The 72089-nt window shown below is 39.9% G+C and overlaps 1 protein-coding gene across 1 annotated transcript; it reads right to left on the minus strand.

The window, feature by feature from the left end:
* Positions 1–463: 463 nt before the first annotated feature.
* On the minus strand, positions 464–39708 carry MMP2 (matrix metallopeptidase 2). Its single transcript, XM_063334315.1, has 13 exons — positions 39379–39708; positions 34811–35037; positions 32628–32776; positions 30353–30481; positions 28565–28738; positions 22236–22409; positions 20051–20224; positions 18728–18883; positions 16779–16926; positions 10979–11115; positions 9011–9170; positions 5430–5539; positions 464–4089 (listed from the first exon to the last, which is right to left on the minus strand). Exons 1-13 carry the CDS (start codon positions 39520–39522, stop codon positions 3986–3988), a joined length of 1986 nt encoding a protein of 661 aa, XP_063190385.1. The 5' UTR covers positions 39523–39708; the 3' UTR covers positions 464–3985.
* Positions 39709–72089: the final 32381 nt, after the last annotated feature.

A 72089-nucleotide genomic window follows, 5' to 3' on the forward strand; every position in this document is an offset into this window, starting at 1 on the left:
CTGAAATACCTTAGTACTTACAAGCATTTTACATTTACTGTTTCCCCTTGCAGGTATAAATCTCTGCATTTGTAGCGATCCCACAGAGCCCAATGCCTGCTCATTTGTTGGATTCATCTCTTCCAAAAGCAGAAGAATGTTCATTCAGCTAGTCTATGCTGCTGAAAGCATGCGTGTCTGGGTTTGTAAATAGAAATAATTTGTCCAAAATGTGCCCAAAGGACATTCTTCCTCCTGATTTAAAGAACAGCACAGTTACAGTCAATTGCTTAAATTTCTGGGTAACTGCTGTTTTGTAAAATCATGAGAAAATAGCAGGAAGAAAATGTATTTTTAATAAATACACAGTGTTAGTGAGACAGAAACTGTTAAGCATGATTCTCAGTTCAGGCTGCTATGTCTATTAAGTATTTGAACTGTTGCATTTCATTATAAACTTGGCTGCCTTTTATGTATTGTGACAGAGCAGTTACTAAACCACTGCCCTTTACTCCATTGGACTGGAACTGCCCTGCTGGGTGCATCCAGCCTATCCTGCTCATAACTGATAGAAAATTCCCTTTGGCTCAAGGAGCAAAAGTGTCTGAGCTCTATCCACGTTGCGACAAGCCCCTGTGCATCATTTGTGCAACTGTACCCTGACACCAAAACGTCCTAAGTGAACCTGACTTCAGTTTAATAAAACTATAGAAGAAGTTAGGTAAGGGTTTAATAGAGTTTGGTGCTGGGTTTTATATGGCTTTGAGATAAATACTTGTGCTTTTGGCCTTTGTTTCTTCCTCCGTAAAAAGGTAGGTAAAAATCTTGATTCAGTTCTGAAAGTGTCTTAGGAGAAATGTGTTGAGGACAGGAAAGGCAAGGGCAGGGGCTTCATGACACGGGCAGTCTCACAGTGCCCAAGAAAGGTGAAAAGAGCAGGCCTGGGGAGGGTAATCTGGTTCAGCCAGCCCATTCACCAGAAAAGTCCACAGTGTTGGGGCAGATCCTAAGTCAAACAGGGAAGCAAGTCAGTGGGACACATTGGCACGGGACATGGCAGCGCTGCAGTGCTGCTCGGGCAAGGGCTTTCCATCTCCTGGTTAACTCATTACAAACAGGAAAGCAGAGGTACAAAATCATTGAGGGGATGTACAATTTCTTGAGTTTTGGCCATAGGAAAAAGGAAAGCATCCCTAACTGTCGAAAATGCATGAAAGTAACTTTTAAGTTTCTTGCCCGTTATCATGACTAGGTGATATCCTGAAAGTGGAGCAGGTTGTTTCTGGGTTCCAACAGTGAGATTTAAAAGTGGCTGCCAGCAAGTGGAATTGGACCCAAAAACCTTTTCAGGACACATTTTGTGACTTTCGGTATTTCACAGGTCAAATGTGAAAGGTTAATGAGAAGGTTCAATTTACTCCTCCAGCTCATCTGATATATATAGGGTGATACCCTGGCAGATGGTACAGTTCATGAGCAGAAACACATGTGTTTACAATTGATCTCTGATAAGCTTCTGAAACTGAACCCTAAGAAGTGTGAGTTGGTTTAAGGATAGAAAATTTATTTCTGTTTTTCTGCCAGTAATGTAGTCATTGGAGAATGGATTTACACAGGCAAGAACAAAACAAGAAGCTGAGCAGAACTCCTTAAACCCACCAGATGTGTGGAGTTTTGTAGGATTATGGTGTTATTATTACAGAAGGTAAGCTGGTAGATTTGCCAATGTTGCAAAACTTATACGTAAGTTGTAGACGAAAAGGAAACTATTTCAGTCATCAGTAGAAATGTGATTTAGCAAGTTCAGAGCTGAAAAAGCACATTGCAAATGTTCCTCTAGTATATCTATGTTTCAAACCCCTTCTTCATATTAAATACAGATGCTGGAGCATGCAGTTTGGGGCAGTGTTGGCATGAGAACATAAAAATCTTGACAGGATGATTATTGTGGATGCTTAAAACAGTAAGAGCTTAAATTCTCCAGGGAGAAATCATTGCAACACTCAAAAGGAGCTCCTGGCAGTCATTAAAGCTACAGAATATTTTCAACTAGAATATTTCCAACACTAGTATAGGAAGATGTTTATGGTCAGGACAGACCATACATGGCTCAACAGATCCTGCAATCCTGAGAAGGTTGCCGGTTGTCTGTAAAAACTAGAACACTAACACTTTGCAATTGAAGCTACTTTTTGCCTTATTTTGTTGACTCTGGTGCAGGACTAATTGGGAAGGTGATTAATGATTTCTGAAGAGAATGAGGATGCTCAGAAGGAGATAGCCATCTTTTCTTTTGGCATAGGTGAAAATAGTACTGGTTCTTCCAGGTGAGAATCATCTGTAGTAATCAAGAGCTTCTCAAAGTGGGAGTTATATCTGGATAGTGTGCAATGCAATCTGGTCAGTTGGCAAATGCAGCCACTTTGGAAGTAGTATCTTTTCAGAATACCATAGTGAAAAAATTCTGCTTAGAACAGGAAAGCACTGAGTGTAAACTTGAAGTTGTAGAGGACATGAGAAGAAACCAGTTGATCGTTAGTTCAGGTATTTGTTGGTTACTAGCCGGTTCTATGAATTGTGGACTAAATGTGAGAGATGTATTGAGAAGGATCTGGGTTGACTACTTGCATGATGCAGTCCATTGAGTATCACAAAGCATTTCATGTTCATGAAGCTAGGTAAGATCCTTGGCCAAATGGTGTCTGATCTCAAGGGCAGGAGTAAGGTTTTACGTCTCCCTTTCTCAAGCGTACTTTCCCTATAGGATAGATATACCGCTGTGTCTGTGCTGACTCTTCCTGTCTAGCTTGTGATGAAGTAACCTGCTGATGAGGAGAAAGAGGGTGGGTAACAGACAGGTGTGTAAACTGTTCTGAGAAGGCAGTGGGCTTTGCGGAGGCGTGGGACCATATAATCTCTTTAATGTAAATTGCTGCACTCACATCGTAGAGCTAACAGAGAAAGTAATCTAGGTTTCTAAATCAATCTAGTATGCAGTTATATACTGGGGTAATATTGTCTTTCCTTTGTCAGGTATTTCACTGTAACATGCTATTGAATTGCTAATTTCAAATGATAGAAGGAAACCTGGCCATGAGAAGTGTTGACAGTGTAATTTGATTTTTATTTCTGTTGTTGGCACTTCATGTGTGGGACGTTCTTTTCTGTTTTATTTTTTTAATGAGAAACGTTCCATCAGATTGTGAAAAGAACATTTTCTGTTGCCCATTGCATAAGCAAAAAACCTAACTGAACAAAACCCCAATATTATAAAGAACAGAAAAATAAAACAAGTTAAACAATAATACTTGACTTTTATGTATAACGCATTGACTTCAAAAATCCGAGTCATTCCGTCCATATAAACAAGTTATATAGTAGTAACAAAGTGCATGAAGCAAATTGCTAAATTTAACTAAGGTATTAAAATAAAAAGTACTTTAAAACAATACTTTAACACAGTTTCTTGCCATGATTCCATCATGCATCAACACAAATCAAATCCTGAGGCAACCTGTGCCTTTGACAGTCTTTCTGTATTATTATGTAAATAAATGGAAGTAATGATCAAACTTGCAAAAAAGGGTGAAAAACACAAGACAAACCATCTATTTATAACAGAGTTGTATTTAAAAAAAAAAAATCAAAGTGCACTGCTGGTACATCTCATTTGAGCCTTTTTGGGGTGTGTATAACATGGGGGCATGATCCAGTCTCCAATGGTTTCGATGCTTTGTTTAAGCACCAGGGGAATAAAGAATGATGGATATTCTATTACTATGACTAGCATGAAAACTGAAAAATCGTACCAGAATATATACGTAAACATCTTTTGTATACTGAGGAGGCAAACACTCTTAAATTATCTGATGTGTACAGTACTGGTACTTAATGTTTTGGTGCCAGTACCAGACTGGTCCAGTAATTAGCATTCAGATCTATTTCTAATTACAGATAAGGCATATAACAAAAAAGTAAATATTTGGTTATTAATATCTCATACAGTTCAGCAACCCAACCAGTCAGAATTTATCTTGCCAATTTTAACAATCTTCAAACTCTTGTCTTCCATTTGTAGATAGTACTGATCTTTGAAAAAGTAGGTGTATCCTGTGAAGGTAAATATAAAAGCACACTCAGATTATGGAGCACGTAATTCTCAATCAAAGCTTTTTTTGTGTGTTTGATTTCATGAAGCTTAATGACCTGGAAGACTCTTTTCCCAAAATATTTATACACAATAAAAAAAGATTTATTTTAAAAATACATAAAAATTCCTATCCTGGAGAAGAAAGGTCTTGTTAAATGGAGCCTGAAGTCAAGTTACCATTTTGTGAGCCAGAATTTTCTGGGAAGAAATATTTGCTGGCAGAATAGATGTTGAAAATGTAATCGAGTCGAGACTCATGTGATATCAGTGGTGCTTCCAGGCATTTACACATATCTCTGCAAAATATGAGGCTACTTAAAACCATGGGCCAGGCTTTCAGCTGCAGTTGATAGGAGGTTAAAAAAAAGGGAAAAATACAACCTATTTGTGCCTGTGATCAAGGGGATTATCGTACTCAAGTTCTGACTGTGTTAGAGCAGGATGATGCTGAAATGATGTTGTGACTGCATGCTGGTACTGAGGAACCTATGGAGCTGTCGAGAAGTTGGGAAATTTCCAAGCCACAGGGACTGGCCCAGTCCTGCCTTTTGCTCTTAGGACATCCTGTGCATCAGACATTGGGTGGCAGGAGTTGCTTTAGTATGTCTCAGACTACACTAGAAAGGCAATTCTTCACAGAGCTAATTTTCCCCATGCCCAAATTGGAAAACCAACATGAACCGAGATCTGAGCATCAGGGACACCTTGACATAAAAGTGACTGCCTCATGGATTACTTTCCACCGTGTCCCGTCTGATGTGTATAGACCTGTGTAACATAGCAATGGAAAGCAATAAGATGCTTCAAGACAGTTACGCAAGACAGTATATATCCTTTTTTGCCTTTTAAAAAAAATATAATAAAAAAACAAGGAAGAAAAGGGGGAAGATGCTAATAAAAGCTGTTTCTTGCTTTGTTAAGCTTTGCAAAGTGTTCAGCATCAAGGAAGTAAATGATAAAGTGTAGTAACAGACTGAAATTAAATGAGCTTCATGAAAATGGAGATTAGCATAACTATTATTATTACATGCTTGGATAAAAATATTCATGAGAGGTCATATTTGCTAAATGTTTCATTTAAAAAAGTTTAAACTGTGATTAGTAGGGTATTTAGCAACCGATACTTAGTGGGAAAATAGAGAGACAAAAAAAGTTTGTTTGAACCAGTGGTTTGCAAAGCTGAATGGGAATTTAGCTTCTACTCATGGACCACAAGAAATTCAAGTGTCCGGTACAGTAAGTTTCACAGCAGACAAATAAGGAGAGCTCATGAGTGACTTAGGTCAGAATTACAGCTTACCACTGTCAGCAAGACCCAGGACAGCATCGAGGTTATCTGGAACTCCATTCCAAGAGTCAGCAATGAATTTAGGGGATGCAAGCTCCATTTTCTTCTTTTCTTCATTGTACCTGAAGAAAATTATATCCTTGCAATACAAAGCTGTATTTAATGCTAAAATTTAATATAATTTTTCAGGGAGTCCTCAGCAAATGTGACTATATAAAACAACTAAACAGAAATATAATAACTGAGACTGTAACAATGTCTCTATGTCATCATAATTATTCCCTGACTCCATTAAAACCCTGTGAAATTTTACGTCTTTCCTTTTGGAAATGCAATTCTTGCGGAATTAAAAATACACTTTCTAAGCAAAACCCTTTTCAGAAATGAGGCTTTAAAATTCCAAACATAATTCTAGGAAAGGTAACTTTTTTCAGGCAGCAGCTATCATCTGAAGATAGCAGATTTTAATGTGGAATGGCTATCTTTTAAAAATCTTATTTGAAATATGCTTGTAGTCCGTGTAACTGATGGATTGCTATTAAATGACTAATTACTTTCCCTAACATTTCATTAAAAAACCCTATTATTTTCACACAGTCCTGTCTCTCACTTAGTGATGATCAACAGATAAATGCCAAGTTAAAAATATATGCTTTTCTTTTTGGGGGAAAAAAACCAAACCCCCAATCACAATGGCTTTCACAGCCTATGCTTTAAAGAGAAAAAACTGAGCTGATGTAAATCCACCTAATTCCATGGAAGTCAGATGTAGTTTGCAGCGTCCTTCAGATGAGAGTGCATCTGCCTGTATGCACACCTGAGGATCATCAGTTGTCTCTTTTACTCTGTCTGCTTTCCACTGTAGTATGCAAAGACAGATTTGTGCAAAGCCAGTTTTACTCTCCCACAAACAAGTAATCCGGGATCTCCCTTTCCATATATAGGGAATAAACGTCCCAGGGATGCAAGGTCCTTGTGAGTGAAGATGGAAGGAGCAAGACTGTGGCTTGGTTTCCCCATTTTTCTGATTTATAAATGGGAGTCAGTGCTGAGCAGGAGGAGTGGAGATGTCCTGAGAAGCAGTGACATGGGAGACAGTTTGAAGAGGGCTTCCAATGCATGTGAGGTCTCAGTCCCCCTGGCAGCACCTCTTCAGGAGCAGTGGGCTTCAGACAGGTCATCTTTGACTAGTACTGGAGGGAGGGAAGCATTTACGTTCTTGATTCCATTTCTCTGTATCTGTATGTATCTCAGGTTACCTTTCCCTCATTGCTGTATGGAACTACTTGGATTATATCCAAAGTTACACCAGTACAAACGGTCAAAACCAATTAAAATGATTAATTTAAATTACTTCTTATTTTTTCCTTGGATATTTAAAGAAAATCTAGTACCTTGCTGTGTAGCTTCAGCTGTGGAATCTGAGCCAGCTCCTCTTCCTCTCCCTCACAAAACTTTGTTTTGTTTAACAATCTTGTTATAACAACACTAAAATAGTTTGAGGCTGGAAAGAGGGAGAGGAGAAGACTTCCAAAAAATCCATTTAAAGTAAGTGTGATAATGGCAGCGGAAAGACTGTGGTATGTAACTATTTTGATTCCATGTGGCAGAGTCCTTGTATAACATAACAGCTGCATACTTAAGGGTTATAGCGTCTGTGTTAAACAGAGATGCCTTTTTTTCTGAAATATTTGTCAACTGCTTGCTTTCTTCTTTACACAGATAGAAATCACTTAAGCTTATTTTGATTTCTTAACAATCAATTATGCATTCTGCGGTGACTGCAATTGATAAGGTACTTTGATAGAAATACTGTCTGTGATTAGAGTGATGAATTACTTGGAGGCCCTGGAGTACAGTTAATCAAAACAATCATTGGTACAGAGGAGACAAGCAGCTTTTTGCTAACTCATAGTCTGTAGGTTTTGGTAGGAATCTGAAGTATTGCAGATGGCTGTATTAGAACTACTTGCAAATATTTAAGATGGTCCGTACAAAATGACATTGAAAAATTAATAACATTCTTTAAGTTCTTTGGTTTTTTTCCCTCCAGATAATGGAGAAGAGTACTGTCCTCAAAGTAATTGAAAGTAAGTTATGATCAAATGGCAATTGTGAAAGGGTATTTTATTTACTTACAGGAATCCACAGCCATTAGGATATAAAAAAGACACTCATCTGGTTTGATCATAACATGAAATTAATGTTCACATAAAATGGACTCAATTATACTGACACCTCCTTTGATATTTTATATAGAGCATCTCTCAGAAGGGAGCCTTATAGCTTGGAGAATCTTTGAGATTTCTGGTGGGTGTTTCTGATGTTTAACTTTCCTCTAAATTGTGAGTTAATGAATGGTTTGGCTTCCAGCCTGTTGTTTAATGTCTGCATTCCTGACTTCAACTCCTGTTCCTGGAAGAGACCTCTGATGGTGAAAGCAGGAGTCAGTGTCTCTGGTTTGCTCTCATGCCATTCTGATAGGCAGCACAGAGGTAACTCGCAATGTTCCTCAAAGCACCAAAGCGTGTCTGTTTTTTAGGATAATCTTTTGTGTCAGATCTTCCTGACAGATATGATAATGAATTTCTATTAAATACAAGTAGTAGACTCTTCATCAGGTGCAATATTTATTTCTACCACAGTAATAGTCTTGAGAAAATTGAGACATTTTAAGGGCATTCCTTCCTAATCTAAGAGTCCCAAGATCTTTCCTGGACAGACTGTGGTAGCAGGTCACCTGGGTTTGGTTGCTTATGTTGCATCATATTTTGCTTCTCATACAGTCTTTCGAACAGAACCTCAGTGCAAATACAGAGTTACACACATTTGTGGAATACTCTTATTTGTTGGTGTTCTTTGCAACAAAAACTTCTCTGGGCATGTACTGGAAACACGAAAAGGATTGTAGAGACTGTCAAAATGAATTGAAGCTAAGATTTTTCCCAAAGTACTAACAGATACACTTCTCATGGTCTGTTCAGATCTCCCCAGTGCCAACTCTATTAGTAAAGCAAATGTGTTAGTGACTGGTACATCAGCTGCTGAAAGGATTTAGAGTCATCCCCAGTGTGCTTTGCTAGTCACACTGCTGTTTCTTTTACATCCAGTGCCCCCAAACCTGATGGCTTGGTGAAAGAATTTCAAAGGCAATCTGCTCAGTCTTTGGCTTCAAGCAATTGGAGATCAGCCTGTTTTTAAGGAATTCCTTTCAGGGTTTTTTCCCAGCAGCTGTGAGCTGGCAGTGGGGACAGCTTGCCCCTCTTAAGAGCCTGAGACTGATGTGGGGCAGTTGCTGGTACGTAGAGGCTGAGGGATGGGTTGTTAGTGGTGTGCAGCCTGACAGAGACTCCCAGATAGCCTCTTCCCTTGCAAGCTGTTTTCTCAAATACGTGCTAGTTTCCTGCTGCTGTACTGAAGCACTTTCCTAGATGCATCCCTGGTTCAGCATCCCAGCTCACCACTGCTGTCAGCGCGAATTTTGTATTCTTAAAGGAGGAAACCCCTGTGTTTGGTTCCTGCCTCAGTGCGCATTCAACCCTAGAGACACAGCTCGGCTAACAGCATCCCACCACCACTTCAATGCATCTTACTTCCAGTATCTGTCTCCAGCAAAAATGTATGTCCTCTTGTTTCTGTCCCAGTTAAAAGCTGCATCAACACGTTGCACATCAGGGGGTAGTCCCAGGTTGGTGAGTTTCTTTGGATAGCCCCTGTCCAAGTTACTGGCTGAATAAACCCAGTACTCATTTCCTAGGCAGGGGAGAAAACAAAGCAAACAAACACCGTGTATTAATCAGATACAGAGGAGTATTTCTTCTTTTATGCTTTGTTACACGGCTTTTTATTACACTAACTGTACTGCTAGTCTTTCTAGTATTATACCATCTGTGAAGCACTAGATGAGAGTGCAGGTGTACTGTGATTACAGTTTCTGCTTTTGCCTCTTAAGTGTTGCTTGTCTCTCAGCAAAAGACATCACCTCAGTGTGCTCTTGTTTCCTCTGCTCTCAGCTGTCTCATCTTTGAGGTAGACACTGTCTTAGTACAGTTGGGGTTATGTTAAAACAAGTAGTTAATATCGATAAGTTTTTGTATTATGAAATTGGTCTGAAACCAGGCACGGGCACCAGGAGGTCAAATGCAGAAGCTCATGTTCACCTTCCATTTGTTTTGCTGAGTGATTTTTTTTTTTTTTTTGGTAGTGATTAACAGGAAGTTCTTGCCCAGAGCTCCTGTTTCTATTGTCTTTTGTCGTATGACATTTTCTAATGTCTCTCCAAATCTGTGCCAGTGGAAGATGTACTAGTATTCTGCATTCTCTACATGGAATTATGATTTACCTAGTAAATACCCTCACTGAAAACCATGGAAAGATTCATTCATGAAAGGACATTTCTTTGATTCTGTGCTAGTGGGAAAGAAAGTCAGTCAAATACTAATATGAGAAAAGTGTAAAGTGTAGCGTTTGAGTTCCTGAGAAGTTACTAATTCACCGTTTAGGAACAAAGTGTAGGTCTCAGTACAAGTATTTTAAGATAGCTGGGTTACAGGCAACTTTCAAAGGAATCTTTGTTTGATAGTTTTTATTTATTTTTTTAAAAAGCAGGTTAGTTGCATTTTTTCTGGAAATTACAAAGAGAGGGAGAGAGTTGTAGATGTAATAGGATTATATATAGTATATGCAATATTTAAAGTGTTTTGGCTTGGCTAAAATAAACTTTTTAAAGTTTTTTTTTTTATTTTTCCCCTCCATGTAGACTAAAGCAAATGGGCTTTGAGACACACGGAATAGATTATCATTACTTTTTCCCTGCTGTACAGAAAATGTACAGCAGCATCGGCCATATGGTTTTTACATGATTGGAGATGTTTAGTCATGTTTTTAGTAGATATTGGAGCCCAGTTTTGCTGGCTCAGTTTTTCATGCTGAGAACAGCCTCCCAGCTCTGCTAATTGGGCCAGTACAGCTGAGCCATATGTGTGACTTAGGAGGGACAGAGGAAGGCTTCCTGTTGTCCTCCTCTCCCATGGAAGCAGCTCGCATGGCCGCCTGTATCCTCTGCCTGATGAGCCACCAAGGCAGACACTTGGAATGCAGTGTGGAAGTCAGTCTTTTGCAAAAGAGGAGGAGACAAGGAAAAGCTTTGCGGGGGAGGAAGGTCTAATCTTCTCAAGCAACATGTACAGAGGCAATAGCTTAACATGAGAAGAAACGGAAGAAAAACAGATCAGTGGCTGATGAAAAAGAGCTCCCAATGTAGTTGTTTTTTGTTTTAAATAATGACTCTTGTTTAGTCTTGCTTACTGTTGAATGTATCTTTCTAGGTGCTTATAGCTCCCCTTTGTTGTAATGGAGGCTGTTCAGAGTCTTTCAGATAGCTCCCGTCTTTGTCCTAAAATCCTCAGCATGGGATGCTTGAGACCTGTCACCCGTACCCACTAGCTATACTGGCTGTTAGGTGGGCCATTCCCTGGCCCCCTTACAACTCAGAGGAAACCCAGCCTGAATGCAACACTTACGCAAATGGCTACTTATATTTTGAAACTTAAAACCAGTACCTGAAAAAAATATAGCCTTCTCATCCTGAGGGGCCTCGTAGACAGCATCAATTTTCTCTGGCAGATCAGGCCAGAACGTAGCAACAAGAAGAGGACCTGTGGGTTTTCCTCGGGGGTTTACAGTCCTCCACATGAATCTAAGCAGAACAGAAAATTGTATGAGATTTACAATGAACTAATTCACCAGCACATCTGTTTCTCATCGTTTCTGGCAAAGGCTGCATAAGCGTGCATATACACACATGCACACACACACATTAGCTGCAACAGACACTTGTAACTGTTTTCCTACAGTGACTGAAAAGCCAAATCACTCATTTAGGACCATGTTGCTAAAACAGTTGCACAATAGGCTGCATGCTGGACTGCAGGTGAAATTGCTTGCACTGAGTGCTTTGGAGTTCCTGTTGCTTTTTGCATCAGGGCAAAATGTATTCTGTGCCATGAGTATACAAATAAACTCATTTACAAGGCATTTAAACTATTAGAGCTCTCCCACTGTTGTGTATGGAGCAGATGGATGAGCATTTGACAAAAGCAGAGATTTGTATTCTGTGAATTGCTCTTGCAATTACTATTGTAGTGACTAAAAGTTCAAATTTAATAACAGTATATCAAACTGCTTGGAAGTGAGCTTGGCTGTAAAAGAAACTGCTAGCACTAAAAATGTTCATTAGAGAAATGCAAAGGGTAATTTATTGGCTATTTTATGTGTAAGTAGGATCATAATTTGATTTAAGCTTTAAAAAGCTGTAATTATCTTTAAACAGCAGAACTTTGTGCTGAGAGCTTTTGGTATTAAAAATGGCACTGCTATTTCCTCCTCTGTAGAATGAACAACTTTTTCCTCAACAGAACAAATGCAAAATCAGCAGGCTGGTGGAATTGCTCTTGTACCAAGCTATAACTAGTAAATTCTCAGGTCAAACAGCTTTCACCATTATTATGGTGCTGAAGCTCAAGGTGCTACTGGCATCTTATTTTTTGCAGAGTATAAATAGTCATTACACATTCCTACCTAGAATAATTATACCTTTGAGAAACCCAGGTTCTGCAACTGAATTTTGGTTTTGCCTAAAACTTGGAGGAGCGGTCCGAAATTCATTTAATAAATTGCTGTATTTTTATCAACAGAAGTTTGCACACAGAGCTAGCTAGGACAAATAAAACATTTTGAAATGCATTTGCAAGTATGATTAGTTGCTGCATACTGAATTATGATAATTACAGTGTTTGATATGAGGAAGAGTACAACTGGCAAGTGCATTGGGTTTTTTCTCTTAATTAAAAATATGTATTAATTTAACCTGATATATGGTACTAATAATTAAGATAGTATTATGTTAACTTAGTTTCATTTTGCATACATATATGTATTTTTAACATGTACAAAAATATCTCTGGGCATAACTCATAATTTTCATTTAAAAGGCATTTAGCTAATTACTCTTGCTCTTGACAGTGTTTAAACACATATGAAACTCTGTAAAAGGTAATAACATTTGTTTCATGCATCTCTCTTTAGACAGAAAAGCAGATCCAATATGGTATGAAATGGAAATCCATATAACAAATCTTTCTAACACTGCATTCATAAAAGTAGCTCCTTTAAAAATCCAAGTTACAGAATTCTCAATCAAATTTGGACCTGATTTATGGCTGAGTCAGCACTAATAATTGCTATCTGCATGAATTCCAAACTTTCCAGAGCCAATGGAGACTTGAATGCCGGGTTTTTATTACAGCACACGTTTCAAGGGACTTGTTAAAATGGTGAGGTTTTCTTGTGGAAAGGAAAACTTTGTCAAAGCTGAATTTTCTTTTGTTTTTGAATTGGGTAAGAGGTATTTTTATTTCTACTCATTGAGGAAATGGTGAAATTAGTTCTTTGGCTTTTTCATTTCACTTTGAACGTGTTTAAATGTTTTAACTCATTCAGGTTAAATTTTAATATTACATTTACAGACAGATTTAATACTTCGTTACAGTAAGTATTTTACATTGTATTTTAACATAATCAAAATTTTCCGTTGTCATTGTTATTACTGCTACATGCAGTTATGTAAAGGGACCAAAACAGTGGGTCTTTTTTAATGTCTTGGCAAACTTCAGAAGTTTGAATTTTTTGTTCACTTTCAGAACAAAAGCATCGGTGTAAATGCTGTACTCAGGCACACTTGTTGCTTGGAGGATTCTGTGCCCAGTTGACAAGCTCAACTCTTCTCTATGGTCAGCAGCACCTTTCTTTGTTTGGGGGGGAGGGGAAAAATACTTTTTTGAAAGAATTAATCTGATCTGACCTCCTTTTTGCTACTTAGTCCTTTTGCCTGTGTAACATGACAGTTGGATGATACGGTCATTTTCATGAATCATAAAAGTCACACGACACATGATAGACATCTGTTTTTTGAATTCCTAAAGTGAGTCATAATGCTGCTTGCCTTATATTTGGAAAGCTGCAAGACTGACAGGCGAAGCCATTCCAGAGCAAAACAATTCAACAATTGTCTGCCTTTGCTGCATGTTAGATAAAGCATGAGTCAGTTTGAACAGATTGTTTTGGTATTTGCATAGTTCTCTGACCAACTGTATCTGAATGTGAAATACTTCTGTATTGTTGGGATTATATAAATCGCTTTGCTGATTTAGGAATAGATTTTAAATTGTTCCTGGTTGAACCAAGCCTCGTGTGATTGCCAGTTTACAAAAGCAGAAGGAAGGTGGAGGTCTGGCTGAAAACCGAGGCCCACAAGTGAGCAGAAGAGGATCAGTATGCTGTGAATACTGTGGAGCTTGAAAGGCTTTTTACTGCTGTGAGAAAGTTTTTTCCTTTTGGAGGCCCTAAGCTGAGGTGAACACTTCAGCTCCCTGATGGCTGTGCTAGCAAAAGTGGGCACTGGTTTTGTCAAGCTTGTTAGGCCAGGGCGGTGGGGCCGGCTCTGGGCAGCTTGTTGCTGGGAGGGCCCGATACTGGCTTTCTGTGAGCCTGATCTGATGGTGCCGTGGGGCCATTCTGTGGCCAAGAAAGGGCTATTTCTTGCCATTAGGATTGCAAGTAATCTTAGCCTGCTAGTAACGGGGCCAAGAGGAATAGTACAAAAGGTATCACAGGTGTCCCCACAGACATATTGAATGAACCCTTTTTGCCCATAGCAGCTGTAATAGAAATGAGGAACATTATGTTCTTGCAACCAGGGGTTTTTAATCCCAGTTTCTACAGTGCTAAAACACAAAGCTAGTGATAAAGTCAAACTTCAAACCCAAATCAACTTTATCTTGGTGTCACATAGGTGGGAACTGGAAGGAAATGCACTGAAGGATTTACTGTAATATTATCCAGTTGCCCATGATTTTTTTGTTATGAAAAGCTGTTGAGTAGAGTTAAACTGTGCAGCACAGTAATAAACCCTTCATATCTTCTCCCTGAAAATTTAAATCTCTACGAGATGGCTGGAATTCACACCACCAGCAGATACAGATAAGTTTTAAATTGGTGGGTTTTGAGGGAGATCTTGTTTGTTGGTTCTTGCTCCCTTTTTAAATTTCAGCTCTGACATCTGGAGCAATGATCAGGCATGTTGTAATACTTCTGTCAGCTTTAGATGCTTGTGTGTGTTCCTATCTGATAGGAGACAGTGTTTGATTTGAGCACATGCAGTGAACTTACGTGGACCCAGATCTTCAACAGCTTTGGGAGAATGCTCAGGGTAACTGAGGATAAATGATTTCAAATTGGGCATTGATTTATGGCAGAGAAAAGGAGCTTTCGTGTCTCTCACCATGGTGCTGCCAAGTCCCGTACTCCTCAGGAGATGCTCTTCATTGCTGAGCAGCTGGGTAATACAGGCCCTGGCAAAGACAGTGGGAGCTGCAGCTGCGCAGCCACCTCATTTTATCAGGAATGTCTCCGCTCTTGCATCAAAAATGCCTTTTGTGTCTTCTGCCATGGAGCCCTTGCACACATGGAGCCTATCCCAATCACCAGTGTTCTTGATGTGTTATTACAGCAGCCATGAGTCACATAATATTGTTATTTAATGATTTTGGATTCAAGGTTTAATCACAAGATTTTGCTGAGAGATTTCCATAATTGTATCTTTATGAACATGGGAAGGGAACCCATCCTCTTTGGACCAAGTGATCATAATGAAACTTGTGCTAAAACTGAAGATTTGCTAAAACAGTGTCTCCGTGGTGGAAGAGGCATTTGAGATTATTGTCACTAACTTTGGATGAACAACTTTTTTGGAGGGGTGTTCTTAGAAGCTGAGTTTGGAAATTTTCCTGCAATCAGGTTTGAAGTTTTACCCCATAGTGCAGACTATATGAAATGCAATCAGGAAGGACAGTGCCTCCAGAGCTCTACTTCACTGAAAGTGATGGGATTTCCGTTGCTGAATTACTTGTAGGTTGCTGAAACCCGTGTAGGTTTTCTACAAAAGGCATCCGGAAATATTTTACAGGGAATGAATCCTTCTTTGGCAGGCAATAGAATGTCTAATGCATCTCTTTCATTGCTAATTTTGTGATTAACATTACAGATGGGTAAGTCTCTACAGATTTTTTGGGGGTCATATCTGGTTTGCATAAGCATTTAGAACTTTGGATGCGTCTCCCACTTCACCCTTTGAGCAACCCTGTTGTGATGCTACAGAAGCCAGCAGGGCTGACACCATGGTTAATTTTTGCTCACCAACCTCTAAAATTGGGCATAAAATATTATGAGAACAGTTTTTTTTTGTGAGGTTTGTGGCACTTCCTTGTCCTGATTTTAGCTAGAACTACCACCAGCCCAGTCTGTCATAGCATCTCGGCATGCACAATCCCAATGTGGGGTAGAAACTAAAAACCACCACAAAACTGCCTAAAATAATGACTGAAGGTGAAAATTCCAGACTCTCAAAGAACAGGTGAATTTATGGCATAATCATCTCACCTGTTGTTACAGACAATCTTTTGGACATGAAGGCAGTTGTGAGTAGTTAGCATGGATTCTCAAATGGGAAGTCATGCTTGACCAACCTGATAACCATCTATGATGAAATGACTGGCTTGGTAGATGGGGGGAGAGCAGATGGGAAAGGTTTTTGACCCTGTTTCCAGTAAGATTCTCATAGAGATGCTGTTAAAGTATGGGTGAGGTAAGCAGACAGTGAGGTGGACAGAAAATTGGCTGACTGGTCAGGTCTAGAAGATGTGGTCAGTGGTATGAAATCTAGCTGGAGGCCAGTAACTAGCGGTGTACCCCAGGTGTCAGAACTGGTCAGAAAACTATTTACTGTCTTCAGTAATGATCTGGGTGATGGGGCAGAGCACACCCTTAGCAAGTCTGCTGATGACCCAGAACCGTGAGGAGTGGCTGATATAGCAGAGAGTTGTGCTGCCATCCAGAGGAACCTTGATCCCTGGAGAAATGGGATGACAGGAACCTTACGCAGTTCAGCAAAGGCCAGTTCAAGGTCCTGCACCTGGGGAGGAACAACCCCAAACACCAGTACATACTGGGGGCCAACAGGCTGGAAAGCAGCTTTCTGAAAAAGGACGCAGGTGCCCTGGTGGAAAGAAGTTGACCACGAGCCAGCAGTGTAGCCTTGTGGCAAAGGTGGACATATTATTTAACCATAAAACCAGAATTTGACATCTCTTTCCCCTAGGAGTTGATTAGAACACTTTGCTATCTCTGAACACACAAAAGAAAGGGCAAAGATTGTACCAGATAATAAATCTGTAAATTTTGAACAATAGGTCTGACAGATTCCTCCACTTGAGGCCCCATTGGTAAGCAATTTATCTCTCTTACCTATCTTTGAAGAAAAATATTTCTCCTCTAATTTGTGCAACTCCATCAAATACAATGTCGTTCTTGCAGAGCTCTGGAGTGACAGGTCCAAGGGTTGGACGTGGGCCTGGTCCTGGCCCTGGTCCGGGTTCGACATCAGTCGATACTTCTGTAATGGGGAACAGAAATACTCTGTTACACTGAAATACAGTGCTGCAAAGGTAACACAGGGAACCTGAACTATCATAATTCATAGAAGGGGAATAATTTGGAGGCAGTGCTTGAAGGGGAAAAAAACCCTTATAATAAAATCTTCTCAGAAGAAGGGTGGTTAAGTACAGCTGAGAAGGCCTTAGCTTCCAGTCCTGCCTTAATCTGCTGTGTGGCCTCCTCAAGACAGTGTGCCTACGTGAGTGTCCATCCATGTTGAGCTGCCTATTTAACTTGAAAGATATTCAGACGTCATTAGACTGGGTTCAAATGTTAACATTACAATTTTTATTTTACTGGCTTCTAAAAAGAAGAGAAATGCCTTTCAAAGTCCTTCTATTCAGAATTATCTGCAGCTCTGCTGAGAGAGATGTCAAAGTGGATTTCTCTTCTTTCTAGAAGTGCCAATAGTTTTCAAGTTACAAAGATGGCCTTTTGAGCCATTGGTATGATCTTTCTGCCCTCATCAATAATCAAAACATGCTCTTCAGAACATGCACTTTGCCATCTGGTTTCTTTTATTTTGTTTTATCATTTGGCTGCTGCCTTATTGCCTTATGAGACATTTGCCTTTTTTCTTAGACATCAGGTTTATTTACTACTGTATAAAACAAAGTGGAGTGTAGGTGATTTGAGATAATAATAGTCTAAAAAAAGAAAGTTTTTTTTTGAATATTTGTTTTACATAGAAAGCAGTTTGTAAAGGGTTCTATCAATTATAGAGAGGCAAAAAAGATAGTTTTGTCTGAGGTTTTGAAGTCTGCCTTGAGAGAACTGGGTTAAATTCTGACCTCTATCAAAGTTACGCCGTGCAAGCTTAGAAAATTCACTTAACTTTGCCCATGTCTCAATTCCCAGTCTTAATTAAAGCAGTAAAGAACAAGGAGAAAATGAAGATTCAAATCAGATTTTTGATAAAAAGGTGTCTCGTGGTAATAATTTTGGTATATTCTTATTGTAATTTCTAAAGTGTTGAGTGCTGTAGAATATAGTCATTTACAATTAGGAAGATATCTCAGTAGAAAAGTGAAAAGTACAGAGAGAGAAACGGCATAGACTTTCTTTGCTTAATTTACAATGTGCCTCTAGAAGGTAGAAAATGTATACATGGAAGGAACTTCAATCATAATAATACTTATGCATTTTACTGAGAGTATCTATGGAGAAAATAATAAATTTTAAAAATGTACCAACATAAAAATACTTAAATCCACTTTTTCTCCAGGAGCTTGCCAAAAACATTTACATCGAAGTACCAGCTCCTGCACACTCCCTGCAAATGTTATTGTGACGGTACGCCTTGAATCGTTGTGGGAAGGCAATGAGAACTGTTGCCAAGGTGGGACAGGAACCGACATCCTTTCCCTCTTACAGGGAGCTGCAATCTGGAAACCTCAGAGCACTGTAGACAGTAACACCCAAACCCACACGCATCAGGTATTTCAAGCTAGACAAAAGCATGGCATTTCATTGTCCCAGTAAAGGCATTAGAAATTTTTGTCTAAAGGTTTGGTTTTGGGGAGTTTTGGGGCTCCTGTTAGATCAGTAAATTTAGTGACCCCTCGTCCTTAAATTGTGATATTTGATTGAAGTAGGAGCCCTGGTAATAACGTGAAAAAAAGGAGGGAAAAAGGAACAGAGGAAGTTTCTGGCATTGGTGGTATTGTGCGGTATGTAATTTACTGCAAGTTCCGAGCCCCAAATTTCAACCTGTGCTGCATGCTTTTCTGATGAGTTTTGCCGATGAGGGAGGACTTTACCATATAGTTCCTGGATCCCTTTAATGTCATCCTGAGAAAGCCGAAAGTTCTTGGTGTAGGTGTAGATAGGGGCCATGAGAGCTCCTGGATCCTCAGAGTGCTCTAATCCCATAGCATGGCCAAATTCATGAGCAGCAACCAAGAAGAGACTGTACCCTAAATAACACAGCAAGATAGTATTAGCCACTTACATCTAAATAGAAGTGTACTACACAAGCTATTCATAGTTTTCTCATTTTATTTTCCTTGCTACCCATCAAATTCTCCCAATAATGAATATCATAATTATTATTTACAGCTTGCAATGGTGAATGTCATACGTATTGACAGAAATGACATTTCATTAGAGAGATTCTAAAACCTCTTCTGTAGCTGATGTTTGGTGCTATCTTGCATGCAAGTGACTTTGACCACAGTCTTAATACCTCTGTGAGAAAAGAAAATGTAGCAAATAAAATCAGACTTTTTTTAAGCACAGAAGAATTAAGCTTGCAATCTAGACCTCAAATCGTACTTTTAATCAGGAAATGTCATGGAAGTGATAAACAGGTGTGTATATCTGTGCATTTGGGAACAGAGCCTGAATCAGTACTGCTGTACCAAATATTGTTAGGTTAAAAAAAAAATCTTTTATCATCAGATGACATTTTATCAATTATGGCCAAACAGTCTCTGAAATTTAGCAGTTATTTTCTTCTTAAAAGAAAAACCTGAATCTAGAATTTGTTTGTAAGTGTGCAAAAAGCCTTTTGCTTTATTTAATTTTACCCATGTTACAAATAAGGATAAAGATTAACCAAAATAATCTTAAATACAGATATTCACCATACAAACGTTATATTGTCTTTCTCAGTTTTTAAACATGTTTTTCATCTTCAGCAATATCAGTCACAAATGTATTAATTTTTTACATTTAGCATTTGTTCCTAATTTGGCCAATATCAGAGTGTAAGTATTACATACTAATGAAATACTATAGTACTTGTGGCTTTTAGCCTTGGAAGGAAAAACTTGTGATGAGAAAAACATTTATTTATTTATTTGTTTGTTTGTTGAATGGTTTTGGGGTTTGTATTTTTGTCAAGATGCTTCATCGTTATAATTTTAGAAAATCTGAAGGTATCAGGCCGAAGAGTTTTGGGACTGACTCTCTAACAATAGCCTCACATTTAAATGTAGGGGGTTTGCTCAGATTTTGGGCTGGGGAGAAATACCGTAACCAGACAGGAGTGATACGTATGAGAATGAAATCATCGTAAGTGTGATGTCATCGGTGTGGTCAATATGCTGGTCCCATTGTATTGCTCTGACATAAACTGTTACCTTGATCTGGACAAAACCCCCACTTGCGGTCGTCATCATAGCTACTGGTAGAAGCACACCACAGCTTGCCGTCATTGCGACCTGCACTTGTACAGGACTCGTATTTATTCCCAAGGAAGATGAAGGGGAATACACAAGGGGCTCCCTCTGAATTGCCACCAACTGTTGACATGGCTGTGGAAAAGGACAGAAGAACACAGTGAGAAGGGAATCCCTTTTGTGAGATTAAGCTGATGCATCTTCTTCTAAACTACACATTAAAACCAAAAAGCAAGCAGAAAATTTGCAGTCTTTTTACAAACATGAGGAGTAAGATAAAAGTAGTGTTTGAAAAGAAGATTGTCTGACACAGGAAAAAAAGGAAGAAGTCTAGGCATTGCCATTGCAATGAATTTGCCAATAGTTTTGGTGGGAGTAAGAATGAGCCCCAGACTCATGTTCACAGCTCTGAGAAAGCAGCAGGTAACAGTGTTTTGTGGAAGGTGATTGCGTAGCAAGTACCTTTTGATGGTTTTCCCGGTGATGTTTTAAAGTGTGTCTCAAGCAGGTTGAAGGTAGGTTTAGTGGCAGAAAGGTTAAAGGCTATTGAGTATGCATCTGGTTAGTAGGTGTCCCAGTGAAGTATAAGCTTTGAAGTAGAAAAAAACAACTCCAAAATGTCCAGAAGAGGAGTCGTATCAAATTAATTGAGGAAATGTTTTATGCTGTCAGCAGGGTACAGTTTAAAAGCATATGGTTTTAAACATTTTCTAAACAAAAGGATATCTAACGTGGATGACTTTTTAAAAAAACCCTGTATTTTCGCAAAAACTTGTGATTTTTTCCCCTGTGTTCTTATCTATGTAGTATATGGCAGTAATATATAAGAAATAACACTTGTATATGTGTGTACAAGTATTTTCTAGAGGGAAGAGGATGTAATGGTTTAAAATTACAGTTTAAAGTAGGTATCATAAACAGAGCAGGAAAAGAATATAAAAATCATTTAAATTCATCTACAAATGAATTTTAAATTCCTAAATTCCTTAAGTTCCTTTCAAATTATGGTTTATCTTCTGGGAAGGTACAGGAGAGCGACACAGAGGCAAAGCTGGTTGTGTCCCTAATATTATTTATTTCTCATTCATTATTATTAATTAATTAGCCAGAAACAAACAAACAAACAAATCACAGCTACTGCAAGCAATAACCTTTTATGCGGAAAAAAAGCTTAAGCTAAGTGTATTTCTTGGTTCCAGTGATAAAGACTATGTTGCCTAAGACTTCGGATATATTGATTCTACATATATTGGTTCTTTTGTTCATTAAACTAGCCTTTAGATTTTTCTCTTCCTGACTGTGTAGCAAGTTATAATGAATTTGTTCCTTTCTTTTAATTTTTTTTTAAACATCTGTAAGGTAAAATTGAGGGGTTACACCTGGTTATCAAAAGTAACAGGAAGCCAAATACCAATACATCGCATCCCTGTTGCAAATGGTTAGGGCATTTTCAAAAGAGTCAAATCCAGGGTGCAGATAGGTTTGAATGTCGCTGCAGGGTGCAACAGGGTGAACGTGGCTTCCCCTTGGCTCTGGTAAAAGCTTGAGCTTTTAGAACTGCCATAGCTAACTTATACAGTCTAAATACTTATGACTCCTGAAATTGAACACCTGCCAAGCTATATAAGGCTCTAAATTAATTTTTATTCCTTTTATGTAGTAAAACTCAAGTTAAAAAGTATAAAAAAATGTGAAGAAACAGAAATCTATTTTTCTGGCTAAACCATTTCACTTAGTTCTTTTGAATTGCTGAAAAGATCCATTAACTCAAGCTTAACATACTAAACGGGATTTCTTTTTTCACGTGTAAATGGTAAGTATTAAGCTAAAATATTATTCATGCTTTCTTCTATCACATAAGACTTCTCTTCCAGGGCCATTAACAAATTGTAATCTACTGGTAATTATCCTGCAACGGTAGACATTTGGTCCTATGGTTCAATGACATTGGTGTATCCCTGATAAACTTGGTGTGCTGTGGCACACTGTATTGTTTACATAGATTGCTCCCTTCCTTGGCCACCTGTGCTGAAATTGTGCTGAACTCATCAACTTTTGTGTGCTCTGGTGAAGGTTTAAAAAAGGAGACTATTGTTATTTAAAACAACGACAAATTAGACTGTTATGCAAGGAACGTTCCTCGTACCAGTCTCCGGACAGAATCCATATTTCTTATCTCTATCGTAGTCTTCAGTGGTTCCACACCATCGGTATCCATCTGTCCTGCCTTCTGTTGTGCACTGGTCATAGGATTGGCCTTGAAATTTAAAGGGGAATTTGCATGGCTGCCCATCACCATTGCCGCCCATTGTAAAAAGTGCTGTAGGGAGAACGAAAGAGAAAAACGTCAATACGCAATGCTCAATATCAAGAGGGAATCACAGTGTGCCCATGGTAACATAGGAAGGTCTTGACAGAGATTAGGCAGCCATTGTGCGTGGTGCAGTTCACACTTAGAACCTCTATTTTACACAAACAGTGAAATGCTTTGGCAAGATAGACCAGGGATGTTACAGTCTCACAAGTGTATAGAAGGAATGACTAATTGATCTTTATGAATGAACCTGGAACAAAGAAAATTCTCCCAAGCTGTTTGAATTGTGTATATCCTTTATAGCTTGCATCATAACATAAAATTAATATCCCTTCTTGAAACAACATTTAGAAAGAGGATTCTGAGAAAGTCATTCATGTTCCTTAGTGCTCTGCTAATTCCTTTACCTTGCATTAAAAATGGTAGCTAGAATGGCAAACTTTGTACAGAGGCACAGACACACCAGATTGGTTTTTCCTGATAGCCATCTGTGCACATTTTCAGTTTCTTGAAGACACTGACATACAGTAGAGTTGATGTCAAATAATAACCTGTTGGCTTTTCCTCTAGGTTTTGCTTCTCATTTCTGAGAATCCCTGCAGCTACGCTTAGGCACTCAATAGATCAGCAAGAGGGGGCAAATATGACTCCTCTGACAAAGCTGAGCACTGGCGGCTTCTGTCCTTTGCTTTGTTAATGTTGCTGTAGGTAGTGTGTTGGTCTTCTAGGAGCTGTTTATTATCTGTCCCCATACACAAACAAGGCCTCAGGGCTCAACCCTGAGAACCACAAATCTCTCTCATGGATGAAGGAGTACAGATTAAACTGAGTCACCAGTTCTGGGATCTCTTTTAGGATTTTAGTAACTTTCTGGGATATCTAGAGGAAGCAGATAAAATCTCTCATGCTGATATTTAAAAAATGGATGTCCAAATTGAATTACATGAAGATGCATGTGGTGTGGACCATCTGACACCTTGTGAATCTGCCTGTGTCTTCTCTTGGCTGCTCCATCCGTGGGAATTCTCAATGGTAGGACAGTGTCTATGGGTGCCATGTGCTGGTGAGAGAAAACCATGAGGGCAACAAACTGGGACGGGCTTTGCACTGAACAGAGCCAAAAAATCCTTCGTGTAGCCATGTGCTAATTCCCCTGAGATTTAAGAACAGCACCTCAGAATGGAACACATCTGTTTGAATTCCCAGTGTAAAGTACGCATGATTTGGCCCTTTTTAAGGTGCCCAAGGGGACACCTTTCTCCCTCTGTTTCCCCCAGTTTAAAGCTAATGCTAAAACCCAAACGTGTATGTGGGAAGGCTTGGCAGGTTATTTCTACTTTGCTGTTGTCATTTTTGATGACCAAAATGCCATTGTAGCTTCTTTGTGTAGGATTTGAGAGGTTTTGCCTTTGCTTAGTCTGATACATCGATGGGAAGAGACGTTGTTTATGAGTGTGCTTCACTTTTTAGAGTAGTAATAAATAAAAACCCAAGATCTTTTCTGGCTGAAGGGTGATCGGGAAGGCTTCTAATGATGGGGTATTGTGACAGAGATGATTCATTCTGCCTTTTCCACTTAAATCAGTAATTGGCCACAGTATCAGAGGCATGAACCAGAAAGTTACTGCACTAAGTTCCAGTCCCACTAAGGAGAGGACTTGGAGCTTTGCAGGCCTGGCTCACGCACATGAGTTCGCTGAACTTCTGATCTGGCTGAGCTCTCATCTGTATCCTTCTGCATCCCGGACATGGAAGCAGCCACACAGAGGTCCCATCTCTAGGCAAAAGATAACCGCAACATGCATTGTGCCCCCCCAAAAAGAGCAAGCTGCAGCTGTTTGTATTTGTCTCAGATGCTGTAATAAGTTAGGAAACGTGCATTAACTAGGACTGTGGCTGTTGTGATTGGAGAAAAACTTTATTTTTTTTATAAAGAAATGATAGAATTGGAAGGCAAAATTAAACTGAGTTGTTTAGATGACTCATTTACCACATGAGCTGCTTCCAGCTCTAGATCTGGCAAACTCAGTATTTTAATAGCCTTTTTTTGTTGGTTTAAATGTGCTAAGTTGCAAAAACCTTATGGAAAGTCAATCTATTACTGCTTTGCATGGAGTCTTTCTGAGTCACAGTCAAAATGCAGTTTTTCATTTTGCCTGAGGTAACATCATGTGATGGTAACAATAACAGTTTATTAAGTTTTCAAATCCTCCCCCAGCCTTAACTAGAAAATTCTTTGCTTTAATGTAAATGAAAGTTAAAGACAGAGACCAGGACAGTTTCCCCCAAAACATAACAAAAGCTTTATTTACTTGCAAGGGGATCTTTAAGGGCCTGACTCTTGTTCTGCATCATGGTAAGCTCAGCAATTTAAAAATTAGTGAAGATACGCTGATGTGAGAGCAGATTCAGACTGGACAGTACTAATCTGTGAGCCGCAGTGCGCTGTTAGCTCTTCCCAGAAAAACCAGCCAGTTGTGATGTAAGGAAACCTCAGGCTGGAAGGCTGCTGAAACCCTGTGGCACAGACCCAAGGTGGAGGTAGCTGCAGCTCCAAGAGGGTTCTGCCTGGGAGAGCAGTTGAGCAGCAGCCTATGAGAACTGTGCCTGGTGTGAGGGAGGTACAGGCAGAATACAGATCTCAATAACATTAGATATCAGAGGACCAAAGTTAGGACCCTAAACTCTCTGTCGTGCCAGTGGAGTTTGGTAAAGAGAGAGATTCGAGATCCCTTGATTCCACAGGGCAAAGGAGAGGTTCAGCCCACCTACATAAGATTTGTGTAGTAGGTAGATCACTTTCTGCTTTGACAGTTCAATCAGTCTACAAAATTAGGGTACAGATCTGGGATTAACTTTAGAAGAGCCTAGTGCAACCCTATAGTTTAAAAAATGTTTCCAAATATGCAGCATGGCTCTATAAGAAGAATTGAAACTAACTTCAGTGAATTAAACGGGAGAAACAAACACTGACAACTAGGAATGTTGCCCCCAACACAAGGCTCTATGATGTAAATCCTCCCCTATCTGAATGTATTAGCTGGGTTTTAGCAAAGGGTGTTTTGGAGTAATGACTGAACAATGCAGCTCTGAATTTAATAAGAAACATCTGTGCATAACTGTTCAAGGATCTTGCAAAACAATTGCATCAGAAACAAAAGGCTGAAACCCTTCTGTTCCGTTTCAGAAACCTTGACACAAGCATTTCCAGGAATATCAACTTCCAGAACCAACTCTCCCTGACAGTGCTTCACTGCTCACATTTTCAGTCTTGTATGAGTTTGGGAATTTACAAAGGTATCAGTCAGGGTACGTGGATCTCCGTTTGTCCAGTGACCTATAGTCCGGGCTTCATCCTGACTATATCCAAGCATTTGGAGTATTGTAAAGAAATAAGCCTAATTTTGCTCTTTTACAGCTGGAAGGATTAACCTGAGGCAGAAGAGATTTGGGTAAAGGTGGGGAATGAAGGAGATGGCAAAGTTTTAAGAAAAAATGATGGTGCGGGTATGTGTGTGTGCACACATATAGTCTACTGAAGTAAATGTTAGGCTAAAGAAGCTAGCTCTAAAAGTCATGTAACTAATGATAACTTTTTATTTTTAATTAACTGAAGTCTGTTAAAAGTTCACACTCCTGCTTGTTCATCCCCTATGGTTATATAAATTGCTGTCACCGTGGTAGATCCCAGCTCTAAATGTGACCTATAATGGGAAATTAGGGTTTTGCAAATTAAAGAATATGTTTTTTATCCCATTAGGGCTAGAAGACTGCTACGTTCTACAACAGATTATCTTTGCAAAACCCTAGCATCCTGGTGCAGAAAATTTGTAATCTTACATGGGATGGGGAAGGACTCTTTGTTAGGGAGTGGGGCGATAGGATGAGGGGTAACAGTTTTAAACTGAAAGAGGGTAGATTTAGGTTAGGTATTACAAAGAAATTGTTTGCTGTGAGGGTGGTGAGCCCCTGGCCCAGGTTGCCCAGAGAAGCTGTGGCTGCCCCATCCCTGGAGGGGTTCAAGGCCAGGCTGGACGGGGCTTGGAGCAACCTGGGCTGGTGGGAGGTGTCCCTGCCCAGGGCAGGGGGTGGAACTGGGTGGACTTCACGGTCCTTTCCAGTCTAAACCATTCTGTGATTCCATGATTCTATGATATTGGAAATTGTACGGTCTTGCAAATGAACTTGAGAAATCCCCAAAATTTGTCAAGCAGGAATCCATTTAGTGTTTGGCTGCAATAGGATACCAGAGAAGTTTTGAAGACAGGGTATCTGAACTTTTTCTACGTACACATCTGTGATCTTTTGAAAAATTAAGTGTACTTAACTGACACCTACATATTAATGCATATACATGTGTTTTTTACAGTACTCATTGAGGCTTGCCTGGGACATGTTGGGCTGTGCTTGTGCATTCTTGGTCTACCAAAACCCTGATCATGTCTTGTTTTGTTAGCTTTGCATCTTAAGCATCACTAATTTCCTTTCAGCAATTGGCTTTCCCTTTCCTTGTACTGACTGTATGTACCCATAATATTATAAATAAGTTTAGTACTATTGTTCAAGCAGGATTAGCATGAGTCCAACAAAAGCTCCATTATTTTCTGTTTCATTCTCTTTCATAACTCTGTTTTTATTTATTGTGACACAGCAGTAGCTGGCAGGAGTTTTAGTGACCTTGTGGGTCCATTGCTCAGGACGTAAGGTAACAAGAGTGATGAAACACACCCTGCTGCCAAAAGCTTATAGCAGTCAGTTATGTGCAAAGGGAAAAAAGTGCATGTGGGAAACTGCAGTACTGGGAGTGTTGGTGAATATAGGTGCCAGCACTGGAGCTGGCAAACAGGAGATGGAGCAAGCAGCTAAAAGCCCCTTACCTTCTCTACTCTTCTCACTGCTCATAAATTAGCACAGTAGGCTACAGCCAATTAAAATTAATTGCTTCTCTAAAGGTTTCCTGCTATGTGATATACAGGAGATCAAATTAACACTCATATAGTAATAAATTGTCCAAAATCCTATATCCAGTATAATTCATCTTATATCCATCAAGACTTTCAAGCATATAAGTACATCTTCTCGATGTTTAAACTGGAAACATAGTGTCATAATTTCATTTGAAAGATAATAATAATCATATCTTGTATATATTTTTTAAAAGTTATGGCTAGATGAAAGCATCATACACATTGTCTAATTTGTAAATGAGTGTTTCCAAATATGAAATAAATTGCTTGTGAAATGGAGGATTCTGTTCACATTCCAAAGAGTTAGAAATTAAGTATGATCCTTGCTTTCCTAGACCCTCTAACAGTGTTCTACACATATTGATACCGAGTTACGATTTCTGAAATACTGTGTCATTCCTGTATCTAAAGTCAGCTGTTGGAACTGCTTCATGAGTAAGAATCCTAAGACCTGTGTCAAAAATAAAACCCTAAATTCTAAAAAGGTGAGTGCTCTCCTAGCTAGCAATTTCCAATGTACCAACATATAAATAACTTTGTACCAGCATAGATACTCATTGAAATTCAATCGTTTTTATTTTAATAAGCAGTATGAGGTCATTTAAAGAGTGATTTGTGACAATAATAGTGTCACATTGCACTAAGAGGGCTCCTGGGGTCAGAGGACCTGGGAAACCTATTGGTAAAATTGGTATGCAAAGTTATAGAGGTTTGGCTTAATGGGTTTCATCCTTAACTGCCAGTTTTTGTCAGTTACTGGTCTTGAAGGAGATGTAACTGCAATTGTTAGCGGAATAGCCTGCAATTTAGGGAGAGATTTCTGTCATTTAGTGTGCTCCATCTCCAAATTTGGCCCAATCCTTACTCTAAAAGGTGGCTGTCTTTCCTGGATTGTGAAACTGAACCTGTAGTGTCTTTGATGCGTATATGGGGCCGACATTGCTTCCGACATATCTTCAATGTGTCCTTGATTTTAGAGAAATGCCTCCGCCTGGGTCATTGTCAGTTACAAACTCTCCTATGCCAAGGGAGCCTTTAGGCAGTTTTGTCTGCTTAGATACTGAAGAGATATTAAAAGCAGTAAAACTAAATTGACCAGAAAGGAAGTGGAAAAAGTACAAGGAGAAGTGGATGGGCAAAATAAATAGGGAACAGTCTACCAGGAGAAAACAGTAGAAGCAATGATCTACTTACACTCATGGGGACAAAAGCCATATTTGCCATCTGCATCAAAGTCTTTGGTTGTGGAACACCAGAGGAATCCGTCACTGCGCCCTGCGTCTGTGCAGCTGTTGTATTCCTTGCCATTGAACCAGAAGGGAAATTTGCAGTATTCACCATCTGCGTTTCCATACTTCACTCTAACCACTATAAAGCGAACAAACACAGGGATGAAATTAGCCACCAACTGATATAAAAAATACAGTTTCTGGAAATCTTCTTTTGCTGGAGGACATTGGTATAGAAATGCAGTCTGAATTTCCACTTTGAAATTCAATATGCTGTTGGTCTCTCTATTGGCAAGATGATCATAGCTGAAATAATAACCGGTAATTTTGAAAGAATTACATGGATATTACTCATGCTCAAGTGTTAGAGTGAACAGTCCTTAGAATCAGCCCAGAAAAATATATATGTTGCTGTTACTATGGCAATGCAAACTTATAAACATGCTTTTAATACATTTAATAATTTAGTTTCTTTGGTAATATGGTCTAAAATGTTCAGTATAGTTTGAAAGGTTCCAGGCAGCAGTTGAGCATGAGCTGAGCATGCCTTGTGCCTCATAAACCACTTCGGTATTTCCAGTTTGACTTGAATGAGGTCTCCTGTGGCACTGGGGGGACTGGGTGTTAATGCAGACACACCCAGGTCCTGGGTTTTATTTCAGTTTGTCACATGTAGTCCTAAGACTACAGTGCTGGTGCTGTAAGATATGTTCATGTATAGCCAATTCACTTATCCATAGCATTTCTCTTGATGGCAGTAACTAACTGGATGCTTGTGCAGTATTTCCACAAATATGGAAAACAGTTTCCTCCTATTCATTATTAGTCTGAGGCAGGGATCCACTCCAGTTGCTGCATATACTGGTCAATGCTTTTGCTAAAGTTAAAAGAAAGCCAAACAGAAGGAAGTTGACTATTTTGGTATTAAAATTCAACTATTTTTTCAATGGGAGGGCAGCTGAGGAAACTAGAATTTGAAATGAAAGGCAAACGTGAGTTTGAATTCTTACTCTAAGTTTTCCAAATTATTTTACAGTAGAAGAATTATAATTAGAAATACATCATTGTGGCAAAGCTCAAACAGAAAAAAAAGAGGTTCCAAACTACTAATACTTGGTCTTGTTTGTCTAGTTCAGGTGATACTATCTGGACTTCGGTTGTTTTCTTCTAAAGGGTATGGCAAGCTGCCTGTTAAAGATTCTTGGGGATGGTCTTAATCCACTGTTTGATGTCGATTTTGCTTCAGTCATCAGCATGAGGGTTTATATTTGATTTGGTTTTGACATGAGTATATAAATCCTTATTTAGGTAGATGGTTCCATTTTTAACAACTGGAGCCACAGCTTAAGTCATCTTAAAAGGGTATGCCAGCTGAAAAGCACTGGCCACTCTGCCTCTTACAAATGAACCTAATGATGTTGTACTTTGTGTACCTGAGAACTGAAGCATTCAAAATTGTAGTTGTGGCTTTGTACTTTTCCCACAATTCATGAAGGTTGTGCAGCATCAGGTCCATTATTAATTCCGGTTTTCAAGGGGCAACAGTAGAGGAACAGAAAGGGAAATCCTAGGTAACATTTATGTAGGAATGACAAAAGCATTTTATAGAGAACAATTTGAATTGTATAAATTAATTTTGATCCCCTAACATTTTTTGACATGTCAATGAAAACATTTCGTGCAGTGCCTGAAACAGCATTAAAACATAGCAGCCAGCAGACCATATGTTCTGAAATATTAAAAAGTCTGGTACCTTGCCCCTCTCCAAGAGTCCACAGTTCATCATCATCAAAATGGGAGTCTCCTCCAATTCCTGGCCCCGGTGCAAAGGCATGAGCCAGGAGACCGTCTTTGCCATCAAATGGATAGCCATCACCATGTTCTGCAGGAGGAAGCAGACAAAAAAGAACGGTTTCTAATGACCTCAACTCTGACAGAGTCCTTACATGAATGATGATTATCATGTGTACTTTCCCATCCAAGACAGCAGCAGAATACTCTAGTGAGTGAGTTTATTGGTATGGTTTGTGCTGGCAAGACTGAACCAGAAGAGAAGCCGCCAGTTCTTACAAAGAACATGAAGTGTCAGTACGGCAGTTGTCACTGCATGTTATTTTATATCTCATAAGTATTGTGGAAAGGAGTCAAAGACTGTGAAGAACAGTGAAATACTGTACATTAGATGTATGACTGCATACAGACTGCTAGTTCTCAATGGAGACTGGTAGGAGCTGTAAAATAAACATTGCAGATGAAAGGTATTTTCAGATTATTCGTATCAGTCTCCAACACAGAGACTGGAAGGTAAAGGCAGATTTCTTTTTGCAGGCTACTCTTTTCTGCTGCACCTCAAACTGCTGTGCTCTTTTCTTTGTGCAGGATACTGACAACTTTAAGCAGGAAAGCAAATCAGTGGAGTGTCTCAGTAGTGGGTCTCTGGAAAACCAGCTCTTATTCAGTGCTCTGAGGCCTGTGAATGAGCCTATTCCTCCTCCACATCAGCCACTCCGAGACTCAGGCAGCTCACAGGACAACAGCAGGTTAAGTAGCTCTCCTGTTATTACACTGTAGGCTTTTCTTGGAAGTACACCGCATGTGGGTAAGGCAGGCTGGCAAGGGCATAACCCTGTTATTCATAGCTTTCTCACCACACTGACCTGTGCATCAAAGCTGGCTGCCAGCATCTCCAGTTGCATCATTTCAGGCCTTTTGGTCTGATGTCTTGCCATTTAACAGGAGCCCTAAATACACAGGCCCGATTCTCTACTCTCTTACACCAATTTCATGCTTGTGTCACTCTCTTAATACTAGTTCAGTTAATTCATTTCAGTAGATTAGTGTGTCAGTTGTCAAGAAGATTTCGACATGTATTAGATGCTTTACTCCCACTTATTTCAAAGTAGATGCCATGGTTAAGAGAAAGCTTAAAAATGAAAAACCTTGTGGATGTCCCAGCTCCTGTGAATCTGACATGCAGTAAAGTGATAAGAATGAATGAACTTGGAAGAAGTTGTTCTCCCACTGTTTCTGAGCTGACTATAACGAGCAAGTACTAAACCCAGCAGTAACACTTCTGCTTTTGTAAGACTTCTTTTTGCAAACCAAGCCAGCCTGGATGAGGATCTGAAGTTTTAGTTCCGTACAGAATCTCTCAAGCTTTTGTGGTCAACTCATCAGTAGCTAAAGCAAAGAAAACCAGCTTGAAATGAAGTCTTTCACAAAGAGCTCAGTTATTCTTCGAACTGTTCACTTCACTTCCAAAGTCTACCTCCCAAGTGATTGGCTGCACAAGTACCTTCATTAGTATTAAAAATTCTGTGACTGTCCATAAAAAGTTAAAATGCCCCAGGTTTACACTGAAAAGCTATAAACTTTCTTTCAAAGGAAAACCCAAATTAATTGAGAAGGCATGTACAATGAAAATAAAACAAGTCACCTATCATCAGCTGGACTGAAACCATAATTCAGCTTACAATTCATATTTTTAAATTCCTCAAGACCAAAGAATGCATTGAAAACCTGCATTCTGCTGGGCTAAGGAACAGATACCAGCTAGGGAGTCAAAACTGAAAGTCACAAATCCATTTTTAAGCTCCAGTATGTTAGGACCGCCACCACTGTCACTGCAAAACTGAGTACAAAACTATAAGTAAACAATACGATGGTATTCCATTCTCTTCTGTGGCGGGAAGCCAGCTCACATCATCTGAAGAGCTGTACCAATATTTCCCAGTTCTATTTCTGATTTGTAAATTTAAAAATAAAATGTTGCCCCTAGTGATTCTCTTTTGGAAAGATAAATATAGTATAAGGATATTGTATAAATACTTCTCTCTCTCTTGTGTATAAGAAAGAAAAAAAAAAATCTTAGTGAAATTAGATCTTAGCTTGTATAAGCCAAGTGCAAGCTAGGACAAGGTTTGCCAGAAAGGCTCACGGGTACTACTTATTGAGGGTAGATCATTCCAATACTAAGGATTAATGAAAGGAACAAAACCAAAAACATATGTAAAAATAGAAAAATATACCCCATCGGCCAAAATTAATCATAATGTCTGCTTCTCCATCGTTTATTCGGTTAAATCTCAGCGGTGTGACATCACTCCAGACTTGAAAGGCTCGAGCAAAGGCATCATCTACTGTCTCAGGATCCAAGTCCGGAGTATAGCCTATAATCCTTAGAGGTAAGAGGAAGAGTTAAATAACACATAAACCCCCTCCCAGTATTTGTTGTTTACTGATCAAAATGCTGAGTAGACTCAGTGGTGAAACCGGTTAAGAGGTAACAGTGCTCCACGTGAGATCTAGACACTTGCCTTTGATTGAGATGTGGCACTTACTATTTATTTTCCTTTGGAATTGATGCATCAGCATGAAGAAATTTATATAGCCAGAGGCCGCAAAGTAGTATGCCTGCATGGTAGTGGGCCTTGTATAAAACATTCAGGGGTTTGCATCAGCGCTGAGGTGCTGGCAAGACATCACCTTCTTTTGCTCCATTAGATTTGAGGTTTACATTTTTGTAGACTACTTAGCTTGCAAGTCATGCTGTCACTTTAGACATGAACATACAAGCACATCTGGAGATATAAGATTTATTTGCTGGAAAAAGAGCTAAATAATGTTCTGAAACTTTCAACTGTAGATTCTTTTACTCTTTAATAATAACAAAAACCCAGCCCTTCTCTCTCACCTTTGTAGTTAGCTGTATATCATTTCATGCCAGTTGAATGCTAATCCTTTACCAGTGCGTCAGTTACGTTGGCAATAGGATACATGGGGAAATAGGAGGTAAAAGCATGTAGGATAGAGCCATAGGCTTAAGTGCATTGCTTGCTGCTTCTTCATATATTTTAATTGGACTTCTTAGTGCCTTATATTGTAGAGAGCTAACCTCCATGTAAAGACAAGTTTCCAGTTGTGCATAGTGAGGGAAATGACTTTGTGCATAAGGAGAATGAGGAAGAATCAGAGGAAGCACATCAGCGAATGAGGGCTCTGAGAGCTTCAACGGGCTTTTTCAGTGTTTATTAGGCATGAGGGATGCTATGGGATGCTTTGTAGTACTGTGTCCAGCTTTGGAGTCCCCAACATAAGAAGGACATGGACCTGTTGGAATGGGTCCAGAGGAGGGCCATGAAGATGATCAGAGGGCTGGAGCACCTCTCCTATGAAGACAGGCTGAGAGAGCTGGGGTTGTTCAACCCAAGAGAAGGCTCTGGAGAGACCTTATAGCAGCCTTCCAGTACCTAAAGGAGGCTACAGGAAGGATGGGGAGGGACTCTTTATGAGGGAGCATAGTGATAGGACGAGGGGTAACGGTTTTAAACTGAAAAAGGAGAGATTTAGATTAGACATTAGGAAGAAGTTCTTTCCTGTGAGGGTGGTGAGACACTGGAACAGGTTGCTCAGAGAAGTTGTGGCTGCCCCATCCCTGGAGGTGTTCAAGGCCAGATTGGACGAGGCCTGGAGCAACCTGGTCTAGTGGGAGGTGTCCCTGCCCAGGGCAGAGGGGTTGGAACTAGGTGATCTTTAAGGTCCCTTCCAACCCAAACCATTCTATTGTTCTATAACTTGTGAGGAAGCAGCAGACCAGATCAAGCAGTTAAGACAAATCTGCTGTTCATTCTCATTGGTGCTAAAAATTTGTTCCCGGACCACCTAAGGTAATGAGAATTTCTTTTATTACCGACTTCAGTGAGAGCTGTATTGGTCCCTAGCTCTGCAGAGTAAGAAATGAAAACATGCCAAACATATTACAAATAGTTTGTTTTAAATCATGTCTGTATATATCTGAAATACATTTGTTTTATTTTAAAATCTATTTGATGACTGTTGAATGCAGAGAAGTTTGTCCTCCTGCATGGCCTCTGCAGTCAGTGAGTACTGTGGTCCCTGTCAAGCAGATGAGCAAGCGAGAACTGCTCCGGTTGCCTTAGGATGCTTGCAGCAGAGCAAAGAACAAAACCAAAATCTCTTTAGTCTCAACCAGAACCATAAAGTTAAGCTTTAGATAATTATTCCTGAAACTTTACAATTTGAAATTTCAGAGATGGTTGCTAAAGCACCTAGTAGTTATCCAAACACAAAAAGATTCTAATTCAAGAAATTCTGTCTAGCCCTCTATGCAGCTCCTTCACTTCTAAGGGTCTTGTTTGATTGGTTCTTAAAAGGTTATGTATGAGCAAAACCCAACACCACCAGCCAGTACCTGTATGTTATATGATTCTTTTCCCATTTTGGCTTTCTTGGAAAGAAGTTGTAATTGGCTACATCTGGGTTACCGCAGCGGGGTTTCTTCATTGTCTCAATAGTATTTTGATCCAAATCTCCAGTTTCAGGCAGCCCAAAAAATTTCTGCATTTTCTTCAAAGTATCTTTCAGGACAAATAAATTGCAACTGTCTTTTGGGCACCCATAGTATTTATTCAGGTATTGCTTGAAAAAAAAATCACAGAACACAAGACTTCAAAATTCATAAAAGAAATAGTTAATCATTACAAATAAATACTGTAATTCCATGTTAGCTTCCCATCTGTAATTTGCAAGTTTTCTTTTCAAAATTACTATTATTAGTAACTGAGAAACCAGCAGAATCTCCTTAATTGACACAAACCATCCTTGATCACACAACATTGCTAATTATGCAATCATTTCCACTATTAGCTATCACCTTTACTTAATGAATTGCTTTATTAGTAAGTAGAGCATGGAGCTTTAATGTAGAACTACAAAGTAAAAATGGGTTTATCTTTTTTGGTTTCCTTATGATGTATAAATCTGCTTACAGTTTTAGATTTTGTGTATTTTTTTTTTTTTTCCTGGAAGACTCTGTGGATTATTGAGAAACTTGCCGTGGTATAAAAGCAACCACACAAATGAGACCACGTTAATTGAAAAGAAAAAAACCCCATTGTTTATTCAAACTGCATAGAGCTATTTCAATGTTGTGTGTGTTTGCTTTTGACTCAACCATTGCAAAGGCCTGAGGAAGGTGGTCTTTGGTAACATCTCAGCTGCCTGGACACTGCAGCTAATCAATATCTGCATACTTAAAATTCCATCGAACACTCCAGCAGATTATGGCTGGAATGATCTTTTTGATACAACCACAGTGGCAGATCACAAAATCATCTTTCCTTAGGAAACAATGGTCATAAAGGATCAAAAAGGCAGCACAAATCCATTCTTTTCATCTCTTACATAAAATAATATCCACCCAAGTCTTCTCCACTTTCCAATTTGATCAGTGTGACCTAATTAGCAGGTGTAGTGCAGTTAAAAAAAAAAAAGTCTGCCGCTGCTTCTAATCCCAGAGGAGCAGTGGGTTAGTCTGTTCCCTGGCAATTGTTCCAGTTAAGCAGCCATGTCTTTCAGATGTGTTGAGATGTTGTGCATTTATGTTAAACTAAACTGTAGATAAACAGCTGTGGTCCTGATTATCCATACATGGTCCCCACCTTCTATGCAATACACAAGTGAGATCACACAAACAATTTAGTATTTAGTATTTTTTCCCTTAAGTTCAGTGTTGACTGGCAGAATAACCGTGAGCTTCTTGGGGTAGGGACGAGCCATGACAGAATGTCTGGTAGTCTCTAGCACGTGGTGAAACCTGACGTAAAAACATGGTCATTCAAATGAAAAAGAGTTACAAGAAGCAAATGAGAAAACTCCAGTAATATCTTCAGCAACTGTAGAAAATCCTTTATCAACTCTGTTCCTAACTGTAGACCAACAAACATGGCCACACAACAGACTGCTGCCTAGCTAGGGGTTTGGGATTCAGTGTTAGGATCCAAACTGAATTTGAGAAAACCTGTAGCTCAGGCTGTTGCCTTAGCTTGGACTGCTGCACAGATAGACTCAGTCACACTGTTTACATTACATAAAGCTTTAATTGTTGAATTTATGTCCTCATTCAGGGGTAGGTAAATGGATTATGATGAAGATGTTAGTTTGGGTACTTCTATAACGATAATAACCTATCATTATCTAATTCTTTTCATTCACAGGTTCTAAACAGCTTGACTAAACTATCTGGAGTTGTAGGCTTTATCCAGTGAAGTGAATCTTACGGTTCTCTTGCACAGAGATTTCAGGAACTCCACACTTAGGTCTGGGTTTGCACTATTTTATGCCTAGATCTAAGAGAAAAGCTAGAGCCATGAAAATGGCAGGTGTTCCCAAACTGATGTGTGGGCCACTGGTGACACAGAGCTGAGAGATGCCCTTGCTATTGATGCTGTTAGACAGGAAGGTTGCAAGTTAACTGGTCTTTCTGGTAAAACAGTCTGTAGCATAGGAAGAAGCATCCTTCAGGCATTGTATCCAAAATACTAACTACAAATCAGTAGGAAGACACCCTCAACAAGGCAAAGGTGTATTTGACAAAAATGTATCAGAAATCTCAGGGAAAATTATTTCTAACTGAGGATTACAAGAAGGCTGACAAAATAACGACACATCTAAGTTGTTGTGCCTGGAAATGTTCCTGAGGGAATCCTTACTTTACAGATCTAATTTATTGACTGAAGTTCACCCAGGAGACTGGGGATAAGACCACTGCATCAGAAAAATATAGCGAAGGATATTTGATGATTGCAGTTGGTCGAGCCACACTCCTCATTAAGTCCAGGCGTACCTCATCTACCCTGCACAGGAAATGGTTCAGAGCTTACTCAGAAAAAGGATTTAATCAAGATGTTACACCATTTCCTTCAGAAGGTCCTGCATCCACCTACTGACTAAGCACAGACTATGCCTAGTTTTTGTGATTTTTATAACTTCTGATGTGGTATTTCTCTAGTGCAGGCTGTGGCACCAGCAAATAATGGACACAGAATGGTTTCACCTTTGCTACCACTAAGCTTCTGTCTGCTTATAGTTAACGCGGCCTGGTGGCAATTATGTGAAATGCATTAAGAACATAACCACACAAGCCAGTTTGGAAGATCTGTTCTGATTGCAGTTTTCATTTTAATGTAGTGTGATAGATTTTTCTTATGCTTCTGTTTGCATCTCCCAGTGAGGTACCATGATATCATATAGACTGTACATCAGAACTGAAGTTTACTGAAGAAGCAGGATGCTGCTCTTGCCATTTTAGGTTTGGGAGTAAGATATACCACCAAAAATATAAAATAAGGCATGGTAAAGAATTTTACTTGCTAGGATTCTAAATAAAAAGCTGACCCCTCTCAGTTTTTCCTAAAATGGAGATTTTACTGAAGATGAGAAATGAACATAACCAGCTGTTCTATGAGAAGAGAATCTTGAAGAAAATGTAGTGTCTGTGTAAACCACATCTTGGCCTAGGCTGCAAAATTCAGTTTCCCCAGAGTCAGCAGGGAGCTGTGGTGATCTGGAATTTTGATCCAGCCCATTAATGAAACAGGGTCCAGCTGCAACATAGCAGTTTGTGTTCTGATGCTGATTGTTGGGGCTGTTCAGCTGGAGAGCGTCAGGGAAAGGCAGCCAGTTAGCGTTACCCAAGAATACTCCAGGAAAGACAAAGAAGAACTGCAGGGTTAAACCAGCTTGTAATTTTCCTCTGAGTACACGTAATAAATAGGTTGTTCGAAAGAAACAAAGATGAGGGGAGATGTGGATTACTGTTATTGAATAAAAGCCTGGCTCTGTCTAAGAAAATAGATTATTTAAGAGTGGTTAAATTATGATTAGACATGTGTGACCTCACTCTCCTCTCCCACATGCACTGCCTCCCCCCCATCCCCTGGCTGCTGTGCTGCTAAGGCAAAACCTTGGGTGAATTTGTTTTGCTAAAGGCTGAGGAGTGCCCTTTTGGGGTCAGTTTGTCTGTTTTTCTTAAACTTTCTACCACAGCTCCCATCTGGAAATTCTCTCTCTACCCTCCCCCAGACCTCCTTTAACCTGGCAAGCTTTTCCAAGATGCCCACCAACTCCTAAAGAAAAGCGACAAACTTTCAAACCTCTCTGTCCTAAAATAAGAATAATTTATCTCAATCTTCCTTAAAATGGACTTACTGCTGAAGAAGAGAAATGTCTATAATTTACATGCTAAAATAAGGATAATCCATCTCAGGCTCCCCTTAAATGGACTTCCCCATAATGTCATTTTTATGAAGGTCCACAGGGCTAAAATAAGGTTAGAATAAAATGCTGTAGAGTTACAGCTACAATTTGCTAATGCCACAGAAATCCACACTCCTTTTGTTGTTCCAGATTGAATTTGGAAAAAAATATTTCTTTAAACCTCTGATGAGATTTTATTTCAGTCAAAACTAGTCACAATGGCTTCAGAAACTTGAGCCAGCTTTGGATTGTAACTGTCCCTTAAAGCAGTGTTTATGCAACGCATGGTAAACAATCTGGAAAACAAACTTCTGAAAGCTGTGATACAGGCATTAAGTGAGTCTCGGCAGCCCTCACTTCTACTTGATTTAAGTTAAAAAAAATTAGATGTCTCTTATTTGCCCTTCTCCCCTCTTACCATTGCAATCTTTTGACTATAGTCACGGTGACTTAATGAAATTATTTTGCATGTTCAGACTTAAGGAAAAAAAAAAAAAAGAAAAAGACTTTCTTTGCCGGCTTTAAAAATTTTAAGAGAGGAAACATAACTTGGCTCTAGTTTTAACTTTTGAAAGCTGATACCTTTGCTAGCTAGCTAGCACTTCCAGAGACTCTAGGGAGAGAATGCTACAGTCATTCCTTAGCCTCAGCTGAAACAAGAAAGAAACATCTGCTTATGAAAGAACAATATAAATCTGAAGCAAAGATGAAACCAACACTTACCACTGCTAGTTCTTTGTCTGTTTTGGGAGTGCTGTCTCCAGGAAACTTAATGATTGGTGACGGTGCAGCTAAAGTTTTCTTAAAAAGATAAACTTGGATTAATAGTACTTCAAAAACGAAGCCACAGACAATGTGAGTCTTCATTCTGCCTAAACTTGTACTCTCCTCTTTGGAAAAAGATTTTCCCCGTCTGCCTGTCAGTTCCTTTAGCTGCACGGTGCACCAGTTGCTTATCTGCACATCTTAACTCTCGGAACCGTGTTCTCTTTTGCTTGCTCTAGCAATTCCTTTGTATGTTTAAAACATCCAGATGCGCAGTCTCAAGCTACCACAAGAGGAAGTCTGAAAACTAGTGGAAACATGAGAAAAGGGCAGTTACCAGATGTGATTGCTGTGATTTTAAGGTAGCAACAGGCAGATACTTATTACTGCTGAAAGAGGCCACATTTTCACCTCATTTGCATATATGAAAGCGTTTAGTTATGCCAGAGAGCAGAAAAAACCTAAATCTGACTTAATCTTGAAGATTAAGTGTCCCACATATATTTTGAATAAAGTAAATAAATAAATTCCTAAACATTATTTTCCTGGCCAAGTATTTTTATTATTTTTTAGCCTGTTTTTTTTTTTTTTTTGCCGTAGACATAATCATCTGCTTTAGTCATTTGTGGTTAACGGTACTACCTGGTGCCTTACAGTAAACATTTTGATTACGGATTTTGAGGCAACCCCTGCCCGCGCTGGTGCAGCCCAGTGAGGTTTCTTGTCCCACTCCTGCTGGGGCTCCACAAAGGGCAGGTCTGTGTACACAGGGCTCACCCCCACTTGGCGTGAGCGTCACTCCCTCCCTGCTCTGGGCAGAACGTGCAGAGCTCTGAATAAGATTCTTGTGGCTTGTTTGGGTTTAGAACCAGCTTGAGGCTTTGCCACCAACAGGCATGGCGTAGCACCTTAATCTACAGGGTAAGAGCTCGTCAGGCAGATTCAGCAATAGGAGTTATCCTCGATAATTGACATCGGGGAACGGTACAAAATTCAGAGTTTGTGCTGGGGGTTTGGTCCGCTGGTGCAGCTGCCTTAGTCTGAAATGCTGGTGTAAATACAGCCATTGTTGTGGACATTCTTTTTATTGTGTCATTCATAATATTGCCAGCCTTGAGATGTTATTACAAGTGGAATTTTTTTTTTAGCTGAATATCTGTAATCTAGGGTCTTGGCTCATGATGTTTTAAGATGGGAGGCTGGCAATTCTGCATGAATGCAAACTGTGTTCTGGCCAGCCAAGTGTCACAGAACAGTTTCTATTAAACATGAGTCCAGCCGTCACAGCTCCTCTGAGCGGTATGTCAGCATAAAGGTTGTCACGGCTTTCCACTGAATGTTACATGAAAGTTTTCCAGATAGGACTCTTCTTACCTAATAGGGCTGTCAACGAAAAGCAAATACACTGCTGGTGTTTGATACTCACTCATGATATTTTGATATTTGATTGTAAATAGGTAATATTGACAGTTCTTTGACTTATGCTAATATCAAGCTATTTTGCTAACTGTACCCCATCACCCATGAACTGACAAGTCTTACATAAAGACAAGGATTTCAAAGGGTGGGCTGAGGGCTTCAGAGATAAAGCATTCGCAGGAGCTTTTGCTGCCCAAGCAGTTCCATTGACAATCCAACACAGCAGCTGTATGCATGGCCGCTGGCTGAACCAGCCATGGGAAGCAGCATTTAATGCTTAAGAGCGAAAAAGGAGTTACGGGAACTTCGTACGTGAATGGAGCTTTCTTTGTAAAGCAGGTAGCTTTGTATTTATACCCTCTCATCCTTTCATGTATGATTCCAATAGCACTTTCGTTACAGTCAACAACTTTCCTCCAATGTTTTGGCTTTGAAATTACATCTTCTTTTTTAGCTTTTCCCCATCAGCAAAAAACCACGGTCGTATCTAAGAGCTGCCTTAATAAATGACAGTTCTGAAAATATGATCCGGTTTTTCCACAGCCCTGCATTTGGTTGTGAGGAATGACTTTCCTACTTTGTTTGTGATGACAGCTCATATTTGTGTCCAGCCACGTGAAACTGTAAGAGAACAAAGACTAAGAAAGCCTTCACTAGATGTGCCAAGTTACTCTTAACTTATCCTTAATTAACAAAGTAAAAATATTATGTGTTGTGTTGCAAGATTCTGCAGCTATCACTGTGCTCTGCAGTAGGTCAAGGGCTGCTGTAAATCTTCTAGCATAAGAACCACCTAATTTTCATAAGAATTTTAATGTAATTTATGATGGCTTAGTAGCTTTCATTTAGAAGGGTACTGCAGTGAAGCCATTTAAAGCCAAATGTGTCCTGGCACATTCCTGTTGCGCTCATAAGCCTCTTTGAAATCTAATGAATGCTCAATTCTCAGTGTGTCTTAATGAACGTTGAATCAGAAATGGATGAGAAAATTTTGAATGGGCTGTGTGGTCCGTGCAGTTGGAAAATCTCACTGGATTTTGTTTCTTGTCTTTGCTGGCAGTGAGAGTAGGTGGAGGTCGCTTTCTAAATAGATTTCCTCAAAACAATCACCAAAGTAAGAGAAACCATTCAGACCTGCAGTGAAGCCTTGTTTCTCACCTTTGGTTGCAGTTTTGCTGGTGAACTGCATTGCTGGTACTGCTTCAGCTAGTGAGGAGTTAAGCAACTTACGTGCAATTAGGAAACATAAAACATAATGGCAAATTGGATTTATTGAGTTTCGGACCGTTCAGTGGAAGGCATTCTCTGCCATTAGCACACGAGATCAGTAGCAGGTTATGAGATCCTAGCTGAGGTGCCCTCTTTCAGATAAGCAAAGCAAAAGAAATGCCGATGACACTTCTTTTTGAGAGTAGAAGTCCTATCGTATTACAACTCAATTTGGGGTAAAATGTTTCTTATCTCCTTGTATTTCTCTTTAAGCTTCATGGGATCATCCTGTTCTCACCGTGCTAAAGAGGTGCTGCTTTTTCAGGCTAGGAATGCAGCGGTACTAAATCCTGAAAGCAGGGCAATTCTGCTGCTGGGAAGCCTCTGCTTTGAGCCAGAGTTTGGGCTAGATGCCTTCCTGAGGTCTGTTACAGCCCAAATTACCCCCTGATCCTTGAAAAGACATGGTATGATGTGTTTTCTATTCTCAGACTAGATAAGCTTAAAATCAGGGAGGCAGATTCTGAAAGGTTTGAACCGAGTCTTTTGACATTGACAGATTGACGATTTAACTGCTATTAATGTTTAGTGCATAAACATTCCTCGACACGCCATACTTTGAAGAGATTACCTCTAATGTTAATTAGTGACTTCTGAATGGATTCCTGGCAGTTAAAAATTAAGGAAAGAAGCAATAAAAAAGAGAGAGAAAGCGGAAGAAGCCCCCCTGAGAAGCAAACATAAGGCCACCTACCAACTTTATGGAAGAGCAGAAAGAGTAACGTAGATCTCCTTTCTCTTACCTTAATACTCACTCTACAAGATATTTTGTCTATGTACATAGATGCTACCTCTGGATTAGCTACAGAAAATGGAAGCAGTTATAGCTACAGCTACAGCCTTTATGTATTTGAGGAAAAAATACATTTCAATGTTGCATATAACTTCCATATTAGGTAAGCTCTTTATTTGATATATATATTAATTTATCTCCCCTGAGTCATACAAAGCTCTTCTCTAGTTACTGTGTTTGTTTCAGGTTAGAACCACTCCACATCATTGAAAAATTTAAACCATCTACTTTATGAGTAAGATGCCAGATTTGATTTTTAAATGCCTACTTTCAGGCATTAATAGGAACTGCATGGCAGAAACCACACAGTCTGAGATGGCAAATGCCTCTTTTGAGGACATACTTCAGTAATAACAGTAAAAAGGGAATCATGATGTCTTGTGAGCTGTAAGCTACATATCTCAGTAGATCTGACTGATGAGAGACACATGAGTGTGTATTAACATGCTGCTTTTATCAAAGGATTTTTCTGTTTTCAGAAAATTATTTTTGAAATTATGCAGGAGCACTCAGCAGTTTCAGGATTAGACTTCAGATGGTGTCCTGGGTAATTTGCTGACAGAGTAGTCATCCTTCCAAAAACGCACTGTAGCAATTCCTACTGTCACTAATTCCAAAATTTTATCAAAAGCTGATGATTTCCCGGTGGTTCCAGAGGAATATATTAGGCAGAGTGTCAGTAAGCACGGTCCATGGGAGAATGATGGATTTATTCTTAGTGGGGTTTCATGTTTTAAGTTGAAACCTGTTGCTAGGCTGAAGAAATAAATAATCATCAGGACAATTAAGATCTCAAGAAAGCAGCTGATCTGATTACAGAGTCAGCTGGCTGTAACTGGGTGCAGTGGGACGTGTGTCTCCAAGTAAGCTGTTGCAGTATATGTATATAACCTCTTCTTTTATTTGTTACTTCTTCCAGATTCTGAGCTGTCAGTGTATAGCCTCAAGTTTAGGAAGCAAACCAACAACTTGATTACTGTAGATGGCCTTGCATTGATTTTAGCAGGGTTCCTCAAAAAGAAATAACAGATTAAAATTGTCAGAAAGAGCCAATGTCCTGTTCTCAGAGCATTTCATTCAGAACTTCTAAGTGACTGGGAAACCTGAGGTGGTGGAGAAGTTTGCCTGGGCTTCATCTCTGGAGTCCTCAGCACAAGAAGGATATGGATGTGTTAGAATGGGTCCAGAGGAGGGCCATGAAGATGATCGGAGGCCTGGAGCACCTCTCCTATGAAGACAGGCTGAGACAGTTGGGGTTGTTCAGCCCAAGAGAAGGCTCCGGGGAGACCTTATAGCAGCCTTCCAGTACCTAAAGGGGGCTACAGGAAAAATGGGGAGGGACTCTTTATGAGGGAGCATAGTGATAGGACGAGGGGTAACGGTTTTAAACTGAAAAAGGAGAGATTTAGATTAGACATTAGGAGGAAGTTCTTTCCTGTGAGGGTGGTGGGGCACTGGAAAAGGTTGCCCAGGTTGGACGGGGCTCTGAGCAACCTGGTCTAGTGGGAGGTGTCCCTGCCCAGGGCAGGGGGGTGGAACTAGATGATCTTTAAGGTCCCTTCCAACCCAAACCATTCTATGATTCTGTGATTCAGGAAAGGTGCCCATGCCACTATCCCAGGTCCAGTTTCTCCAGGCCTTTGGCTCCTTCTCAGTGTGCCAGGGTTGCCTTGTGACTCATTCTCCTTTGCACAGATCCTGTTCTGTGATTTCTCCTGGATCACCATTCCAGTGCCTTCTTTCTTCCTGTCTGAGGAAGATGAGTTTATATGCACCAGGAGGCCAAAGAGCTTACAGAAGAAAGCATGGGACTGGACTAAGATAAAGGAGGGATTTTGGTGCGTTTTACCACATGTCTGACTTGTAGGGCACTGCAGTAGAAAGTGGCAAAGCTACCAGTGTGGTGCCAGACTGAAGCACCACCGAACCTGAGGTGCACATGTTCATTTATCTACTCACTGCTCTTCCTTAGTGGTACCTCTGCTGAAGATGGACTGTCTACACAAGTAGTAGTATTAATAATATACTAAGGGGCTACATTCTTCCTGGTGTTTGGCACTGGCGAGACACTAAGCACCAAGTACCTGCCATTCAGTGCCTATAACAGCAATAGTGGGTCTCTGCTGTGGTTGACCAATGGAGATGTGTGCCCCTGTAGGAACAGAGAAAGGCATAATATTAGCAGTTTATCTGTTTTAGTAAAGTTGTCTCCAGGAAGCAATGATTAGTCACGGCAGTTCCCATTTGAGTTTAAAAGGATTAATAACTTCAGCGAGAACTCATTTATATTTCAGGCAAGTGAGCTCATCTGAGACATGTATGTTGAAGGGTTGTTCCTAACAGAACGTAAGGCTTTAACATCCACATCATTTATTATCTGGATATGCTCTCTGCCTGCTCAGTGCCTGGCTCAGACTCCAGTGATCTAATTCACCATATCTGACCACCACATGAGGGAGTCTTTAAACTGTTGGAAATCAGTGTGTGTGTGTGTGTGCATGGAGGGGTGAGAGCAGGACAATGTACAAAGGGTCAACAGTTGGTACCAGATGTGATTTTCAGCATTTAAGGTAGCAATTATATTTTTGCTTTTGTTTCTCTCGTCCCTTCTGTTTGGGAAGTTAGTTCCTAAGGATGTGAAGGTTCCTTGACACATGAATTTCATTTGTTAGCTTGCTACTAAATTAGAAATGAATTCTAAGTAAATCTGTTACTCTCGACAAAGCATTTTCCATTGCATTTGTTCATTATGCTTCAGCCTGAACCAGAAATTCCTACTTGTGTCCTCAGCTGGTGTTAATTGGCATTGCAAAGCTTCTGTTGGGTGAATTAGTTCAGTGGAAATACACTGAATTACTTTGAGCAAAACCCCAGGCCAAGTTTACATGTGTCACCAGGACAAACTTCTTTGTGCCTTCTTAAAACTGCCAGATAGTCAGAGAAAGTTTAAAATTCAGCCTCCTTTGATAAATTTATCTCTTCTCCCTACGCATTTTCCCAATTTAATTCTTGCCTGTTTTGACTATTTTGATTTCAAGTATCTGGTAGGATAAAGGGACCTCTGGTGAGTTCTTGTAACTTGAATTTGGGGCATTCTTATTATTCATTGCTGTTGACCATTCTGCTAGCTGGTTAGTTCAGAAATCATCAAGCCTTTGGGAATTTGGTTAGAAACATTGGTTGAACTTGGTCATCGCCTGCTTCTTGCCCCTGAATTTCAGGCAGAAAATAGGTACAATAAAAAATATATGTATTTTAGGTATGTGCATTTAGAGACTGATTATAGTAAGTAGCATATGCCTGACCTATTAACTGTTAAGGTCACTAATTGAAATGTCTCTTCAGTGAAAATTATGCCAGTAATATGGAAAGTACAGTGCTTTCACTAAAAATGACGTAGTTTAATAATGCGAGGGATGTGAATGGAGAAATATTCCTAAATCGCCATAAATGGAGCACAATATAAGCAATTCCTTATGGTGAAACTGTGAAAATACTCAGAGAAATAGTTTCTCTACAAGAACGATTAATGATAGAGATCATAAATTGGACAACTAATGTGGAATATTGTGAAAGCGTGCATTGATAATGTTGTTCAGAATGAGTCCGAAGAACTCCCTTTTAGCTTATAGGGCTGTTGAATTAAGAGGAAATCAGGTTTGTCTATTGGTCAAAATCAGCTGCTCGAGGAGAGCAAAGCTGGAGCGAGGAGGTGGCTCTGGGTTCCTCAAGGGCCTGGCTTGTCACCCCTGCCAGGGCTGGCTGCCTGCGCCGCCTGCAGTTTGGAGGGAGAAGACAGAGCTCAAACTGCTCCTCAGCAGTGAGGTGAGAGAAAGGTTTTAGTGTCAAGATTTCAACTGCCGAAATCTTAAGAGGAAACCTTAATTTTGAAAAACGAGCTGATTTTGAGGAAGGATTTTTTAGTTTTAAGTTATCAGTATTCTCTGAGGACATTGCATCTGTAAAGGGCATGGAAACCCCGAGTTGTTTCCAATGTAAATCCAAACACTCTGCTTAAAACATAAAGAAGTGCATCAGTTTGTATTATTTCAAAGAAAAACACCATGACTAGTAGTATCTGATTTCATACTTACCCTTTTTCTCCCTTTACTCTACTTTTCAAACATCCGATTTCACGGTGATTTACAAATGAGGTTGTCACTTACTGTTACAGTTTGCCCAGTTGGTTGCAGCGTATGAAAAACACCTAGCTATCTTGTGTTCATTTGTATTTCACTTTGTGAAGTGTCATCTGGCCAATTTTCATCTGAAAATGAATTGGATCTTGTGCATAAAATACGCAGAACTAATTTGCCTTTAGAAGAAACTCCAGGTGAGTGGTGGCTCAGCAGAAGAATGAAGTCTTGATGCTTCTGTATATGCTTAAACTCGGTAAACGCAGCACGATCCTAACTAGCACTGGGGACAGACCCTGCCATCCGTATTGATGTTGGCTTGCGTCGTATTTTGTCAGTGAGCCTGTTTATCTTGAAGAGGCACGTTGCAGTGGAACATGTGAATAAGCGTGCTGGGATGTAGCCCTTAGGTAGTAAGGTAGCCACTACTACACACATTGTAAGAGTAAGAGCTAAGTTGGGGTGATTGTGTCATCAGCTCCTAAGCCCCATTGTACAGACCTGTGGAATTTCTGCTTTTCAAATTTCAGAGGCAGACCCTAAGGAGTACCTCACCGAGCGAGCCATTTCTCAGATGCTGGGAAGAGGCACATTACTTACAAACAGTGCCACACCGAAGCTTCACTATTCCCTTCCGCTGCTCTGTTTGTATTCATGGGAGAGCTCTTTGCTCTAACAATCGGCAAGTGCAATCCTGAACGTGTCAGAATAATAGTTCTGCTTGCTTTGCTGCTGCTGCCATGCTGCTGTGTGTTGATAGGCACTGTACATCTCACTTGTCATTATAATGTTAGCATTCAGACACCGAGGGGCCCTAATTAATGACTTTCAAGATCTGGTCTTTTATAATTCATGACAGAACTTTAATTAAAATCAAATATACAGCAGTTGAACTAGCAAAGGATTTAAAGTGCACAATCTTTGATGGAGACAGTGATTCCCTCTGACCACTAGTGCTGTATGCTGAATGCAAATTCCATTTCATTACAGCAGATTCAGAGAACAGAATGGGCTTTTTTTTTTTTTTTTTTTGAAACAGAGAGGTCCCTGTTGTTGTAGACTCTGGAAAAGTGGTAAGGCCAAGGGGCCTGCAGTCATGTGATTCCCTCTCCTACCCCCTTTTCCCTTCTAAAATCCTCATATGTTTAAAATGCCTGTATTTGTAGGAAAAAAAATAAAAGGACACCAATTTGTATGGTACTTAAATACTCATTTATTATTTGTAGCGATGGGGTGTTAAAATGCTGTGTATGGATCAGGTAGTCACTCCAGGACTCTTGTCAAGGCAGTAGGAGAATTCTTATTTCACATAAAGGGAAACTGAGGCAGTGCTTTCACTCAGACAACGAAGGGAAAATTCATGTATTCTTGAAGAGTTCAGCCTGGTGCAGTGATCAGTTACATCTCTTCCTGGCCTATGTTATGTTAACTGGACTTAAGTGAATATGTAGCAGAATGTATTGCTGCAGATTAAATCCGTTGTGCTGGGGATCATGGTTTTCTTATGGCAGTTGGATTTGTTACAGTTTATTTGGTCTTATTGTATACCTTGATGCACCTGAATTTCTTATCAAATATGTTTTTTATCTAGGGGACTTGCGGTGCTGTGCCATTACAGCAGTGAGTTCTGTGAAGTTCTTTGAATGGACTTCATAGTCTTGCTGGTTACTCTGCCTTCTCAGGGTAAAAATTCAGAGGACGTTTGTGGCTTTGATTTTACAACTGTGCGTTGTATTGTAAGGTTTATCATCTGGTCTGGTGTACTAAGGGATGGGTCTTCCTTTCTGTGGGATTAGTTGATTGTTTGGGGTTGCTAAATTTCCCCGCCCTGTGTATGGAGGCCAATCTATGATCTTACCATCAGGAACAAATAAACAAACAAAACAAACTGACAAGAATAACTACCTGCTACATACAGAAAAGCTAATAAATTAAACAAAATTTACAATTTAATAGAGCTAAGGGAAATTGGTCAATAAGTCACATCAAGATCTTTCAAAAAAATTGCCTTGAGAGAGAGATGAATAATGAAAAAAATTGCATTTGAATAAATTAGTCACTGTAAGCTGGTAAAAATTCAGAAATGTCTTAATTACTAACTATAGAAAAGGTTTAAAGTAGGAAAATATGATTCACAATTTTTCAGCAGCTGCTGAAAAATGTGTTTGCTAAATCTTGAGCATCATTCAGCCATCTGTAGTTATCATCTCCACCTTTACAGTGGCAACAGTTTCTTAGTTGTAAACATAAAAATATAAATATATCTTGTAAATATAAAATAACTTCCCTGGAAAGGAGACATTACTTGGTTTCTTCAGTGGCTGCTCTTGGTAATGTTGCAAAAAGTTTGTTGGGCTTCTATTACTAACTTTTCACACAGTACTTCAAGCAACTGCTTAAAACCACTTAAAATTGAATTCTTGTGCGTAGTCATGAGGGCGTTTTATCTGGAGTTTTTTCTTTTGTTTTTGTCATCAATTTGCTACAATAAACTGTTACTCATATTTGATGATTTAAGGCTGTTTGGCTGGCAGATACATTTTTATATTTGTCTGAATAGCACTGGGCTGTTATGGCAGGTCCAGCCATTGTTAGGGCAGCTGGGGCTGGGCTTGGGTCGTGTTCAGAATGTTAAACCAAACTAAATGTCACCTAATTGCAGGCTCTCCTGTGGTTGAGCAGTATTTTGTGGCATCGTACTGGGAAAGCTTTGGATTATTTTCAGGCTCAAATGTGCAGAAGCATGTTCAGGGTCTATACCAAGGCTGTTCAGGCAGTTACCAGCACTGCGCGTGTAGCAGGAGCTGCTTGAGCAGGCTGTTCAGTAAATCAGGCTCGCGGCTTTTATTTAGTGACTACCTTTCTTATATAATTAGGTATCAAGGTCAGCTTCTTTTCCTTTAACAAGACATACTAGGTCATTGGTCCGTCACGGAAATCTCAGGAACAGAATCACAACCTCAAAGATGCCAAAAAGGAGAAAAACCGCAGGGCACAATGGGAATCCCAAAGGGGAGAAGTGAGGAGAGTCTCCCAGCCCGTAGTGGTTCACGGGAGGTATTGAGTTCAAAGGAAAACCTCCATTAGAGTGAAACCCTGAACCAGCGGCACCACCTGCCTGTCCTTTAGTGGGCTGTCTTCATTGGTAATGGGAATAACTGAATAAAAGCAGCATTTTAATGGCCAACTTTTTGCCTTTCAACATTTTTATTACACTTCCTAGGCTTTTTATGAGCCGTTAATTTCTTTCATACTGGACCATTATTAATACAGGGCAAATAAATGGGTAAACTACTTCCAGAGGCAACTTGATAGGCCATACAGTGTGTCTACATTTTCCTGTCAGGAAGACTGATTCTAGGGCCATTGGCACAAGTTTTATACTGGTTTTTGTTCCTGATTTTAAGATGATATTAAATAATATTACTACGACTGCACACAAAAGCTGGATCACTTTTTTTTTTTCCCCTCTGTTTTGAAGAATAAAGTGCTTAAGGTTTTACACTGAAATCTAAATGGAGATTTACTTTGGTTTTATTTCTGGATTTCCTTTTCTCCCCTCTGCTGTGATGTAATAGAGAAAGATTTGAATTAGGAATTATGATCATAAACAAATCAATACATGTTTTTTGATGACAGTAAAATAAGCAGTGGGAACTTCTGTGTACAATGGTGGATTAAAAGGCATTACTGAAAATATGCCATCTTGTATGGTGCAGGGGCATCTGTACAATATTACTGTTTCCTTTATTTCATTTTTTTAGCACTACCATCTGTGCTGGAGTTATCTTCCTATTCCAGGAAGGCTTATACTTTAAAATGCAGCAGGTCCTCTTGGTTTCAGCTCTTCACATTGAGAATCTTTGCAACCTTAACAGTCATAGTTAATTATTTTTTTTCTGCTTGAACTCCCCTGTAGTTTTGGGAATGGCAGTCCACATGTCACCTGAGACAGACATGATGTTTTACCCAGAACACCGCTTACGTTCTGGACACTGCATTACTGAGTTTTTGTCCACTCCTCCGGTGCTTGTGCCTGCAGTCTACGAATCTCTCTCAGGTAATTTGCAAATGAGAAATCTGGAACCTTAAAAAACCAACTTTCTGTGTTTTCAAGGGGGAGGTAGGACATTCGGGCTTCTTTGGGGGTAAGTGATAAGAGATCTCATAAATTAAGACAAGAACCTTTTTCACACTCTTGGTCCAAGACCCAGTCCTCCATTTCCATCCCTTTCTGAGCATAGTGACGCTCAGCATTTGCAACCTCCAATTGTGTGTAAGTTAATGTCACTGTATTTCTAAAAGAACTGACACAATACCTTTCCTGATGATAGAATTTAATTTCTTACCTTAATAATACCTGAGTTTGGGGGAAGGAGGGCTCTTTAGGTGTCCTAAGTACTCAAATGCTTTATTAGGTTTTGCATCATGTGTCCATCGGAGATTTTTTACAAATTAGCTCTTCCGGTTTTCTGCTCCAGACACAGCAGGCCCAGATTTCCCTCCCAGAATTCACCATTTCAAGGAATATTTGTATGTATGTTGGTCTTTACTTCAATCTTACTATTACTTACCTGTAAACTGTTCTGTTCTAGGCTTTTTCATATTTTCATTAGCTTCTGTGCATGGAAGCTTCCGTTTTCATTTGTTTGATTTAAGTTCATCAGGCTCTTTAAGGTTCCCTGATACTGTGTGTACAGCTGGGGATATGATTGCTTGGCTTGTCATATCTCAAGGTTTCAGTTTGGGTACAGCGGGGGAGGGGGGGAAAGATAGATCATCCTCAGCCTTCTGGATTTAATTCTGATCAAGGAAACCTATTTATATTGAAGTCAGGTGAAATCCTAATAATCTGTAATTTTGCAGATTACGAACTGCAGCCCTCGTCGCCTAATACAATGTCTCAGGAAAACTAGTTTAAGTGAGCACTGTTTATATTACTTTCTGGTTTATTGCAGATATGAGAACTGATTCCTAGCAGTCATTTGTTACTAATATGAATGTACAAATCTGAATCGATGAAATATGCATGTGTATAGCTCATTTCACTGCATGTACGCTAGAGGAATTCATGAATTTACACCTCATAGGTTTCACAAAACTCATTATACTCTGGATCACTGTTTTGATTGTGTAAGAAATATAACTATTACTGATGTGTAAAACAGGAGAACAGCAGAAATGGTCAGAGACATTGTTGGTGTATTGGATTCTCATAGTTTCAGGAAATGTACCACACTTGATATAACTGCAAAAGAAAACCCAGTCCCTGTAAGGATGGTGAAGGGAAGAATCTGTCTCTTCCCTCAAACTTCTTAGACCTGCATTTAGTGGTGCTTTCTCCTCCAAAGTTGGAGCAAGATGTAACGGGATATTGCAGCTCCAGAGGAACAGTCAGTTTCTCTGATGGGAAATTTAAAACCTGTACGTACAGATACTACACCATACCCATTTTGGTGGGATGGCAACCAAATTATTGATAGTTTCTTCAAGAACTTTTCTCAAATTACAGCGTTCAACTGCCAATTGCTGCTTATTCTTGCAGAAACTCTTATGGCCTCAATTTGACAAAGCACTTGAGCACTTGTTTTTACTCAATAGTAATGTGAAACAAGAGAGATTAGTCTTATGCTTAAATGCTGAATTGGAATTTATTTGCTTGAAGAAAATTAAATGCATTTATCATTGCAAGGAATGTAAATTCTATACCGTCAAGTTCTAATGGGCTGAAGTTCAGTCAAAAGAATAGCACTACACATAAACAGTATGAAGAGGAAAGCAGGCGTAATAGCAAGAAGAATATTTAATACTTCCAAAGCACCTTTCACCCAATGAGTTCACGTTGCTATGTGCATAAAAATGATCAACATTTCAACACCTCTGTGAACTAAGCTGAATATCTCCTTTCTCAGATGGGAAAGTCAAAGCACAAAGACTTTGAATGATTTATCTGCATGAATTGGTAGCAGAGCTAAGAATCAAATCTTGGCTTGACTCAATCTGCCATGGTATTATTGCTCATCCCAACTATTCAGTCATTTATACTACATAGAAGTGACAAGCTCTGTCATTCAGCTGGATAAAAATAATTTAAAAATATGATTTCAGTGCAGCTCTTACTCACCATTCTCCAAGTTCCTTTTATAAGAAGTTTGCCTTTCTCTCTCCCGTGACACCAAGCCTTGCATTTAAATTTTACTGCATTCGTTCTGCTTTTCGCTTCCACCAAACAGTAAATTTTGGCTGGCCAAGTCTACTTGTCCAGCGTTAGTACACTGCTGTAATAAAAGTGTGAATAGGCAAGGCTATGTGGAAAAATCATTCCCCTCTTACTGGCATATAATATTAGTTGTGAAGTCTGTTACTTGCTTCTCATTCTGAGAGCTATGCAGCAATGTATATTTAGAAGATGTGTAATATACTCCCCTGAAGCATGGGCAGAACCTTTTCTCATACAACCCGGGAATGCTTCTCTTCTCTCTCCCTATTGTGAGTCATGAGAATGGGTTATTTTTTTTTGCAGTCATTTTTGTGTAGAATATACTGCTAAAAATAATTTTGTTCTCATTAGGTAGTAAACAGGAATTTCTGGATCCTAAGGAAAATTACATAACTAAGAGCCTTAACATTATGAGTTCTTTACAATAAAAATCTTTGTGTTTTGACCAAAAACTTTGCAAGTGTAGTAAAACAAATAGCTGGTATTTTACTCCTGAAAGTTCTGGTGGTGGACTCTTCCTCTTGCTGACCTTGGAAGGTTGGGCATTCACTTCACTGGGGGAACAGGAGAGGGTTCCTTACTTTAACGACCTTTATTGCTTTAAGGTTTAAGATTTCGATTGTGTAGAAGCCAGATGCTTTTCTTAGTCCAGCTGTCTCTCACACGAGGTCCACATGCATATCCTACTAGTTTACATGCTGCAAGTAACTTCTTAAATGCCATTACAGTGAGGGAAATAACTATAAAACAATGGCACTTGCCCCCTAGCCCTGCTCCCCATATGTCTGACGTACCTGCTTACTTAATGGAAATGAGCTTTTATCATTGCTAACAATTAAGAGACAATATAGTTGTGGGAAAGTGAGCTGGTTTTCGCTCTGTCTGGCACATTAAGAGCGTGGCTCTCAGGTAAATTTCAGTTACCAGATTTTTATTAATTGGTGATGATACTTGAGGCCTTAAGATCAGACTTCTGATTCCAGATTGCATTTGCAGAGCTGGCAGCATGGAAAAAAAGGAGAAAAGAAAATCACTTGCTTTGTAAGTTGAGTAGACTTAGCCTGGAAGACATTGAGAGACAATAATGGTTCATTAGAGTACATTTTCATCATTTTTAAGTTCAAACAAAGTTTGGGGGTGGAAAAAAAAGAGAGTTATTAATGGTGTTTGCAGAAAAATATGTCAAGGTATGACAGATATCATGATGGACTGTGGGTCTTTCTTTTTAATAGGTGTGACACGCTCTTACTCCATTACCTGTTTTATGATGTGTTTCTCCTCCAGGTCTTCAGCCTCACCCCATCATCTGGTTACAGACACCCATTTTTCTGTCTGCCCCTCCAGCACGCTCTCCAGAGGCACAGCTTGTACTTGGCATTCAGTATAAAACTCATTGCAATGGCATTTCTGAGTACCATCGTGGTCATGCTGTTTCTACTTCTGGTTACTTTACTACAAGAAACTTCTGTGACTTTTTTAATTCATTTTTTTATTGTTGTCAAGGTCATAGTACAAAATAATTTGGAGATTAATTAGTTGTTTCTGCTAATTTGGTCAGAACGTTTAGCACCAACTGTAATAATGAAATCCAAGCTGTTGTGGTTTAACCGCTGGGTTGGTGGTGATTTAAGTCAAAGACACTTGGTTAAATCGTTGTTAAGGTGAGTCAGAGGCCCTCCGATCCCATGATTTGGCCACATCTCAGTCCTCTAAGCAATGTGCACCCATGGTTTCCTTCAGATGCGATATTTCCAAAATTACCTCTCTTCCTCCTTAAATGTGTATGTTCCTTGGAGGCTCCAGCTGTGGGAAGCAGACAGTGGTGCGTCCTTTGCAAGATACATGTCCTAAATCTGAAAACATGGAATCAAATGAACTTTGAGGGGAGCTGAGCCATTCCCACATTCTGGATATGCCAGGAAATATCTGCTGTATCTTTGCTCATCAGCACAACTTTAACATACAGAGCTATAGTTGGAGGGTTTGGGTTTTACTTTTTTCTGCCTGGTAATGCAAAACAATTGTCAGTGCCATTTAGCCTGCAAGGTCAGCTGAGATTATGGTGGCAGAGAAGCCAAGCCTGGTGAAATCTGTCCCAGAGTGTAACACTGGCACCCTAATTTGGGCCTATAATATCAGGAGTATGGGAAATGTTGCGTGTTTTACTGGAGATCACTGCCTGTTCTGTCCTGCACTTTCAGTAGTTCGGTGAATGAGACGTGGGAATTACAGTAATGTGACAGGCAACAAAGGCAGGCTGGGAAGTGACCCCAGCTATGTCTGTGTAGATACGAACAGGAGAGAGTAGAATGTGAAAACCCACATATTTTAAGGTACTCATAACAATAACAAAGGAAAAAAATACAAACAACGGTGCTGGATATTTCAAAAACAACCCAGCATGGTTGGTGTGTGATTAGGGTAAAGTGCCTTTTGGTTTGGTCGTACTGGCAATATTTGGGAAAAAACTAAATACTTTGTCAACAGGATGATAAAATATCTGCTGTACTCATGTGGCTTGTTTGACTTGGAAGAGAAGATTTCTCTCCTTTTGTAAACTGGGGAGCTACCAGCTCCAGTATTGCTGTGTGGAGTGGTGGGCATTGGTAATCTCTCAGGAGACTGCTAGTCCCTCTCAAACTGGACATTGCAGAGATGCAGTTGTCCCCCTAAGATCACAATTTGATGGATTCTGTGACTTGAATATGTTGTTGTATCCTCACTGTGGTAGGTAAAAAGCAGGTAAACAGGCAGGTCTTTATCTCTTTCATGAAGCCGTGACTTGTGATCTCAGGCCAATCTGACTCTGTCTTCTGGGTCACCCGTGATCAACAGCACAAATGTGCATGTCCTTCTGACTCTCACCAGGAGCCCCAGCGCATCTCCCATGGCTGCTCATGGCTCCTTGCCGAGACCAGTGCTGAGAGGTCCCTCCGGTTCTTTGACATCACCCTTTTAAGGCTTACTTTTCAGAAGTCCCCAAAATATTTATAAATGGAAAGCCGTTTTGTGCATGTTGTCATTACTGGAGAAAGTTTGAAACGCAGCTTTGACTCCTAGTAGAGGCATGTTATATTTCAGTGGAATAGAGGGCACAGCATAAAAACACTTCTTAAAGATGTGTTTTAAGGCTCTTTTCAGCAGTGCCCGGGGACAGGACAAGAGGCAATGGGCACAAACTTGAGCATAGGAAGTTCCACCCAAACATGAGGAGGAACTTCTTTACCCTGAGGGTGGCAGAGCACTGGAACAGGCTGCCCAGAGAGGTGGTGGAGTCTCTGTCTCTGGGGACATTCAAAACCCGTCTGGACGCGTTCCCATGCAACCTGCTCTGGGTGACCCTGCTCTGGCGGGGTGTTGGACTAGATGATCTCCAGAGGTCCCTTCCAACCCTATGATTCTAAAAAGAAAGTTGTCACTCTTAGTGCTTTCATTTCTCCTCCAGGAAGTACGTGTGATGCTGAAAGGGCTGTGCCGTGTGGGTTTGCTCATTAGTGTGTTCAGTTCCTTTGCAATGGACAGTGTTACGAGCAAAATGTGAACTCTGGCGTCTTCTCTCTAACGCATGGTATTTGGGAAAAAATACAGTACCCTACTAGTTAGCCGGGTGCCTGGAGCAGCTTTAGGTATAAAGCAGCTGACAAAATGTCAGTTGATACAATAATGGAGTCCTGTGGACTACCAACTCTGCTAAGTAGCAAAATTCTTCCTTTAATGAGGCATGAGATTACTGAGCGTATGACTTGTTTTGTTTTCAGTATTAGAATACTGCCATGCTTCATTTATGAGTATTTGCATAAATCAACACATTTCATTCTTTAATAGGCTTTACAATGCTAGGATCTTAACTTAGGCTAGAGTTGCTTCTTTCCTCATATTTTATGGAGTACATGGACTTGATTTTTAAATTTTTAATTCTAACACGTCCTATTAAACGTGCAGGCATAGAGAAGCACCACCAGTCAAAGACATCATTATTATATGCATGGAGGGTTATCTTCTGCCTTTCTACCCTCATCATTCATTAATGATGCACAGAGGCTTGTCATTTGTCTTTTCAATTCTTTGACTTTATTTTATTGCTCATATTTTATGACACATGGAGAGCTCTGTAGCAAGCATTCATCATCAGCCTTAACATATCTATGGAAATATCATCTCTGTTAGTCCAGAAAAAGTACCTTTTATTCTCTTTCTATCTTGCTTATGAACTTAGTCTAACATCACTTTTTTATTGATGCTGTTTCTTTCAGTCTTCAATTTTCTAAGAAAACTACTAACGCAGCTCTGCTTTATGCTGAAAAAGAAGCTAAGCTGCACAACCTCACCGTTGTCTCATTTCGTAGCTATATACCTCGTTACACACCAGGTACATTCATTTGAACCTCAGTTGTAACTCCAGTTTACCATTCAATTAGTGACCTTAGATATGATTAAGATGCTGCTTAATCTTTGTAAAACTGCCAGATAGAAATCTCTTCTGCCAGCTATGTTGGGTGTGTGTCTTTGCAAGGCAAGCTGTGGTCCACTGGGAACACTGAGGAGACTATTAAAGCAGCTCTGACTTCTACATGTCACTTTGGAAAGCCCCCCAAGATACTCTGATCATAGAATGTTTGGAGCGTTTTAAGTTTTTCAAGTTCAGTTTAAAGAGCTTAATCAAACTTTCTGACACAACTGGCACACATTAACATTTTTCAGCTGTAAACACACAAAACCAGGAATTTCTAATTGCCAGTAATTAAAGTGTGTGGTTGGTTTTGAAATGTTTTTCCTATTTTGAAGAAGTCTGAAGTGGTACAGCTCCCCAGTGACGTTCCCAAGGAGACAGAGGCCTGCCTGAGGCTGCCTTGCTGCCGCTCAAAAGGTAATAGGGAAAAAACTGGGCTGTGTACTCATCTTGCATAAACATTTGAGCTGGGGCTACTGTTGTGTGTGTTCATAGCAAAAATTTAGTTGGATGACTCCTTTTTATTAAAAAATTAATTAGCTCACCATGTAAAATATCACTTGCTGCCTGATATGACATTTAAAAGGATCCTGGTAGGCATCAGGTTTTTGCTGGAATGGTTCAAGAGCTCAGAAATACGAACCTGTACTGTCCCAGCAGAATGTGGGTGGCTTCCATTGCTTTATTAAAAACATTTACGAATGAAATGTTCTTTGGACTAGAGCTAACCCTGAATTACTCTGAAAGGATCCAGAGACCTACCATTAGGGGCCAAGTTCTGTGTGTTTCCTCTGAGCTCTTTGGAGCACAGGGGGAGGCAGTTCCTCCTCCGATGCTTCAGTGCTTTATCCAACTGCTGGCTACAGCAAACAGGGGGGAAAGGTCTCTGGGGGGATATGATATACTAGAACTGTCTCAGTGTCTTCTGGAGCATCTGGGGCTAATGACTGCTAAGAGGAACTTCATAGGGGGCATAGCTTAATCTAATATGGTAATTTCTAGATTCTCATGATAACTTGATGCTTGACAAAAGCCACCGCTGCTTTTCTCTGTCCATGTGCTCACAGAAGATTCTTGCATAAACCAGCTCGAAAAAAGGGCAGAGCTGCTGAGCCAGGGCTTGGCACTCCATTCTCTAGGGATGTGCTTGCAAGTATTTTTGCTTCTGAGAGTGGTATTTCTGGTGGCCACATCACAATTCAGTTTTCAAGCGCTTGTCTTTTATTATCTCTCGCAGGGTTTCTTCATCTTCCTGTCTCTTCTAGTCAGTTAAAAAATACCGTAAGAGCAGCCTTTATTGTGGTATTCTGGCACTTCTGTTTTCAGTTTCAGCTGTAGTGGGGAAGCCCAGAAGGAAAAATGCGCCCCCCCGCCCCGCCCTTTTTTGGGGGGAAGAGTTTAACTGTTTGGAGCCTGAATTGGTTCAGCAAGTGCACAATGGGGTGACATTTCTTACTCTGTCTGAAGATTCAAATTGAAAAAATTAGACGTAATCTAAAGTTTCTGCACTTATACCAACATGAAATGAATTTAAAAGATTTAATATTTAGGTCATTAAAATGTGTTCCATTGCAGTGCTAGTGATCCAGTAATACAAGCAGGACCTTCTTTTACAGGTTGACTAGTCAGCAAGTGCACACTCCTTTGGATTACTGTCATGCATGTGCAGAGAATGGCTGAGACCATGAGAAAATGTTAGGCAAGGGGCATTATGGAGCCACCTGAATTTGATTCCTTATCTGCCATCTTTTATTTCTGCTTGTGCTCCAGGCCAAAGAATTATACTTGTGATACAGCAGAAGTGCTATAGTTAACATGTGTACTAGGGCTATGATTGCTTTCACTGGAAATGTTGTGTTTCCTGTGGATACATATCTGTGCCAATGAAATGAGTAAATATATTAAAAACGTATCTGACATCCTGACAAATGGAAAAGGGAGTAGTTTACCAAGAAGTCTAGGTTTGTAACTAAGTACTTACAGGGGACAGTGTGTTGGGGGATTAAATTAAAACTGTTAAATTCCAGTCACTTCATTATTCTAAGACATTCGGTGAGTATGTGTTCTCCAGAGTGTCCGTTTCCTGCTAGCTGTGCACAGAGTCACCTATCAAGAGGAAAGACATTAAACTGAGTGCATTTCCATGCAACATGGGTTGGAAAAGAACAAGAATCAGAAACTTAACAAAGTATTTATTGCCTAGTAAGGAGAAACGATGCACAACTCGTATTTTATTGATTTGTATTTTATTTTGCATTCTTCAAACAAGGGAGCAGGGGGTTACAGGTTTCTGGCAATACAGGATGAGCTCTGCTCTGCTAATGGAGGACATACATTCTGCAGTACGTGAGCATGCTGCAGCGTACATTCTTTGGGTCACGGTGATAAAATGACTCAGGTGTTAGCAATTCTGCTACTTCCTTTGGAAGACTGTTTCACAGCTGAATAAACATTACTCCAGGAGTTCTTCCTGCAGGGCTTTCATTCAGAGGAGAAGTGAAAAGGATCGCGGTCCCCCTCATTCTGTAGGGTGGAATCACTGGGATCTTTGGGAAACAACATGAAGACGTTTGGAGGCGAAAAGAGAAAGTCTAAATGCACGGGAGAGAAAATGTGTACTGAGGATTTATGCTTTTAAAATTCAACCAGGCAGTAGTAGAATGAAAGCAAAATGTCCATGCTAATGAAGGCAGCTGTAAAATACCAGACAGATGGCAATTAGGTAATGGTGATGTTTTCATTTATATTTCTGCTTCCAGAAGATCCTACTTGTAGGCAGAAGCCACTGAGTGGCAACACTAAATACTCAGACACCAATCCTCCACTTGCAGTCAAGGAAATTGCTTTTTAAACAATAAAATCTTGCATGACCAGGACTCTAAATGTCCTGCTTAGAGCTTTTCCATGGCATTTTTCAGATTCCAGCTCCGACACTTCATAGGCCAGACCAGAGTTCCCCCATTAGACTTCCAGAACCCCACGGAGTAATGTTACAGGGATTTACTCAGGAAGTTGCCGTGCATCTGCCCCAGTCCTGCACAGACAGGTTGTAGCTTCAGGGCTAGAAGCAAGTCCCTGTAAATCGGAGCAAACTACTAGAAATAGGGGATTATGTTGTCCTGGTAAAAGTTGCTTGCAACCAGGATCCAAGGGGTGTCTGCCCTGCTTCCCTTGTACCCCAGGGTAATGAAATTTTTTTCCGGTTTGAGTATTTTAATGAGCATAATTACACACACTTGCTGTATGTAGTTTGTAATGCTCTGACTTCTCATCTCATGTTTGCAAAGCCACAAATCAGCGTGCTATTTTTAGATGGAGACACTGTCTTGGATTCATACTGAGTATAAATATTTATAAGAATACGGAGCCCAAATAATTCAAGAATGTTAAATTCATCTAAATACTTCCAACACATGGGTGAAGTTAGCTGGCAAGTAAAAAAGGTGAAAGTTAATTTCTCCATTCTCTTACAACAGAATTTGCTGAAGTTACAGTTAATATATATTTTCCAGACTTGTATTTACTCAAAGATCATCTATACTAGTGGCAGAAAAAGAGACGTTCTAAAGATTTGGCATTATAATCCATTTTGTGTCCTGTGTCAAGCAATGCAAGATAGTTTTCTTTCTGCAGGCAGCAAGAGCTAATGAGGGCATCAAAAAAGTCTGAAGTGACATAAGATCTCTCAAAGTTTGTTACAGCCAACTGTGAATGTCTTTCAAACACTTGTGCAGTGCACATCACCTGGAACCGTGTGTAACTGAAAAGCATTAATGTTTCTACTCTGGAGGCATCTGAGTCAGGTTTTATTCTGAAAAGGTTCCTTGCTGAAGTGTCAGGAGAAAGGAAACATGCTAAGTGTTATCAGACTGGGTGAGTGTGCATGGGATTGTGACACAATGAAATAGGGTGAAAGAAGGAAATTGCAACTTATTCTCCTTGTTCCAAACTTAAAATTAATCCAAAACAAACAAGACTTTTAGTCCACTTACACTGACAGGAGAAGTACTTATGGGAGTCCCATATGCTGTACACAGTGAAGGGCTTGCATTTGGAGGGCAGCTAGTGCTGCCCCTCAGTTTTGCAAGCTCTCTTGTGACCCAAATGCTACATTGGTAAGTCTGTGCTTCCTTTGAATGCATGTGGTAAGTGTGCCAAATACCACATCGCTGAACCATGAGAAGAAGATCCAAGAGTGATGGCCATTCATAACTGCCAAGTAGGCTGTGTTTTCTCAGGTGCTTGAGTTGCTCATTAAGGGCACATAGTGGTGGTGAAAACTCTTATGCTACAGGTCTGTGAGCTCTCACAAGCAAGAAAGATTATGAACTACCTCAAAATATGGGTGTCAAGGTGAACTGACTATATATCATTCAGTTGCATTAAGCAGTGAAATATATAGGTTCTGCAGTTGGTGTTCACAGCCCACAGATGAGGTAGGAAATGTTAATGCCAATTAATATACATGCAGCCATGGTGAGTAATGCCAGATCTGATCCTTACTCTAGTACTAAACTTAATGAGTTCATACTAGACTTACCAAGTTCACAGATCAATCAGTTCCTGTCAAAGTGGCGTAAAGGCATCCTCCAGATCTGGCAGCCCCTGAACCACTGACTCTTAGAAGCTTCTAAAGTTTATACGAGGAAAAATCATGCTGTGGACTTCTTGTCTCTTATGTTCTTCTCTAGATGTACTCCTGCCCACCAGGGACAGCCACAAGAGAGCTTAAGATAAAGGCATCCACTAAACTTAAGTCCGAGAAGGGATACGAATACAAGGGTTGAGAAACAGGAAATGCCTCTTGGCATGAACTTGGGAACGTTTTTGTGTGTGTCCCAGAGACTTTCATTGGGAGTGACACCACTTTGGAGACAGATTCAGTTTCTCAGACTTAGCAGAAACACACCGCACTAGTCTTTTTAGATCATTTTCTGCTGTACCAATCAGTAAATTGGAAGCAGACCTGCAAGGATAGGTATTCTGTACTATATTGGTACGAGAGAAGCATTCTGCATTAAGTGGGCCCCGTCAGGCTGGTTTACAGTCTGAGATTTCCCGTCTGTAGAGCTTCCTCGGTCACACTGCGGGTGGGCATTGTTGTACAGCATCTGCATCCAGCCCTCCTGCATTCACTAGGGCAGGTCAGAGGGGCAATAGAAGAGATCAGCTCTTAGTCTTTGGACATGCCAACAGTTGTTAAGAAGGATCTTTTTGTTCTAGGGAAACCTAAAGGATAGTCCAACATCGCCCTGAACAGCTGGCCAAATTATAATGTTTGGATTTTGAGCTCCTTAAAGCATGGACTTTATGTCTGCATTTATCTGCAAAATGCCTTTCAGCACCCTTTGTAAAAATGCAAACATTTATAACCTCTGGCTGTTCTGTTTGTGCTTGTCTAACCATGAACAAAACATTCCTCTCTCATCCCTCATTCTTATCCTTATTCTTATCCTCTCGTAACTTCCTGTTCAGACATGATCAATGGTCTTTTCAGGTCTTGTGGAAAGAAATGTTCTTTCTGACTCTTCTATTCTGGTATATAAGCTCAGTGAAATTAATGGACAGGGCTATGGAGCATGGGCGATGAATGAATGAAAGAAAGGCTTGGCTTACTGCTGGTAACTGGCTGTGAGAGAAAAGCAAGCAGATGAACTCTAGGTATGCAGCAGAAAGATGATTGACTAGGTATTGTGCTGTTGGGTACTATCTGGGGTGCAACATCAAAGAGAAAAAGGAGCAGTCACCACAAACAGATGATTTATAAAGTTGTTTTATAACTGCCTAGCATAGCTTTTAGTAAATTAGTGGGAGATCCTTTTCTTTAATGCTCGGTGACACATGCATAAAACCCCCAGCACATCTGATTTCTAAGGCTTCAAATGATTGCGTGTTATTTCTCTGCCATCCAGAACATAAATAAATATGAAAATGCCTCTTCATCTAAGACTGATTATGGTCTCAGTTCTGAGCAGTATGGAGGAGATTAAAGCCTGATGCTTCTGTGTACAGCCTAAGGCACTCTCACAGTGGGAGGACAGCGGTCCCCTTGTTCCATGTACTGTTCCAAATTCCATAAATGTCTCTGTCGCTGCTGTCACCTGCTACCATGTAAAGATCAGTCTAGTTCTCTGCATCAACTTTGCTAAGTGCTTGTTCTTATTAGCCTGAACAGTGACAATTTGTTATTGCAGGCTGCTCTGGGACATTTCCCTCTCCAGTTGCACGTTATTTCCCAAATCTACATGTTATTGCATTTGTCTGTGCAGTGCAGACTGCTTGTGAGGATAAAGCTAGATTTTTAAACTTGAACACTTTGTAGCTGTAGGCGAATTCTGTTCTCAGTTACATCTGATCAGATCAAGGCTAGCTTTTAGTCGTGTCATACAAATACCCCCACTCCTTCATTTACATCAGGATAATTGTAGGCAGAATTGATCACTCAGCCTTGGGTGTCGTGTCTTTATTGAAATGTAATAAAATATCATTTGTGTTAGTTTTATTCATAGAGTTTCATATAAATATTAAAACCATCTAGGTGTTTTGAGCGTCATTAAAGTCACTTAAGAAAACAATGAAGTTATTTTCCGGGTAAAGGATAGCAGGGCCATTTGATGGGGCAAGCCAAATGCTTCTGGAGTCACTTCTATCACAGGCAGGCTGGGGCAGCTGCATTCCTAGCAGCGAGTTTTGGTGGATGAAACCGGACCAGTGATCCTCACAGGGGCATACAGAGGCTTTATGCCCCCAAGAGCACTCTGTTGTGGTGCCTGCCATGCATCCTTAGTGATCCGTGAGGAGGGAGATATACTTAAAATCCATGCCTTTTTTGCTACCTAGTTCCCTGGAAAAATAGAACAATTCTCTTACAAAGCATTGATTTTTAAGCAAGCAAGACATTTGTAAACCAAATGTGACCAAGAACTGAACTGCACAAATGACTTCAGTTCCTGGCCATTGCTATGGTGGCTGATAGGCTGCTGACTTACAGCTGTGCGACCCTCCTGGGCAACACCAGCACGCCCTAATGGTTTGCTGCATGAGGTCTCCAGGAATAAATACATCTACAGGGATGTCCTCAGCTGGTGTAACTCAAAATGAGCTCCATTAAAGTCAAAGGGAATTGAAATCACTTGAGCTACCTAGATTTGCAGTAGCTGAAAATCTAAGTGATAATCTGGATTTCAAAGGGAGCTATGGTTTCTTTTCCCCCAGTCGCGAAAGGTTGCTCTCACTGAGGAGGAGTTAGTCTTTAGGAATGCTGCAGTGCCTTGCAGTCTTTGAAAGTGTTCTCTGCTACAAAGTTTTACTCAATTGTGGCTATATTTTAGTGTCAGTTTTCCTGTGCGTTTCAAAGACAATGTGAGTAATGTAGAGTTTTTCAGAGTGGTTTTACTCGCCTTGTTCTTTTCTCCCATTAGAAAACAAAAGGCTTTTACAGATGTCTATTATAAGTTTTAATTTCAAACAAAAACATTGTCTGTTTTCTGCTTTAAATATGTATCTAGTTTTTCTGTTCAGCTGCTAAATTGAAAAGAAGCTTGTTTGTATTTGGGAATAAGTTAGTGTCAATATCGTGTAGTGAAAAATGTTCTGAAAAGGAACTCGCCTAACAGACCTTCACTGAAGCTAGCAGCCCTGTGCTACCTTACGGTAGTTAAAATTTCAGTCTCAAATATGTGTATCAAGCACAGAAACTAAGTAACTGGACATCTTTCTTAAAATAGGATGTAATAAGCTTTATGGATCAATATTATAAAACTAGTGGATAGTTAGTTATTAGTTTCAGGCTACTGAATTATAAACCGTGTTTTGGACTCAAAAGGAATTTGGTGACAATTTTTTTTTGCTCTCAAAAATAAGCGTGTTTTTCGTGGGTCAGGTTTGTAGATATCTTGTATCTTTCTCTTACGTAGCAGGTCATAGCCAAAGCTGAAATGCAAGAGAAGAGGCAAGTAACTGCGTGTTTCTGGGCCTGTGGGCTTTTGGGATGTCTTGGTGATGAACTGATCTGACCGTTTGGCAACCTTAAACAAGCCTCAGAAGGTAAAGACAAACTTCTGACATGGCAACTTGAAAATGTGCAGAGTTTTTTCATTTTTCATTTTTTCACACCTTAATTGAATCTTTTAAGGTGTGCAAGTCTGGTTAAAGATAAATCATGATTGTGGCATTTCTATAGCACAGTTATGATTGAGCCTGGGCTGATTATTATTATAATACATTGCAGTTCTGCCAGGAGACCCTGGAGGTGCTGCAGACACGGTATCTGGACTTCTCAACATTTGAAAAGAAAAGAAAACAAATGTGTGGGATGGACTGTTTCCTAATGAAATAGAATGTCTCAACTATTTTGTTCCTGTTTAAAAATTGTATCTTGTAGTGGGGACTGATGTAATTGCATCCTAAAAAAGTTCAGACTTTAGTCAAAGCAGGCGATTCTTAACGCATGTGTTTTGATTAGCAGTTATTCCTCATTTCCTCTAAGCAGTTTATTTGGGTTACTTCTAATTACAAAGAGTATCAACACTAGGCTGCTTATGTGGGCAGCATAAAAAATACTATGATGAGGTTTGATTTTTTTTATTATTTTTTTTTCCCCCACTGCTTCAAGCCTTAATATAGACTCTTCTGCCTTTGGCCTGTGGGGCTTTTAGGAGCTTTGACTTCCAGACTCAGGTCTCTGTTGAGAGAACGTTGTAATAAATTACTTCAGGATTTTGGGAAGCACAAATTTAATGTGTATTTCTTAATGGCTGCAAGGGACTAAATTCTCAAAATGAAATGGGCATTGCTAGGTGAGCAAAACAGAGAGAATTCCTGCCTGTATTTTCAGTTTTACTGTATACACATGAGGGAGGACATGCTTGTTCATGAAGCCAGCTTGCCTAAACCACTGTCAGTAACTGTGTTACCTGCAGTTGTGGAGCTGAAAGGCGTAATTTGTGTCAGGTCGGTTTGAAAACCCAAAAGTCTTGAGAGTATTTCTGGCATTGTCTTGGAAATAGTCTTGAAAATTATTGTATTACTATTACATTTGTGAGTATTGATCTCTGCTAAACTTGGGGCGTGGATTTCTCTGCAGGTGTAGAACATTGCTTAGTTTAACCATGAATGGATTGAGGAATATTTGCCGTGTAGTTTGATAGTGGATGCAATGTGCATTAAGAGGACTAGAATGTGATGCGCTGCTCCTTCATTTGCACTGCCTTTTCAATTGGTTTTGCCTGAATCTAGAAGTTGTGAAACTTGTTTGATAGAGAGGAAGAGAATTTGGGAATTGGATTTTTCCAAGTTCTGAAAGTTAACAATTGCAAACAGTTTTCTGAGTCTGAAGAAAATTTGTTTAGTTTGGTCTTTTGAGGCAATAAAAGATCCAGTCTTGTAGCTGTGGAGTTTATCAGTAGATTTTCGTTGTTTCGTGGGTCTTTTTTGTTTGGTTTTTCTTGTTTCGCCCCTGTGCTACAAGATCATTTAGGTCTGAAGTGTACCTGGAACTATACAGAGTTTTGTGGGTCACCTGTACATTATAACAGAACAAATCTGGTACGCTCCAGCACAGAGGGATTATGGCTATCTTAATCTGAAACTCAGTAACTGCTGGGGATTATTTTTCTTGCCACGCTTAATTTACAGCTTCATTGCGTGGACATTTGATTTCAGTTAACAAATAACATAGGTTCCCTAGCATATATTGGTCCTTTTGCCTACCAAAAATAGGTTATTGAGTGATTCCTTGAGCACAGTGGTCAAGCTCAGAAACTAAATCTACTGTAACCCCGCATTAGTTTTCTGAAAGTATTGATCAAAAGGCCACTGAAATCACGTGAGAAATAATGCTGCAAATCATTCTTCAGAGAATAAAAACAAGAAAAAACCCTCTTAACTCTTCTACAATACTTTGCTGTATTTAGTTTATTTTTTAAAATTTATTTTAGAAAGTTAATTGTGGCCTTTTGAGGATACAGATGAATGCCAGTACAGTTTGGGAAAGTTAACCCACTCAGTCCAGCAAAGCACTTGACATGACCTTTGGGATTTTTTGCATCTTCTTTTATTGCTGTTGCTGGGCCAGTAATAGTTGTTTTTTCAGCTTTTAGACACTGGTCTGGGCAGTTTCTGTTGTCTTGTATTGTAACTTACCATTTTTTGCTTTTTCCATGTAAATCCGTTTAGATTTGCACATAAATTACTCTGCTGTTGTGCATTATAGTGCAGTTTTATTACTGATCTGCGTGTTATAAAAGTTGAAGTAGCCATGACATGCTCTGACAGGTCTTGTAGATTATTAATTCATTTATTTTTTTAAAAGGAAGATCATATATTCAAAAAGGAAAAAAGGGGGGGGGGGCGTGAGGGAAGAAAGGTTAATTTGTTAAGTGGCCATATCCATTAACAAAGTCTGGGTATTTCTTTGCAAGTGAAACTAAACTCTAGGTTAGAGCTGCTCACATACACAATCAGAGGAAGGGAAAGCAATAAATTAATTTGACCCAAATAGTTCATAGGACATTTAAACCCTTCTGAGTTCATAACATGAAGATGTGCTCCAGGCTGTGGTTAATGTGGGTATCACTGTGCCACAGCCTGCGAAACTGTGAGCGATTCTGAGGTGACACCATTTCTTTCCTGCAGTTGAGCTTTGCTTTTTGGGGTGGGAGGCGTAAGATGGTGTTTCGCTGGGAAGGAATGTCCTAGTGGGAAGCAGCTCTCAGGCGATGTGCGACAAACATCTAGTTAATAAATTGCTGTACACTTGCCAAAACGGCAAAGCAATTTAATGCACCTCTGCAAAGCTGTGAAAGTGTTAAAAGTTTGTATTATCAATGGCAACCAAAAAGAAGTGTGAAGGAAATTAAGTGGCGCTTTTCCATGACTGTTCACGTGTAAAGGGGGTAGAGGAATTGAGATGTCTTGTAATACCTGTATATTTTCAGTAATTGGCCAGTACAACTGCAGCTCTCCCTTTAGTTTAGGTCAGTGCCTGACGGTTCAGGTTCCTGTAACAGACACCTTAAACCTTGGCTCTGTTTAACATCAAATCCAAACGCTGTGATTTAGGCCTGTCTTTGGGCTTCTGGAGTTTGTTATTTCAGCTCATCAGACAATTCAAGTCAGATGGGACTTTTTCTGGTGTAAAACAAGAATGGGATAGAGGCATTTAGTTTATCTGCGGGATTATCTATATGTATCCTTGACTTTAAAGACAGGCCATATTTTACTACAATGCAGAGGAAAATAATTGGCACAGTGCTTGTAATGGAAGTCAAAATTTAAAGGTCTCTGTACCCGAGTGTCGTCTTGTTACTTACAGCAGCTGATGCAACTTCTGTGCTTCTGTTTCAAAGAACTATTAAAGCAGATATAAGGGCATTTTAAACTTGAGGTACTTTATGGTATAAACTGGGCAGCTCAAAAAGGGATGCTGCTGAGCATGAAGCAGCACTGCAGAGTATGATGCTCACCAGGGGAACCAGTACTTTGAAATCCCAGGCTGAAAGAAATTATATAGCCATAGAGTTGTTTTAGTAAATATTTATGATCCAAAGTTGTTTTCTGTTTGGGTATTTTCCTGAGACCTTCAAAGAGCCTTTCTGTGTATTTATTTCCTCTTTAAAAGCAAAAAGCTTTTGTGTGTATTTGTTTTTTGTTTAAAAGGGAAAAAATAAAAGCAAAGTAAAGCGCGTTTGAAATGATGTAATGTAGCAGTTTCTCTGTTGCTCTTGTCATGATGGTTGGTTTCTGTTCCGTAAGCCTCTTGATAGCAAATGCAGGCAGGCAGGTAAGTGCTGAATGAGGGGAAGAAATAGTGCTAGGGCTTTGCTGTTTGACATGGAGTTCCCCGCTAGCGTGGCACAGACAAACTACAGCTTGGCAGGTCTGTGCAGTGTTATTTAACACATCATAAATGGCTCCAAAGTGCCCTTCCTAAGGTCAGATATCTGCAGTCAACTCCAGGGTGATATTTCACAAACATTCTGAAAGAATGAGCGTGAAAAACAAAGACTGTTTGGAAAGGGCTTTGGTAGCCCCAATTAGCCATAACTCCCGATAACTGTGACGCAGTATTGCTTTGGAGGCTGGATTAACTCTGGGTATGAGCAGCTCTCCTGGTTTTCCAATTGCCAGCTGGCTACAGCCAATAAAAGTGTTCATGGATCTTGAACTAAGTCCTGGTTTGGATGTTGCATTTTAAGTGGTGTCTGATCATCTCAGTACTTAGCACGTGGCTGTAAGATGCGGGCTCACTGAGACAGCGATACTGCCGTGTGCGTGGCTGGGATGCCAGCAGGATGGAGTCACCGCTGTATGGGCACAGTCCTGGCCCCAAACGTGAGAGGGAAACCCTTCTGGGAGCAGACTGCTCTCACTCTCCCACTCATATCTTCAGGTTTCACCAATAACTGTAAACAGCATGACTGGAAAACCAGGAGAGTTTCAGGAAGACTTTTGATCTCAAGTATGAAGGCAGACAGGCATTGTGGAGTGGTGTGAAAGAGTACTTCAGCTTTTGCTTTTCCCAAACATGTCAGTGGGATTTCACTTCTTACCTGAATCAGGATTTGTAGCGTGAATGTCTCATTCCTCAAATCGTTGCCATGTGAGATACCTGACTCCCCAGCATGCCCCAGTCGGTGGCACTGCGAACTTGCCATGAGGGTCTGTATTGACATGTGGCTCTGGAGCCATTGGTGAGCAGGGGACACAGAGGGAGTGACATTTAAAACCCAGTGATGTACAGGCAAAGAGCACTGCAATGCTCGTGTGCCTGGGCAAACCTGTCACCAGAGATGCCCCATTCTGTTGAGTTGGCTCCACATGGCCGGCACTCATAACCCTTAACAGATCCAGTGGAGCTCTTGGTATGTTTCCTCTTACAAACATCTCTGCTAGCTGCTCCCATGCATGGGGAGAATGTCAATATCAAGCTTCCCTTTCTCTTTATCAGGCTCATGCTTTATCCTTAATTACCTGAACTATGCTGAAGACTTCATTACCGTTTGACAGGTCTGCTTTATCCTGAATGGAAATGAAGGGAAAAGGAGGTGGCTTCCCACCGGTTCTTAAAATGCGTGTGTCCATATGGGAAAGACGTTATAAAGAAAAAGGGAGAAAACTCTGCTTTAAAATATTTCCTAAGTTGGTTTTCCTGTGGAATATTGCCTAATTGAATCCTATCATAAAGGAGTGACTGGTCAGGACACCCTTGAGTTAGTAAATGACATTTTTTGGTATTCAGAGGATTCTCAACTGAAATGACATCATGTAAAACTGTGATGTGCCAGGGCTAAAAGACAAGGGTGGGGTGGAACTTTGCCATTTTTATAGATTAAAGAAACCAAGGTCATCTAAATTAATTCAGGGAATTTATTATAACAAAGAGAGACATCAAAGCATGGCAGAACTTTGTCTTCACAACATTTGTAAAATTTAATATTGAAGTCATTCAACTTAGGGAATAAAATTTGATGTGTGCACGTCAAGTGCTGTAATTCCTCAATCTACATCATGAAACTTAGCTTTTTCAGCATTTGATCAAAGGTTAACTGCGCAGGTTTCACTGTTTTTTATATTAACCTATTTTCTTATTTGCATATCCTCTAGGGCTTTCACTAACAAGATGTTTCAAAGTATTTAACAAACCCTCAAATAAATAAATGGTCTCAAACTGCCAGATCTGGTCAACCTCTAGAAAGAAGTTTTAAGAGGGTAAAGACCCTCCTGCCCCCTTCTTTTATTTTATGACCTTCAAAAGAGAATAAAATATTTGGGAATCTTTAAGGGGTATTTTTAGTATTGTTTCTGCTGCTTCTATTGGGAATACATTGCATTTTCTTTTGAGAGTCCTTGTTGAAATCCACTAGAATTTGGCTATTAAACACAACTGGAGAAAGAAGAGGCATAAGATCCATGTGCAGAAAATGCTAAAAAAGGTAGAAATCAAAATAATCTGGGAACAAGGAGGAAGTTTGGCCTCAATGCTGCTTGTGCTGGCTTGTGGGGGATTTTCTGTCCAGAAATTCATCCTGACTGGAGGTTGCCACGTGTACATGTAGAGTAGTTCTGTTCCACAGCAGGATTCTAAAAGGATTTGTGGGCATGGGAGAACTAGTTTGGGGTCCAGCTGGTTTAAGAGTTCACACACTGTGCTCCATTGAATTGTAGGACTGGTTTGTTCCGGAAGTATTCACTTTCGAAAGTTCTATTTTTACACTTGAAAGGAGTACTTCGGGCCTCCTGGGGAATACAAACTACTGATTCCATAAATCTGAAGGAGAAAAGCAACCTTGGAGTACTGGTCCTATGCCCTACTTCTTCTGGCCTGGTACTACTGAACTCCCAATTTCTTCTGTCCTGTTGCTTACTGACTTGCATCTGATA

The sequence above is a fragment of the Chroicocephalus ridibundus genome, chromosome 4 (assembly GCF_963924245.1).
Source record: "Chroicocephalus ridibundus chromosome 4, bChrRid1.1, whole genome shotgun sequence".
Classification (NCBI taxonomy): Eukaryota; Metazoa; Chordata; class Aves; order Charadriiformes; family Laridae; genus Chroicocephalus; species Chroicocephalus ridibundus.

Coding starts and splice junctions, on each gene's coding strand:
- MMP2 (XM_063334315.1), bottom strand. CDS start 39,522: ATGAAGACTCACATTGTCTGTGGCTTCGTTTTTGAAGTACTATTAATC. Junction 16,927..18,727: donor AGGGATCCAGGAACTATATG/GTAAAGTCCTCC, acceptor TCCCCATTACAG/AAGTATCGACTGATGTCGAA. Junction 4,090..5,429: donor CCTGGGTCTTGCTGACAGTG/GTAAGCTGTAAT, acceptor TTACCTTCACAG/GATACACCTACTTTTTCAAA.